A 72089-nucleotide genomic window follows, 5' to 3' on the forward strand; every position below is an offset into this window, starting at 1 on the left:
CTGGGTAATGGATCGAACTACAAGCAGCTGGAAACAGCGCCGCTACTATCGGCTGGACGGACGTCGCCAGCTGGGAGGTCGCTGGCATATGTGAAGATCCTAGCCGGCTGGACTGTTCGAGGTGGCCGCTGGTTTGTCGCTGGTCGAACACCCCTAAGGTAGAAAAAGAATGGACCAGATCTGAAAAAGCTATTCTAGGGCAAGCCGACACGAAACTAACCGGCACAAAAGTCGGTGCTACTCCTTGCAGAATGGACGGACTCGTCGTGGAAGAGCAGGTCGATGCAAAACCAACCGACGCGGAATTTTGCGCAAGTCTAGAGGACTGCGATGGCGTGGGACCCGTCTGTCCTTCGAGGGTTTGCCCGAGTTCAGCGCGGACATACTCGATCGTGATCGAATCTATCTGATCTTCGCGAGTTCGGCTAAATTCTGTATGGAAAAGCCCAATCGACACTTCTGTTGGGTGAGGCGGCTCCTATTGATGCCGGCTTTTCCGTCGACAACTGGATAACAGAAAGTAACTCTGGTAAAGCTACTTGAAAACACTCCTTCATAGCCGCTCGAATAGCAGTTTTGATTCAAAACTCGAAGATCCATCAATAGAAGATGACTGTGGCTGGTTCTCTTCCATAACAGCTAGGGTTTCGTCCCCAAGCTCATGATGAAATATAAGAAAAGAGAGACCAACACACAGTTTACGTGAAAACCCTAGAACAGGGAGAAAAACTACAATACAGATCTTTTTCTTATTATTTTTAATTGATACACTGAATACAAGAGAACAGGATGAATAAATAGACAGTAGAGAGCCTAGGGTAGAAAACAATTACAATAATACCCCTAGGGAAAAAATCCTACTTTCAACAAGTCCTATCATGAAGGACTGGATTGTGGGCAATGGAAATTGCTGACTTGTTATCACAATAGATGCGTATGGGCATTGTCTGAGAGAAATTCAATTCTTCCAATAGTCTTTTTATCCATATGCCCTCACAAATACCATAGGCTAATGCCCTAAATTCTGCTTCAGCACTACTTCTTACAACCACACTTTATTTTTTACTTCACCAAGTAACGAGATTTCCTCCAACAAAAGAGCAATACCCCGAAGTAGATCTTCTATCAATCGTGCTTCCTACCTAATCAACATAGTGTAAACTTCAATGTTTAGGTGGTCATGTTTCGTGAATAATATACCTTTTCCTATAGTACCTTTCAAATATCTCAAAATTCTATAAATTGCTTCAAAGTGAACTGACCCGGGAGCATGCATGAACTGACTTACTACACTAATGGCGAAAGAAATGTCAGGACGTGTGTAGAAAGGTATATGAGTCTTCCTACAAGCCTCTGGTACTTTTCCTTTTCTTTTACTTCTTTTTCAGTTGCAGCAACCAATTTTAAATTTTGCTCAATAGGAGTTTCTGCTATCTTGCAACCAAGTAAACCTGTCTCATTCAGTAGGTCAAGAACATACTTCCTCTGGTTGACAAGAATGTCATTTTTAGATCTGGCAAACTCCATTCCTAGGAAATACTTTAAGGTTCCCAGGTCCTTGATTTGAAAATCATTAGCAAAGTTTTTCTTCAAGATATTCAGTCCCATCTCATCATTATTTGTAAGAATGATATCATCAATATATACTATCAAAACGACCAACTTACTACTCCCAGTATATTTATAGAACATAGTATGATCAGCTTGACTTTGACTGAATCCATAGCTTGTTACTGCCTTTCCAAACCGTTCAAACCATGCTCTGAGAGATTGTTTAAGCCCATATAATGATTTCTTTAACTTGCACACTTTGTTAATCCCGAGATCCACCTCAAAACCAGGTGGCAAGTCTATAAAAACCTCTTCTTCAAGATCCCCATTGAGAAAGGCATTCTTCACATCAAGTTGATAAAGAGGCCAATCAAAATTAACTGCCACAGATAACAAGATTCTAATAGAATTAACTTTAGCTACTGGAGCAAATATTTCTTGATAATCAATGCCATAGGTCTGAGTGAACCCCTTGGCAACCAATCTGGCCTTGTACCTTTCAATACTGCCATCAGCTTTACATTTTACAGTGAACACCCATTTGCATCTCACCGTCTTCTTATCTTTTGGTAGTTCGACTATGTCCCACGTGCAATTTTGTTTCAGTGCATTGAACTCTTCCATCACTGCTAATTTTCAATTCAAATCATTTAGGGCTTCCTATATATTCCTTGGAACAAATAGGTTGGTTATTTTGGATGTGAAGGCTTTATGACAGTCGGACAATCTATGATAAGAAAGATAGTTTTCAATGGGATATTTGGTGCATTTACGAGTACCTTTCCTATGGGCAATTGAAATATCAAGATCAGAGACATCAGGTAAAGGATTAGAAGGAGATGAAGGACAAGGAGAAATAGGAGTAGAGTGTCTAATACCTAGATCTTCCGGATCATTCATCGAAATATTTTATTGGTCCTATGATAAGTCAATTGTCTGATCTCGAACTCTTTGAGTCAAGTTTCTTCTAGTATAAACCTGAAGTTCAGGATTTTGACTTGTAGAGTCATTTTGTAGTGTTTCTCCCCCTGAAGAAGAACTCTCCATACTTGGTATCAAAGGATTAGAGCTCATAATGGCAGGACCACTGATGTTTGGGAGAGATAAAGTATCCCAAAAATTATCTTCAAGGTTAGATATCTCCCCCTGAAGAAAATTTGGGCCAAAAAAGACACATCCATACTCTCAAAATACTTGTGGGTCAAATGATCAAAACATTTGCAAGCTTTCCTATGAGAAACATAGCCTACAAAAATACATTTAGTGGCTCGAGGATCAAGCTTAGTTCGAGAAAGAGGAGATGTATGGACATAAGTAGTACACCCAGATAGTCGGTTATTAGGAAAAAAAACTCATTAAAGTGATTAAGAGGAGTTTTAAAATTCAAAACCTTAGAAGGAATTCGATTGATCAGATATGCAGTTGTAAGAACGGCATCACCCCACAAATATTTTGGAACATTCGTAGAGAACATAAGGGCACAAGCAACTTCAAGTAAGTGTCTATTCTTTCGCTCAGCAATGTCATTCTGCTGAGGTGTGTCACGACACGTAGCTTGATGAAAAATGATCTTTTCTTGCAAAAAATTGGTTAATTGTTCATTGAAATATTCAGTGCCATTATCAGAGTGAAGAATCTGAATTTTAATTTGAAATTGAGTCTCTATCATATTGTAAAACCGAACAAAACCTCTTTTACCTCTAACTTTTTTGTTAACAAATAAAGCCAAGTTAAACAAGTGTGGTCATCTATAAAGGTAACAAACCAACGCTTACCACTATGAGTTAAGACTTTAGACGGACCCCAAACATCAGTATGAATTAAGGAAAAAGGTGATGAAGCCTTGTACGGTTTAGGAAAATAGGTGGATTGATAATGTTTGGCAAAAATGTAACTTTCACATTGAAAACTGAACAATCAAATCTTTTAAATAAATTGGAAAACAGATACTTTGAATAAAAGAAATTTGGATGCCCTAATCTACGATGCCAAAGTATGATAGTTTCTTTAAAAGAAGGAGAACAAACACTACTCAAGCCCTGAACTTTTTTATGACTAGCAGAAAATTCATCAAAGTAATAGAGACCATCAATCATCCTAGCAAGTCCAATCGTCCCCCCGGATTCCTGATCCTAAAAGATACAATGAGTTTCATAAAAGATAACACGACAGTTAGCATCCTTAGAGAGTTTACTAACGGACAACAAGTTACAGGCTAATTTTGAAACATGAAGGATAGAACGTAATATAAGTTTTGTAGTCAAATGAATAGTTTCTTTTCCTACAATAGAGGTGAAGCTACCATCGGCAATGCGAATTTTTTCATTGCAATACACAGGAGAATATGGTTTAAATCAACAAGAGGAACTGGTCATATGATTAGAAGCTCCAGAGTCTATAATCCATAGAGATGAATTAAGACAAGAGAGAGCTTGAGGACAAGTACCTGATTGTGCCAAGGAAACACTAGGATTACCAGATGATGAATTTGTCTATAGTAGCTTCAGAATTTGATCAATTTGCTCTTTGTTAAATGGGTTGGAGTCAACAACATTAGCATGTTGCTTAGAACTTTTCCAATTTGCAGGTTTTCCATGAAGTTTCCAACAAGTTTCATGTGTATGTCGAGGTTTATAGTCACACCAGACACGAGACTTTTCATGTGGCTTATTGGATTGATTATAAGCCTTCATTGCAGTATTTTCAGTTACCAACGCAAAGGCTTAAACAAACCAACAACTAGGAAGATTATAGTTGACAGATAGCGGCAACCGGTTGGCAGTTCTTTCTAGGGTTTCAAAAAGAAAAAAATATTTTTTTTTTTTAATTTTTAGGATTTCAAAATTTTGTTGCTCTGATACCATGCTAAAAACCATTATTCTTTTCTCTTATTAATCTTAGAAGGAAAGTTCTTAAATAGAAAAAATACCCAATTACAAATAAGGAAATAATAAAATATAGCAAATATAATACAATAAGTATAATATAAAATTTCACAATAAATGAAATAATCAACATTCACTATTTTACTTCAAATCAAACACAACCTTTCATGTCTGTCTTTCATCAGCATCTTGGCAAAAATATGCAGATCTCTCATAATGAAGGTCATTTCTTGTAGAAATACCACAATACAAGTTATTCTCTTCTAAGATGCCAAATGCAGATTCATCACTATTTCAAAATGCCAAATGTAGGTCCTCTTCCTTTACCAATTGTCAGGCAGAGATATATCCCCATTGAACTTCACCTAGAACAAGCAAAGCCAATTCAATGAACAAATAGGCAGTTGAGACAAGTCGAATAAAAAGTTAATGGTATCTATTCAGTTGGTCTTGCTATGGCTGCTGTTATATCATCCAATAGAGTACTAACAATGGGTTCTCCCTTCTACTTCCATCCTGTACCTCTATGAGATTCAACAGTACCATGGTATGTCGGTATCCATGCTTAAGATTTTTTGGACTTCTCTGCTAACACCAACCACCAACAAAGTTTCTTAGCTAGAATATTGCCCACTAAAGCAAAAAGTAATAGATAGAGCTATTAAATGTAACTAAAATTTTGTTTTAGGCTTTTAGCAGGACAACAAAGGTTTGATTGCCTCTAGTATGTCCATAATCCCATTAAAATTTTAGAGGTTTGCTCAACTCACTTCTCCAGTTGTTATTTGGAGGCAAAAGTAGGCCTTGATGTTTCTGCATAGGGTATACAGAATGACCATTTATCACATGAAAAAGGTTTGGAAAGTCCACCGGTTGGAAGCGTGTGATCGACACTCACAAATAAATAACTAACCAATGATTTTTTGAGAGGAAACAAAAATGCTTTTAATTGAAAGACTCTTCAAACTTGGTTCACACTTTTGATTGAACTCTCTTTGTGTGTTCTTCTCTACACACTTGGATACATCAACAATGTCAATGTCGATCCTATTTATAGGATTGCCATGGGTAAATTTAAATACATAACTCACACTCTAATTCAACATACATAGAAGAATTAAAATCCTACACTTAATTCATGTGAAACTCTACTAAATTAACTCTTACGTTAAGATATTCAATTTTTTAAATTAGATATGATCATCCAATGGGTGGAATCAAAATTCCTTGCGGTAAAAGAACTTTTCCTCGATATCACTCCGAGTTTGAAAGACTCGTAAACTAGAGGGATTGGTATCTAGAAATTGGTAGTACAGAAAAAGGATTAGAATAGTATGACAGAATTAGACTCTCTACATTTTTTAAATGAGAGAACTTGATTCTTTGAATTGAAACTTTTGTCTAGTGATTGTTATTCTTTACATTATCAGCACTTGAAGATGAAACTACTTGAAGCATGATATTGGCTAAAAAAAACTTGCATAAACTGGTTTATACTACTTGAAATGGCTACTCTGCTGTCCTACATAATGTTTTTGCATTTTCTCTAATTCAAATTATTAATCAAGAGATGAATACTGAATTTATCTTTTCTTCTATTCTTTTATGATTTGATTTAATATTATGATTTCATATATAATGCAAACACTTGCAACAAAATTTTCTTCAATAAACTTTCAAACTTGTGTTTAAAATTCCCTGAAATTTTAAAAATAATCTAATAGGCCTCCGAAATTTTAATTTGGTGTTTAATAGGGGATTAAATAAACACAAATTTCAAATTTTATTGACCTATTAGACACTTTTAAAAGTTCATGAATTAAGTAGGCATAAACATCAATGTTCAAGGACTAAACTTATAATTTAACTAAAAATCAATTAGATTTGAATTATTGAATTTTTAAGAGACTAATCACTATGATTAGCATAGTATTCATGATGTTTAATCAAGAAGCTGGACTGAGATTAGATTATGCACTAGATTCAACTGAGGCTAATGTTATAAATCTACCAATATACACAAACCAATAAGAACCATGTTATTGATGATATGCCAGGAAAAAAACCATGTGATTGTAACAGATTGTCACATTTTTCCGTAGCTTAATTTGAAACTAGTATCCTTTCAACTAACCAACTATAAAGGATATACATTTATATTAGAATCATGGAGGAATATTGTACACAAATTCATTACCATTCAAATTTGATAAATGTAGCTTCTTCTCTTTCATTCATTGTCAAGCTATTAGAGTGTTGATATAATTTTAATTTACCTTCACCTATTAGGTTAAGCGTTTGGATCAATCGGTGATTTAATATGGTAACAAAGTGGGAGGTCCTGTGTTCAAATTTCTGCAACATTATTACCTCCCCAATTGATATTAATTCGGGTCAATTGGTGATTTAATATATGCAATACTCACAATGAACCTCATGTAAGAACAAACAAAACTGGTACTCCTTGCTCTATTTCTCATCCAATGAAAGAAAATAAAGTTTCAGCAGAACCGTAGTATTTGTTCTAAAGATTTTATGAGTACTTTGTTAACACTAACAACCAACAAAGTTTCTTAGTTAGATAGCTAATTAATGCAATTAAACTTTATTTCACCAGAAGAACAAGAAGGGATTGAATGAATGCCCTCAAGTTTCTATGATACTATTAAAATTTTAGAGGTTTATTCGAACTTACATCTTTAGTTGTTATCTAAAAACAAAAGTAGGTCATGATGTTTCAACACAAGGTATACAAAGTGACCATATATCACATGAAATTTGAAATACTCATAAAGGCTTGGAAGACACATACATGTGGTGGGTCATGAACTAATGCCTCTCTAGCATTGAATCTCATCTTCATGCCTTGACTAGACCTTTGAGTAACCTGAGCCTTTCCCCTATATAAAGGTCATGTTATACGGATTCACAAGCAACAAGAGTCTTTCCATATTCCAACTCTCAAAAGAAATTTCAAACTTTGGTATTCCTTCCAGGGTCTCATATTTCAATCTTCGAACATTTTGCAACATGGGTTTTCGTTTGCCTAGAATTGTTACTGCTAAGCAAAGTCTTCAACGGTCTTCATCAACAGGAAATGGAGCATCTCCAAAAGCTGTTGATGTTCCAAAAGGCTATTTTACAGTTTATGTTGGTGAGGAACAAAAGAAGCGTTTTGTCATTCCACTATCTTACTTGAACCAACCTTCTTTTCAAGATTTGTTGAGTCAAGCAGAAGAAGAATTTGGATATAATCATCCAATGGGTGGCATCACAATTCCTTGCCGTGAAGATGAGTTCCTCGATCTCACTCGGAGTTTGAATGATTCATGAAGTAGAGATTAACATCTAGAAATAGATGGAAAATGAATTAGAATGTAGAAACAATATAAAATGAGGGAACTTGATTTGTTGAAATTGTTGTATATTGTTCACGAATCACAATTCTTTTGTTTATTGAAACTAGATGATATTCATGAATGAAAACTCATTCTTCATATCCTCTTACCCTTTACATTTCTTGTATGTAAAAGTGATTTCTTGATTCTTTTTTTACCAGAAAAAAAACAAATACCTTCTTCTGAGAAGGCACTGATGCACCATGATTTTCATTTTCTAATTATAAATGGTGGAGAAAGTTTTCTAAGTATTGCTCTGAAAACTTGATGCATTAAAAATAGATTCTTGGAATCCTACTTTATGTTTTTTTTTTTTTCCTTTTCATTAGAACTGAAAGTCAAAAGGTCAAGAAAGACATTTAAATTTTTCTTCAATTAACTTAAATTATTTGATTAATGTTACAATTTTAAAAGTATGTTTTCATTAAAACACTAGAAAAAAATAATCTTTTAATAAGATTCTAATTGTGTTCAGCCAGAAGCTTCAAATAAAAAAATTTAGTAATTTACTGTATGGTTTGATTTGGAGTGGAAGCTCACTTTGGAATTTCAAACAGAACTACCAATAAATGCTTAGCATAATGCAAGATCTTTCAGAAGTTATGCTCAGAGTTCAGGAACATTGAAAAGGAAGAAAACCTAATTAAGAACTAGTTAGTTTAAGGTCACTATGAATTAGGAAATTGATTAGGTGAGATTTATTGTACTATGGTAAACAAAGTACTCAGTAGACCATAGCAAGGAGCTGGACTAATATTAGATTATGCACTTGATTCGGGTGAGGCTAATACAAATAAATCTACCACAGTTTTTAAGTGGGATCCATGTAGGGTTGTTCACCAAGTATTGGTAGCTAGGATTGGACACTTTCAAATGAGAATCATGTTATTGATGATAAGTCAGAAAACAGAACCATGTGCTATCCATAAATGAATCTAATATACTTCCTACTATTTGTATACCAACACATACAATCACAATCGCTACCAAGTTGCTATTAATCAGTGTCAGAACACACCCCATGTGATGATTCTAGCAATATGTTTCTACTGTTCATACTACAATGGCCCATATTAGCTTAGCCAAATTTTGTAGACTCTTCACAATTGACTGGTCATTTATATATACATATATCATCCATAGAAGGAAATCTTATTTTTTTGAAGTTTAAGTCTTCTTGTACAAGTATTCATGATCAAGAGAGACAAATATAGCCATCAGATTACCTCATGTCATGCAGATTCTTCATTCTCCATCTGAGTGCTCAAAATGCTGCAGAGTCTTCTTCATTATCAAACAATGTTCCAAAAGGGTATATTCCAGTCTATGTTGCTCAACTGGACCAAGCAAGTATTCCCATCAGGCCTCACAATTCACTGCAGAGAAGATGTATTTACCGAACTAGCCTCTCACTTAGCAGAGAGAATTCGACTCCATAGCACATTTTCTTCCTTTTTGATGGGTATTGAGTGATATTGAAAATTTCTCTTCCACCTTTGGATGATACACACAGAAAAGCTTCAAGGCAAATGGCTCCTGAGGCTGCTCCCAAGGCCAAGTGTTATTCTCAGGCTTGAGATAGAACTCAAATGCTATATAATTCGCATAAAAGCTTGCAATTAAATGTCTTATCTCATACTGATCAATGCATGAAAGAAGAACAACATTCATAATTGAAAGGCACAACAGTTGTTGATACCCTTACTTATGAACTGTCCAAAGCATTCATTGAATGAGAGTGAAAGTTGTTAGTTTTTAGTGCTAACAAAATGGTTCTATTCATTCTTCTTTTTCTCTTAATTTGTTTTACACTATTTTTTCTCTTTTGGGGATCCCATAGAAATATCTTGCTGTCGTTTGTTTAAAATGCTGCTTGAGATTATTCAAAAAAGGATTGAGTATCATAAACATATAAGCACATTCTCCATTTTACATGAATATACATACTTGTAGTGCCTCATTGAAGTAATGCAAGCCAAAAGCTTTTGTTCAGACACAATAAACATATATCCCTGTGAAATCCTTCAAGAACAAGAACTTCTAGTTTGGGTAGATGACTAAAGCCTCTTCCTATTACAATAACTCCTCCCATATTGGGCTCTCCTAAGAGAAACTCTTCTCAAAATGGGATATGTTTCTTTTACTTCAAAATGGGGTTGGTAGTTCAATGAGAAATTATTGAACAATTCGCATGAACATTGATTTGTGTAAACAGTTGGACATCGAAAATTTTCTTGTGACATACAACTTTTTATATTTATTTAATTGGTTACACGAAAATGTATGATGGTGATCTGTATCACCCAACACGAAAACTCAAAATCTTAAGCTGACAGCTTATGGTATATTTAATCTTTTAGTACATTCTTAATGATAATGATCCAATGTTAATTTGTAACCTATTGGAGAGTGTTTTATATTTTTGTTCTCTACTAACAGTTAACACTAACAACCAACAAAGTTTCTTAGCTGGAGTCTTCCCCATTGAAGTAAAATGTAACAGACAGAATTATTAAATGCAACTAGAGTTTTGTTTCACCAGAAGGACAACTAGGGCTTGGGCTTGAGTTCCTATGATATGTCCATTATCCTATTAAAATTTTAGAGATTCTTTTAATTTACTTTCCAGTTGTTATTTGGAGACAAAAGTAGGCCATGATGTTTCTGCATAAGGTATATAGAATGACCATATATCACATGTATTTAAAATTCTCATAGTGGCTACGAAGACACATTCATGTGATAGGTCATAAGCTACTGTCTCTTTAGCATTGAATATCATCTACCTTCCTCCTCTCTATCTTTGATTAACCTAAGCCTCTCATCTATATAAAGGTTTTGTCATTTGAGTTCACAACCAACAAGAGTCTTTCCACATTCCAACTCTCAAAATAAATTTTTCAAGTTGTTTCTGGAGAATATTTGTAACATGGGTTTCCATCTACCTAGAATTGTTACTGCTAAACAAAGTCTTCAGCGATCTTCGTCAACAGGAAATGGAGCATCTCCAAAGGCTGTTGATGTTCCGAAGGGATACTTTGCGGTTTATGTTGGTGGGGTACAAAAGAAGCGTTTTGTCATCCCATTAGCTTACTTGAATCAACCATCTTTTCAAGATTTGTTGTGTCAAGCAGAAGAAGAATTTGGATATAATCATCCAATGGGTGGCATCACAATTCCTTGCAATGAAGACTATTTCCTCGATCTCACTCGGAGTTTGAATGACTCATGAAGCAGAGAGATTAGTATCTAGAAATAGATAGTGTATATAAAGAATTAGAAAAATACATAATGTAGACTGTAAACATTTTTTGAAATGGAAGAACTTGATTCTTTGAATTTAAATTGTTCTACAAATTTCATAGTTCTTTTCGTGATAGAAACTAGATGATGAAACGACATGAATGATACCACTGGCTTGATAGTTTTACATAAGCTAGATGATACTACTTGAAGCAACAACTAGTAATCCTACATAGTAATTATCGCTCACTCTTTTTCTTTATTCAAATTATTAATCAAGTGGTGAAGAAAGGCATTTTGAGTTCTCATCTCTTCATTTTCTATGCAACCACTCGTAACATAGTGTTTAACTCCGATTTTTCAGCCAAAAATTTAAAATTCATCTTAATATTTATGTATCTGTTTTATTTTATTAAATGTGGAAACTCATTAGGGAACTTTATATTGAATCATTAAGAACTATCCTATACCACAAGATCTTTAATATAGTATACTCAAGACCTCAAAAGATCTCAGTAAGGTTGAAAAAGATGGAAAGCTAGTTTATGTTCATTGAGTTTCCACTTAAGAGCCTTATTACTGATAATATCTAATAAAAAAGCTGGATTTAGATTATTACTCCTAGATCTACCACAACTTTATTGGGAACCTTGAGGGTTATTAACTAAACAGAAGCAGCTGAAATTATACCCCTACCAGTAAACACTTTCAATGAGAACCATGGTTATGGATGAGAAGTCAGAAAACAGAATCATGTATTCATTAATGGTAGTAATATACTGCCACCATATTTTTCCAGCTTTATCTGAAACTGGGGTTCTTTCTAAGATATCATATTTCAATCTTCGAACATATTGCAATATGGGTTTCCACTTGCCTAAAATTCTTCATGCGAGGCAAAGTCTTCAGTAATCTTTATCAATGGGAAATGGGGCATCTCCGAACGCTGTCGATGTTCCTAAGGGCTATTTTACAGTTTATGTTGATGAGGAACAAAAAAAGCGTTTTGTCATTGCACTATCTTACTAGAACCAGTCTTCTTTTGAAGATTTGTTGAGTCAAGTAGAAGAAGAATTTGGATATAATCATTCAGTGGGTTGTATCACAATTCCTTGCCGTGAAGACGAGTTCCTCGATCTCAGTCGGAGTTTGAATGACTCATGAACTAGAGATTAACATCTAGAAATAGATAGAAAATGAATTAGAATGTAGAAACAATATAAACTTTGTTAAATGAGGGAACTTGATTTGTTGAAATTGTTGTACATTGTTCACAAATCACAATTCTTTTGTTTATTGAAACTAGATGATATTTATGAATGAAAACTCATTCTTCATTTCCTCTTACCCTTTACATTTCTTGTATGTAAAAGTGATTTCTTGATTCTTTTTTTACAAGAAAAAATGCAAATACCTTCTTCTGAGAAGGCACTGATGCACCATGGTTTTCATTTTCTAATTATATAAGGTGGAGAAAGTTTTCTAAGCATTACTCTGAAAATTTGATGCAGTAAAAATAGCTTCTTGGAATCCTACTTGTTTTTTTTTTCTCACTCTTTTTTTTTTCTTTTCATTAGAACTGAAAATCAAAAGGTCATGAAAGACATTTAAGTTTCTTCTATTAACTTAAAATCATTTGATTAATGTTATAAATTTTAAAGTATTACTTGAAACAAAATAATCTTTTAACAATGTTCAGCCAGAAGTTTCATATCAACAAATTTCCTGTATAATTTGATTTGGAAAGGAAACTCACTTTGGAATTTCAAAGAGAACTACCAACAAATGCTTCCCATACTGCAAGATCTTTCAAAAGGTATGCTTAAAATTTCAGCAAGATTGAAAAGGAAGCAAACTTAATTAAGAACTAGTTAGTTTAAGGTCACCATGAAATAGGAAATTGATTAGGTGAGATTTGTTGTACTATGGTAAACAAAGTACTCAGTAGATCATAACAAGAAGCTGGACTAATTTTACATTATGCACTTGATCCAGGTGAGGCTAATACTCATAAATACCATAGTTTTTAAGTGGGATTCATGTAGGGTTGTTCACCAAGTATTGGTAGCTCAGATTGGACACTTTAAAATGAGAATCATGTTATTGATGATAAGTCAGAAAAACAGAACCACGTGCTATCCATAAATGACTCTAATATACTTCCTACTATTTGTATACCAATACATACAGTCGCTATTAATCAGTTTGAGAACACACCCCATGTGATGATTCTAGCAATATATTTCTACTGTTCATACTACAATGACCCATATTAGCTTAGCCAAATTTTGTAGACTCTTCACAATTGACTGGTCATCTATATATACATATATCATCCATAGAAGGAAATCTTATTTTTTTGAAGTTTAAATCTTCTTGTACAAGTATTCATGATCAAGAGAGACAAATATAGCCATCAGATTACCTCATGTCATGCAGATTCTTCATTCTCCATCTGAGTGCTCAAAATGCTGCAGAGTCTTCTTCATTATCAAACAATGTTCCAAAAGGGTATATTCCAGTCTATGTTGGAGAGAAGCAAAGGAAGCGATATGAAGTACCAATATCTATGTTGCTCAACTGGGCCAAGCAAGTATTCCCATCAGGCCTCACAATTCACTTCAGAGAAGATGTATTTACCGAACTAGCCTCTCGCTTAGCAGAGAGAATTCGACTCCGTAGCACATTTTCTTCCTTCTTGATGGGTATTGAGTGATATTGAAAATGTCTCTTCCACCTTTGGATGATACACACAGAAAAGCTTCAAGGCAAATGGCTCCTGAGGCTGCTCCCAAGGCCAAGTGTTATTCTCAGGCTTGAGATAGAACTCAAATGCTATATAATTCGCACAAAAGCTTGCAATTAAATGTCTTATCTCATACTGATCAATGCATGAAAGAAGAACAACATTCATAATTGAAAGGCACAACAGTTGTTGATACCCTTACTTATGAACTGTCCAAAGCATTCATTGAATGAGAGTGAAAGTTGTTAGTTTTTAGTGCTAACAAAATGGTTCTATTCATTCTTCTTTTTCTCTTAATTTGTTTTACACTATTTTTCTCTTTTGGGGATCCCATAGAAATATCTTGCTGCCGTATGTTTAAAATGCTACTTGAGATTATTAAAAAAAGGATTAAGGAGTATCATAAACATATACGCACATTCTCCATCTTACATGAATATACATACTTGTAGTGCCTCATTGAAGTAATGCAAGCCTAAAGCTTTTGTTCAGACACAACAAACATATATCCCTGTGAAATCCTTTAAGAACAAGAACTTCTAGTTTGGGTAGATGACTAAAGCCTCTTCCTATTACAATAACTCCTCCCATATTATGCTCTCCAAAGAGAAACTCTTCTCAAAATGGGATATGTTTCTTTTACCTTCAAAATGGGGTTGGTAGTTCAATGAGAAATTATTGAACAATTTGTATGAACATTGATTTGTGTAAACAGTTGGACGTTGAAATTTTCCTTGTGACATACAGATTTTTATTATTATTTAATTAGTTACACGAAAATGTATGATGGTGATCTGCATCACCCAATTCGAAAACTCGAAATCTTAAGTTGACAACTTATGGTATATTTAATCTTTTAATACATTCTTAATGATAATGATCCAATGTTAATTTGTAACTTAATGGAGAGTGTTTTATATTTTTGTTCTCTGCTAACAGTTAACACTAACAACCAATAAAGTTTCTTAGCTGGAGTCTTCCCCATTGAATTAAAATGTAAGAGACAGAGCTATTAAATGCAACTAGAATTTTGTTTAACCAGAAGGACAACAAGGGCTTGAGTGCATATGATATGGCCATTATCCTATTAAAATTTTAGAGATTTTTTTAAACTTATTTTCCAGTTGTTATTTGGAGACAAAAGTAGGCCATGATGTTTCTACATAAGGTATATAGAATGACCATATATCACATGTATTTGAAATTCTCATAGTGGCTAGGAAGACACACTCATGTGATAGGTCATAAGCTACTGTCTCTTTAGCATTGAATCTAATCTTCCTTCCTTATCTCTATCTTTGATTAACCTAAGCCTCTCACTATATAAAGATTTTGTCATTTGAGTTCACAACCAACAAGTGTCTTTCAACATTCCATTCTCAAAAGAATTTGCAAGTTCTTTTTGAAGCATATTTGTAACATGGGTTTCCGTCTACCTAGAATTATTACTGCTAAGAAAAGTCTTCAACGATCTTCATCAACAGGAAATGGAGCATCTCCAAAGGCTGTTGATGTTCCAAAGGGATACTTTACGGTTTATGTTGGTGGGGTACAAAAGAAGCGTTTTTTCATCCAACTATCTTACTTGAACCAGCCATCTTTTCAAGATTTGTTGAGTCAAGCAGAAGAGGAATTTGGATATAATCATCCAATGGGTGGCATTACAATTCCTTGCAGTGAAGACTATTTCCTCGATCTCACTCGGAGTTTGAATGACTCGTGAACCAGAGAGATTAGTATCTAGAAATAGATGGTATATACAAAGGATTGGAAAAGTACAGAATGTAGATTGTATACATTTTTTAAATGGAAGAACTTGATTCTTTGAATTGAAATTGTTCTATATTGTTCATATTTTTTTCGTGATTGAAACTGGATGATTAAACTAATTGAATGATACCACTGGCTTGAATGTTTTACATAAACTAGATGATACTACTCGAAGCAACAACTAGGAATGCTACATAGTAATTTTCGCTCACTCTTTTTCTTTATTCATATTATTAATCAAGTGGTGAAGAAAGGCATTTCAAATTCTCATCTCTTCGTTTTCTATGCAACCACTTGTAACATAGTTTTTAACTCTGATTTTTCAGCCAAAAATTTAAAATTTCATTTTAATATTTCTGTGTCTTTTTATTTTATTTAAAGTGGAAGTTCACTAGGGAACTTTAAATTGAGTCATCAAGAACTATCCTATAGATCTTTAATATAGTTTACTCAAGATCTCAGAAGATCTCAGCAAGGTTGACAAAGATGGAAACCAAATTAAGAATTTGCAAGTTAAAGTTTATTGAATTTCCGCTTAAGAACCTTATTACTGATAATATCTAATAAAAAAGCTGGACTAAGATTATTACTCATAGATCTATCACAGCTTTATGTGGGATCCTTGGAGGGTTGTTAACTAAACAAAAGCAGCTGAAATTATACACCTACTAGTAAATACAACCAATGAGAATCATTTATGGATGGTAAGTCAGAAAACAGAATCATATGCTATTTATTAATGGTTGTAATAGATTACCACCATATTTTCCCAGCTTTATCTGAAAGTGGAGTCCTTTTTAGGATGTTCATTGTTGAGTGGTAGGGGACAATATGTATGCCAACAAATGTACAGTCAAAATCACTGCCTAATTCTCTATTAATCAATTTAAAAGCTCAGCCATGTGATGATTCTTGCTATATGTTTCCACTGTTCATTCTGCAGTGGTACCCACATTAGCATAGCCACTTTTTGTATACTCTTCATCATATATTGGTATGACATATATATAGACATATTATGCGATTCTATTTCCATATCTAATCATATTCTTTGCAAGGAAGACTTCATTTGTGAAGTTCATATCTTCTTAAACAATATTCAGGAACAGGAGAGGCAAGATATGGCTATCAGACTACCTCGTGTTATGCACGTCAAGCAGATCTTTCGTCGAGTAGCTCCAAATTCTGTTGAATCTTCTTCGGTAGGCAACAACATCCCGAGAGGGTATATTCCAGTTTATGTTGGAGAGGAACAAAAAAAGCGATATGTAGTACCGATATCTTATTTGAATGAGCCATCATTCCAGAGGTTACTGAGTAAGGCAGAGGAAGAATTTGGATATGATCATCCTATGGGAGGCCTCACAATTCCCTGCAGAGACAAAGTGTTTACTGATCTCACTTCCTGTTTAGCAGAGAATTGAAATTGATGCACAGCCCATTGCTTGCTCGAAATTGAGGAATTGCAAGATCTAATTGACTACTGTGGCCAGCAAAATGAAAAATCACTTAAGAAGATGCAGATATGCAGAACAGAACATTGGCCATTTGAATTGAACAGGTTGAAGTAAAGCTTCCAAATTCAAAATTGTCTTTGGGCTTTTGAAACCATCCAAGTCTCTGCAATCTGATGTCATATTTGAGAGAGCACAAAGATAATCACATGGCGCATCTGAACAATCCGAAGCATCAAATCAGATACATTTCAATGTGAACAAATTAGAATTGATCCATAATATCTTGTAAACATTGATCTGAATGAAACTGAAAGTTGAAACTTGTTGTTATTGACAAAAAGATTTTCTTTCTCCTCATTTTTGTTACCCTTTTTCTTTTCTATTGTTAATCAAAATAAATATTCAACAGTGACTTTTTAGATTTAAGCTCAGCAATAAAGAAATATATAGACTGATGAATTCTCCATTTCTTATAGAGATATAGACATAGTGTCATTAAAGCTACTTAGGCTGAAAGCTGATCTACAGAATAGGTATGCTGCCTATGAAATTGTATAGCATCCAATGTTAACAATGAGTTTAATATGATAATTGACCGAAGGAAACTTCTTCATTTTACCGAGTCAGTCTGCATTAAGCAAAAGTTTGAAAAGTAACACTTGAACATTTGGTAATGGAGATCAGTTCATGTTAACTCAAATGAAACAGAACCTTTCTTGCTAAAAACATGGAATTTGTTCTTTAACAATTCAATGATAGGTTGTGCAAAACCTACCTTGGGCTGTGTATAACATATGTATATGACAGATGACAGAAATATTAAGCAACTCACTTGATCTCATCAAGCTTTCACCACAACCAAAGTTATTTTCTTTTCCATAAAAACAAGTTACAACAAACTTTGTTTATATTCAAAGCAACAAAACAGTTTTGCAGCCATTTTACAATTCCAATTCTCATCAGATATCAAAATCCATAAAATGCTTAGTTCTTAAGGTTTTTATTGATATTTTTATTTCTGGAAATCAATGCACTAACAGAACTATAGCTAGGATAAAGGTTATAATTTTAGAAGCCAATAAACTTAAGTTTATGATTATGACTTCAAATCTTTCTACTCTGAATCGTAAGGACAACTCATTCAGTAGTGTCTTAAACTGAATATATATGAATGAGAATCCATAAAACGATAAGAATGAAAAAAAGCTTAGTTTTTCTTTCAAGAAATTTCATAAATCCATTTGACAACATATAGTAAAGGATATTAACAAGAAATAAAGACGTTTATCAGTTAAGCACGTTCAAGAGAGTGTTTGCAATCTCATAATAACCAAAAATTAAAAAAGAAAAGATCTCTCTCCTAAAGAATTGTAAGTGTGACAATGTGTAAATTCTTGATCATTCGTAAATGTAAACAGCAAGTCAGGAATAACTTCTAAGTGGTTTTAATTTGTTAATATAATAGTTTGTCATCCTCCAGTGGTTGATTATATTTTTCTTGGTAGTTTCCCGATAAATTATTGAACACATTAACTAGTCTTGAAAGTTGATGTCTTTTCGCGAGAGAGGGGAAAAGAAAAGAGAAAAAAATATGGACCCTTTTTTCAGCTACGGTAACTGATTCAAGTAATGTAACTATCAATAAGAGACAGGAAATAGAAATCCAAGTAGAAGGAGGCAAGACTTAGGCATCAGAAGTGGGGAAGCATTTCAATGAACAAGCATTACAGGATAATTGTTTATCATATAGTATTGGAGGAATATTTTTTATATGCCAAATTTAGCTTCGCCTCTTCTACCAACCATCATATCTCAGGAAAATATTCACAGTCAACATCATATTTTTTGAGATAAAAAACAAATTTCATTGATGTATGAAATTAACAAAAGAGTAAATAGACTATATAATCTATAAAAAGTAATGCATTTACACCAAGACGAAGTAAAAAAAAAAAAAAAAACAATTTGCTCAAAGTAGCTATTGATTTGAACAAGCAAACCCAATAGTTCTCATTGCTCTGCAGTCACCTGGGATTTTGACATGGGAATGTGCTAGTTTCAATGAAAGAACATGTTCTCAAGTTAGGTAGATCAAAAGTTCCTATTTAATTTCAATGGAAGATGATGGTCTGTTACATCCAATAAAATGCTAAGGATGAGGTCTTTCTTCTACTTTTCGACTCTACTATTCAGCACTATTTGTATGTAAGTTTTATTTGTACCACAGTGTCCATGCTAGAGATTTTTTCGAGCATTCTGCTAACCGTAACAACCAAAGGGTTTCTTAGCTGGAATCTTTCCCATTAGAGCAAAATGTAATAGACATTGTTATTGAAACCAATTAAGATATGTTTCATCAGAAGGACATCAGGGTCTTGAGTGCCTCTAATATGTCCATAATCCTATTAAAATTTTATAGATTTGCTTAACTCACCTCTCCAGTTGTTATCTAAAGACATAAGTAGGCCAGGATGTTTCTACACAAGGTATACAGAATAACCATATATCACATGAATTTTAAATTCTCATAATGCCCTTGGAAGACACATCATGTGATAGATCATGAGCTTATGCCACTCTAGCATTGAAATCTCATCTTCCCCTCTTGTTTTCTATCTTCGAGTAACCTAAGCCATTCATCTATATATAAAGGTCATGTTAAACAGATTCACAAGCAACAAGAGTTTTTTCCATATTCCAACTCTCAAAAAGAAATTTCAAAGTTTGGTATTCCTCTCAAGGTCTCATATTTCAAATCTTGGAACATATTACAACATGGGTTTCCGCTTGCCTAGAATTGTTACTGCTAAGCAAAGTCTTCAGCGATCTTCATCAACAGGAAATGGAGCATCTCCAAAAGCTGTCGATGTTCCAAAAGGCTATTTTACCGTTTATGTTGGTGAGGAACAAAAGAAGCGTTTTGTCATTCCGCTATCTTATTTGAACCAGCCTTCTTTTCAAGACTTGTTGAGTCAAGCAGAAGAAGAATTTGGATATAATCATCCAATGGGTGGCATCACAATTCCTTGTAGTGAAGAAATTTTCCTAAATCTCACTCAGAGTTTAAACGACTCATGAAGTAGCGAGATTAATAGATAGCATAGAAAAGGATTAGATTAGCACAAAATGTAAACATAGTGTAAAAACTTTTACAATGAGAAAACTCGATTCATTGAAACTATTCTATAGTGTTTGTTATTCTTTTCATTACTAAAACTAGATGATGAAACAACTTGAATGATATTAATGATTGGAAAATTCTTTTTTCATTACTCTTCTTAACCTCACTTTTGTTCTTTGTTTACTGATTATTAGTTCAAAACTGGAAAAGAGGTCAACAGAGACATTCAAGCTTCTCCTATTGATCTTAAATGATTTAATTATTCCCAAAGTATCTCTGATAGCAAACATTTTGTGGACAATATTTTATTGACCAAAAATTTTCAGCCTTAACAAATTTACTATATGCTTAGATTTGTAGGGGAAGCTAATGTCTAAATTTTAAACTGAGTTTTCAATGAAATTTTGTCTAATGTAAGATCTTCCAGAATATTTACTCAATCGTTATTTAAGAGATAAGTTACAAAGATTATCAAGGTAATGAGAATGTCTTATCAAGAAGCTGTACTGATTTTAGATTAAGCACTTGATTCAAATGAGGTTAGCACCTATAAATCTACAATAAGTTTAGTGGGATCCATGTATGGTTGTTTAACAATTAATGGTAGCTGAAATTGTTCACCTACTAGTATATGAGAACCATCTAAGTCAGAAAACAGAAGCATGTGCTATCCATAAATGACTAATATAGAATGCAACTATTTCTCCCTAGCTGTATTTGAAAGTGGGGTCCTTTTTAGGATGTTAATTTTGGAATGGCTATGGATAAAATGTTTGCCAACAAAAATATATTCACAATCACTGTTCAATGTTAATCAATTTGAATACACATCCATGTGACGGTCCTTGCCATATGTTTTTGATGCAATAGGATTAGGATAAATTAGGATATCTTAGTTAAATCCTTGATTGATTAGGTTCATGATTAGTTTCCTTGATCAATTAAGATTAGGATTAGTTTTCTTGGTTAATTAGGATTAGAAATAGTTTTCTTAATTAATTAGGATTAGGATTAGTTTGTTTTCCAATTCTCGATTGTCTTCTTGTATTCATAACTTTTGATTTAGAATAAAGACGTTTATCTGATTCTTGGAGTGAGTTTCTCTTTTATCTCTTAGGCTACATTAGTTTCCGCTATTCATCTTAAGTGACACCCACAATAGCAGATTTTGTAGACTCATATTATATGATTCTATACTCCTATAGAATCTTTCTGTGTGAAACTTAAATTTTCTTATACAGACTTAAAAGATCAAGAGATGTAAATATGACTATCGGTCTACCTCGTCAGGCATGTCGAGCATATTTTTCATTGAGTAACTTCAAATGCTGCTGAATCTCTTTCCATGTCCAATCATGTTGCAAGATAGTATATTCCGGTCTATGTCAAAGAGGAGCAAAAGAAGCAGTATGAAGTGCCAGAGTCTTACTCGATCAAGCCATTGTTCCAAGAGTTGTTTGATAAAGCCAAATGAAGAATTTGGATATGATCATCTGAGGGGAGGCCTCACAATTCCCTGCAGAGAAAGTGTCTACTTCTGAAAAACTCGAAAGGGAAGCAGATGCAGCAGAAAAGTAATAGACCAATTCCATGGCCAGACAAGGGAAATCCATCCCTAAAGTTGAGAGAGCACTCTCCAAGAACACAAATTCTATATTAAAATCGATATTCAAAAGCTTCCCAAAAATAAGGCAATTAACTAATTAATTCTAAAAAACTAATTAAACATTAATTAATCTAAATTGTCAACTAAAATATACTAATTATCCTACAAATCTCCTCCTCAGAAGCACATTCATTCTCTTATTGCTCAAAATTGAGAAACAAAATGTGAATATGATGGCTCAAGAAGACAATACAGATGTGATAGAAAGCAAATTGGTTATTTGCCTTGAGCAGGTTGAAGGAAAGCCTCCATATAAAAAATTATCCTTCAGCTTGTATGATCAATACTTCAAATGTCCTGCAATTTGATGTGATACAAATGAAAAACATAGCTACTCGAGTAGAATAGTTGAAAAGTTATGGCATTTATTCAATTCTCTTATTATGAATGCTTGTTTCTTACATTCAAACAAATGCTAACACTTGAATCTCTCTTCTATTTCTATCCTGTACTATTTCACATTCTCTGTACCTCTAAGTTTCACCTGTACCACGATATCCTTGCTTAAGAATTTCATGAATTCTCTATAAACACCAACAACCAACAAAGTTTATTAGCTGGAATCTTTCTAATCAAAGCAAAATGACAGGCATAGCTATTTAATGCAGATAGAACGGTCGCATTAAAAGGACAACGAAGGCTCGAGTGCCTCTAATATGTCCATGATGCTACTAAAATTATAGAGATTTATTCAATTCACTTGTTGATTTTCATCTAGAGACAAAGGTAGGCCATGATGTTTCTCCCCATAGTATACAAACTGGCCATATATCACATGAATATGAAATCATCATAATAGCTTGGAAGACACATCCATGTGATAGGTAATAAGCTAATATCACTTCAGCATTGAATCTTATCTTCCTTCCTTTTCAATGTCACCATCTTCCATCTATATAAAGATCATGAAATTGAGCTCACAATCAACTCATCTTCCACATTCCGATTATCTAAAGAAATCTCAAACTTTTGTCTTCCTTCCAAAGTCTCATACTTCTTTTGGAAAAATACTAACATGGGTTTCCGCTTGCCTAGTATTGTTCATGCTAAGCAAAGTTTTCGGCGATCTTCGTCGACAGGAAATGGAGCATCTCCAAAGGCTATAGATGTTCCAAAGGGCTACTTTACAGTTTATGTTGGTGAAGTACAAAAGAAGCGTTTTGTCATCCCGCTATCTTGCTTGAACCAACCTTCATTTCAAGATTTATTGAGTCAAGCAGAAGAAGAATTTGGATATGATCATCCAATGGGTGGCATCACAATTCCTTGCAGTGAAGAAATTTTTCTCAGTCTCACACAAAGCTAAACAACTCATGAACCAGAAGGATTGATTTAGAAAACTAGGTAGTACAGAAAAAGGATTAGAATAGCACAGAATGTAAACTACAACATTTTTTCCAATGAAATAGCTTGATTCTTTGAATTGAAATTGTTGTACAGTGTTCATAATTCTTTCATCATTGAATTAGATGACAAAACTATTTTAATTATACTATTGGCTGAAATTTCCTTCCTTCTTCTTTCTCCTCTCCCACAATTTCTGCTTAGTGATTATACAGTTTAAGATCAGTAAAGAGATCTCTTGGTTTTTCTTCTCCCAAAATCAAGTAGTACTTGTAATCCGATGCAACGTTTTAAGCTGACTCGTTTCTTTTTACTTGAATTTTTAATCAAAAGTTGATGAAAGACATTCTAAGTTTTCTTCTGTTCATCTTTAAGGATTTAATTAATATTACGATTTCCAAGTTACAGTCTCAAGATCTAGTTGAAGGTCAGTATGAAATTGGAACATTAATTAGATGATGAAACTAACTGCTGTGATTAACAAAGTTTTGAGGATGTCTAATCAAGAAGCTGGATTGATATTAGAATATGCACTTGATTGAAGTAAGGTTAATACTCATAAATCTACAACAGATTTATGTGGAATCCATGTAGAGTTGTCCACCAAGCAGCAATGTGTAGATTGTACACCTACCAATGAGAACCATATTAATGATACTAAGTGAGAAAGGAAAACCATGTGATATCCATAAATGATTCTAGTGCACTGTCCTATCTTTCCCTAGCTTTATTCGAAAATGGGTTTCTTATTCTGGAATGGTTGTGAACATTATTTATTCCAAAAAAAAAAAAGTTAATCACAATAGCTACTAATCTCTATTAATCAGCTTGAAGGTAAAGAGAAAATTGAAATGTATACCCCACTTTTGGAAGTTTCACGAAGAGAGTGTTCCAAATCTATTTGACTACTTAATTCCTAAGTTCAAACCTTAAGATGAACTTAATACCAAAACCATTATTATCTCTCGGGTCCGGGCCTCGGAGCAGACACGGGTGCCTCAGGAATAAAATAAGTTGAGTTCATCCTTAACACTCATTGAATGTGATTGAAAATCAATAGTTTTTAGTGCAAACAAAACGATTCCATTTCCTCTTCTTTTTCTTTGAACGTCTTTTCTTCAAAACAAGAAACAACTTTCTGTTGATAGATGAAAATGAAATGGTTCAACATTAGAAGCTCCCTAAGGAACAAAAGGGAAAACAAGAGAAGACATGGAAGAAACATAAACAAAGAAGAGAGAAGCCATCTCCGCATCATGCTGATCAATCAAAGAGCTTTAGACTCCATAATATAAGCATAGAAAAGTTGATGCAGGAAGGAAGCTTGCTGAGCCAATGTTAAAGCATGATCCTCAACCAGTTGAAAAATTAGGTTCACTCCTTAGTTAAAAAACAAACCAAATCTCTCATTTATGATAAGGAAACTAATACCTTGTGTGAAGGTTGTGGTGACTTTCCTCTGGCTACTTGAAATAAATAACTAAATGGTTTCTTTTAAAGAAAGAAAAAAAGACAATTTCATTGATGAAACAAAATTACAAAAAGAGGGGGGGGAGGAACGCCAAGGACCCCAAGCCAAGGAAGTTACAAAAAGGTCTTCCAATGGGCACAAAGATAAAATAGAATAAGTATTGTAAGGAGTATAATATTTACACCATGAGAGAGCAACCAAAAATATATGATCCACGAAGCTTCCTTTGTGCATAGTTCAATTATCAAAAAAAATTTCCAACTTTTATCAACCTTTTAGAATCTCATAGTTCTTGAGAAATACCATATCGCGATGGGTGTCCATTTGCCTAGTATTGTTCATGCTAAGCAAAGTCTTCAACGATCTACATTAACAGGAAATGGGGCATCTCCAAAACCGGTAGCTGTTCCAAAAGGCTGCTTCACAGATTATACTGGCAAGGACAAAAGATGCGTTTTGTCATCTCACTATCTTACTTAAATCAGTCTTCATTTCAAGATTTGTAGAGTCAAACAAAAAAAGAGTTCGGATATGATCATTCAATGGGTGGCATCATAATTTCCTGCAGTGAAGAAACTTTTCTCAGTCTCATTCAAGGTTTAAATAACTCATGAACCAGAGAGATTGATATCTATAAATAAAAAACATACTATAGAAATAGGATTATAAAAGTACGGAATGTAGATGGTAAACATTTTTTAAATGGGAGAATCTAATTCTTTAAATTTAATATGTTCCCATACTACATAAATCTTTTCATTGTCAAGACTGGATCATGAAACTAGTTGAATGATTATAATACTATTAGTTGGAATACCTTTCTTTCTTCCTCTTCTCCCCAACATTTTCTCTATATATTAATTATGTAGTTCATGAAAGGCAAAGAGGACTCTTGGTTTTTCTTTGCCAGGAAAAAGCAAACAACTTGTGTAAGAAGCATCAATGGACCAAATATTGCTTTGGAGCTTGATGCAGTATTGCTCTTTTCTTTTCCTTTTTATTAGAACTTATCAAAATTTTGATTAAGTGGTCCCTAAAAGTCTTCAGTTTTCCTCCATCCATCTTTAAGGATTTGATGAAGACCATGATGTCTGCAACTTCTAAAACAAGCACTTATATGTAACAAAATAGTATTAGACCCTGATTTTTTTTTTTTTTTTCAGCCAGAGTTTCAAGTTTATTTCAATGATTATGAATCTGCTTGCTTTTATTCCAAATGGAAGCCTACTTACCAATTTCAAAATCAATCATTCAGAAGCTATCCAACAATGCATTTCAAACAGTTTAGTCAAGATCATAACAAGGTTAAAGAAGACAAAATCCTAATCGACACTTCGTTGGTTTAAGGTCACCTTGACTAGGAAAATTAATTAGATTAGATTTGTTAAATTTCAATTTAAGAGACTAATGAGTATAATTATCAATGTCCAGAAAGAAAGTAATTAGTTAGAATCATAGAACTTCTATTTAAGAGACTAATTATTGTGATTATGAAAGTAGTTGAGATTGTACAGCTAAGAAGCACGGATAAGGATGCGACACGGCATGGATACAATGACATGGCATATTTTTAAAATATAGGACATAGACACAACAAAGACATGTTGATTAAAATATACATTTTTTAAAATATATATCATCTGTATGTAAGAAGAAAATTCGATGTCAATGAACTCATACATTTATATGTTTAAGAAATTAGTTTGGGGTATTTTTGAAGCATGTCTAGCAAATACTGAACCTACTTTAACTTTATACAACTAGTGTCTGACCCATCTATTGCACTAATAAGTGTTTGATACATGTCCAACAAGTATCGAATCCCTTTGAACTTTTATAGAAATAAAATGAAAGAATACAAGGGCAAACGAAAAAAAAAACCCCAAAAAAACAGGAGTCCAACACTAATTACGAAAAGGACTCTAATTCAAAAGAACAAGACCAATGTCATGATTATAAAACAGTCTTGTGACCGACGCCTAAACAGAAGCATTGAACTTTACAATCTCTGGAACCTCCTACTTAGATTTTCTCAGTATCCCTAGAGATCCTGCTGTTCCTCTCAAGTCAATGCCTCACAAAATATAAAAGAAGTTCACATGCCCCAACACTTTGCCCTTTTTCCTAAGGGGAGGATGCGGAAGCACCTCCTCCAACAAGGACTGCCCATCTCTATTATGAGCCCTACTAACGCCAAAAGATCTCCCCACCAACAATCCCAAAGGTAGTTCTGAACTGGTACTCGCACAACAAATGATTTAGACCCTCCTGATGCCTCCTACAAATAGTGCACCATTGCAGGAGCAAAACAAAGGAATATTGGACACGGTCCAAAGCATCGACTCTCCCCCGGAAAACCTGTCACGCAAACACCTTAACACTAACTTTTTTTCAGAATTTTAACATTCCATAAAGAAGATGAGATTGAAGCCTCAGAAGCAGCCGGCAGATCGGAGGGGAAGATCCAGAGGTGCAGATATGCTACAAGGAAATTGGCTACTCATATTGAATACATTATTCAAAAGCTCCTATACAAAGTACTTTTCTCTGGCCTGCAATAGAATTCAAGTTCTATACAATTCCCACAAAAGTTTGCAGTTTGATGTGTCCTATCTTCCACCCAATCCATAAAAATAGAACACTGATAACTGAAAGTGAAAGGCAATCAATTGTTCTACTAGAGATATATGAACCGTCTAAAGCATTGAACCTACCAACTTCAGTTCAGTGTTAAAAGACAAAATATATGAGTTCACCCTTACTTGTAAAACTTTCTTTTTTTTTTTCCTTTTTTTTTGGATTAAACATTCAAGTTCAGTGTTAAACATTCATTTATTTGTAAAATATTCATTGATGAGATCGAAAGTCAAGAACAACTGTCAGTGCTAACAAAAGGACACTTTCTTCCTTTTCTCTTAATTTTTTATTATTTTGTTCTCTTCGTGATACAATGTAAAGATGATGTTGCCATATGGTTAAATGCTGTTTTAAGAGCTTTTAAAAAAAGGTTTAAGGAGTATCATAGAGAGATCAGCACATTCTCCATTTTACATGCAGGCAAAGCTTCTATGGCGTACCTTTTTTTTCCCATCCTTCTATGACCTAATTGGAGCAGACCAAAAGCTTTTGTTCATACATAATAGGCATATATATATATATATATATGACTCTGCAATCCTATATTAACAAGTTCATCTAATTTGAATATGTGACTGTAAAATCCAATTAGTAAAAGCCCATTCTTAAGTCCCATTTCCTTTTGCCTACATTTCTTTCCTTTTGAAAATTGTATAGTGGTATTACTTTTTTTCTTTTTGCTTTTTTCCTTGCACATCCCCACCCCCTCTATCTTTCATTTATTATTGTATACTTTCATTTATTATTGTATACAGCTGGCTATTTGTATAATTGTATGGTACAATATTGTTGAATGAAAGTAAGAAATGTAAGTGATTTTTTTCATTCAATCCTACATTAACAAAAACTTCTAATTTGAATATATGACCAAAGCCTTTTCCTTCTAAAATGTAATTATACACAAGCATCAAAAACTAGTTCAATTGTTCCTAATTCAAGCTTAATAGAGCCTTTCGTTCATGACCAGGAAACTAATAGCTTGAAGATATTCATTAACAACATAATCAGAAGGTTGTGGGGAACTTTTCTCTGGCTATACAACTAAATTGTTTTACATTAGCAGCACAAATACTAAATGGAAGGAGAAACAAATGCCCTCATTCATATGAACAGGAACACTGATTACATATGCATCCATTAAAGTCTAAAAGAAAAGCAAAGTTACCTCTTTCCCTTTTTTCAGGTAAATCTTTCCACAATTCTCATGAGGTTCTGACATCAGCAAAGCCATCTTTTTGAGTGTCTTAACATGGAAGTTAGAAAAATCCTTGCAATCTAGACACAGTCAAGTTGAACCATCAGAAAGTAGTGGCTTATATTTCATTGTCTTGTAATGAGATCATTCGATTCAGTCCATCAAAAACAATGCGATGCGAAATGAGGGAACTTATCCCAATTTCATCCTGTTTTTTTCTCCATTTCCCCTCTTCTTGTTTCCATGGATTATCCTCCCCTATTAATTGCTGAATGAGCCAAATCCACTCCCTTCTCCTGCTCTCTTGTCAAATTAGACACCACATTTTGCCTGAGTTTTATCTTTGCCTCTGTTTCCTTCTATCCTTGAGGTCTACATCCATACCAAACTCTCCACAGACCGCCCCCGTCTTTGAATATACCGAATACCGGTGTCCCAACCATGTCCTTAATCCAAAGGCCAGGTATCAAACTGTCCATTTCCAATCTTTAGGCAGCTCTCTACTCGCTATTTTTTGATGTATGTAGGACACCAATGTTTGTCACCTAATGGACACTGATGTTTGCAGTCTCAAATCTTAGCTGCAAGTTGGAAGACAATTCCATGTGCTCTTCATAATCCATTTCCCAACTCCATTTGCCTCTTCACCACTCAAAAGACTTCAAGAAAAAAAGATCATTGCAATTCTCACCTATATATACACACACACTAATTCTCTCCTCTGAATCACAAAAACAAACCAACCCAGGTCTTCATTCAAAGCTCAAAATCACCCTCCAAAGCCAAAAATCAAAACAACCCACAAAATCAAAATTCTCAAGATACATATCATGGGATTCCGTTTGATAAACAGCCCAAGGAAATCACCATCGACTGTTCCAAAGGGGTTTTTCGCTGTCTACGTTGGAGAGACCCAAAAGAGACGACATGTGATTCCGATTTCTTACTTGAAGCATCCATCGTTTCAAGATTTGTTGAGTAAAGCTGAAGAAGAGTTCGGATTCGATCATCCAATGGGGGGCTTGACGATCCCTTGCAATGAAGAAGTGTTCTTCGAAGTCACTTCTCGCTTGGCTAATTGTTGAAGATGATAAACTGACGAACACCCAATAATAGAAGATAGAACATGAATGACAATTTTGTACAGTAGAAATCTCGATTTATTTCCTTCCTCATCGTCTTCAAGGAACGATTTGCGAAAGGGAAATTGTAGATTTGTTTGAGATGGGCAATAATTAAAATAACTCAATGATTCGTCATTTCGATCATACACTTTTTCCTTATTCTCTCTGATGTAGTGATTTGGAATTTGATTTTTCTAGAACATGGGAAAGAAGCTTAATTGTTGGATACTGAAGACAAAATAGTTCTTGGGTTGTTCTTGCTAACTGTTAAGAATTTATTTGTGGGATCTTTTTGCAGATTTTTAGTTTGATCGAGTTGTAATTGAATATTTCTTAGGAAATTTATACGGATGATCCAATTTTTTGGTCCAAAATATCGAATGACCCATTTTTAAAAAATAATGTCAATTGACCCTCTCCTTACGTCATCATGATATGCGAGTACAAAAATGCCCTCTAGTCTATACTAGTGCGCTCAAACTCAACGGTCGTCCCACTCTGCTCAAAATTATCATGCAAGTGTCATTCAACCTCTCTCTGCAAAACCTTCGTCCATCTATTGTCGTAACCGAAGTTCTCTACTGGGTTAGTGAATTTAATTTTTGTCTTCCATGTTGTGTTGCATCTGTTTAGGTTAGTTTCGTTTGATCAGTCGTCACGTTCATAACTAGTTTCGGGGTTTAATCGGTCGTCTGTTTTTTATTTTGGGTTTTGATGTGTTCTGCATTGGTTGAGGGCGAAGAAGATATAGTTAGAGTCAGACAAGGTAGTGGACAAGTTTTGCGAGAGCAAGATGGGCTAGAGCAAGACGGGCGAAAGCGAGATGGGCTAGAGCGAGATGGGATAGAGCGATTCGAGCGAAAGCGAGATGAGCTTGAGCGAGACGAGCGAAAACGAGATGGGCAAGAGCGAGATTAGTGAGATTAGCGAAAGCGAGACTTGGGCAAGAGCGAGATTAGCGAAAGCGAGACTTTAACAGTATGTTTTGTTAGTGATTTTTTAGTACGAACCTGTTAACTGATAAATTGAATGTTCATACAATGCAGGAGTAATTTAAGATGTCAAAATCTTTGAAAATTCATGAAGTTGATAGGTTTCCCGGACAAGTAACTTGCCTGGCCCACATTGCCAATGCCAATAAGATTGTAAAGCAGAAGTTTACCAGAAGGCAGTTAGAGATGTTCAAGAAAACAGTTTTTGGTCGCTTTGTAGACATTGAACTTGTATTCAACAGCCCAATAATCCACCATATGTTATTGAGGAAAGTGAAGAAATCAGGAGTGGACTCAATTAGTTTCTTTGTCAAAGGAAAGGTTGTCACATTTTCAAAGGACAACTTTTTATTAATTACTGGTTTGTAGCGGTCTCCTATGCGAGTGTGTACGGAGTGAGGAATCCTCACAAGAACTTTTTACGAGGTACTTTGGTAATCGATCAACCTCAGACACATTCCACTTGAATTTACTTGAAGAATAATACAAAAAATGGTATTTGAAAATGATGATGATGCTGTGAAAATTACCCTAGTATATTACACAGAGGTTGCAATGATGGGTAAAAACAAGCAAAAGAATGTTGTCGATCGTACTCTATTTGACGATGTTGAAGACGTAGATTACTACAACAATCTTGATTATGGTACAATTATTTGTTAGAGGACACTCGATGCCTTAAAGACCGCATTGAACGACAAGGTTGGTTTATACAAGGAGAGGGTGAGGGGAAATAAAAATTATGTTGTGAAGTACTCGCTCCGTGGATTTCTCCAAACATTCCAGGTAGATGTTCCTTAACTTAACTTTATCTTTGGTTTAACATTAACATAGTTATAAATTTGAGTTGTTTGGATTTAGGAGTGGACGTACGAGATCCTATCGTCAATAGCAGGGAACGTTGCCACTCAAAAGAGCAAGGTAGCTGTGCCTCGTATATTACAGTGGTCATGCTCCCACTCGATGTCATTCAAAGCACTCGAGAGAGAAATTTTTTAGTCTCAAAATATAAGTGTAATCTATGTAGCCACAGTATGTTTATTCGGTATTTAAATGTACACTAACCATCTTACTGGGTTCCTTAATGCAAACAAAAGTAAAAGAAGGTCTTGTCATGTTCGATGCTGAGAAGGAGTTTCGGGACACCCCAATTGATAGACGGGCCATAAGACAAGCACACTCTGACACTGAGAGTTCAGGGAGCTTTAGTAGTTTAAATAGTGGCAGTAGTTCAAATAACAGTTCAGAAGGTGGGGAAGGTGAACAGTAGGGTAATTCAGAAGGTGGAGTGAGAGACGACAAATATGATGGGGACCAAAACATCCACTAGCCTACTTACACCCCTAGTAAGGATATGTTTCATGATGTGTTGGTGGGTGATGTACATCCTGAGTCTGAGAAGGAGTGTTCTGCCCCGAAGGTTTCGGGCCACAAGGAGGGAGGCAATGTTGATCCTAGTGTATATTCGTAATTGCGGAGCATTGACAACTCAATATCAAGCTTGGATGTCCATGTATCGAACCTGAAGACGGACACAAAAGACATGAAAGCACAATTGTCAACTATTTTTGTCTCTATTACAGTCTATGAAAGGTTCCACGGTGTTTGAGGCAACAAGGTCTCCCACTCCACAGACAGGCCACGATGCCACCATATCCCCCATTCCGACTCTATCTCGGTCACCCACCCAACCTGTACATAGGTCACTTACCCCATCTCCACCTAAGTCACCTACCCCATCTCCACCTAAGTCACCTACCCCACCTCCACCTAAGTCATTTACCCCACCTCTACCTAAGTCACCGATCCCACCTCCACCTCTTAATTCATCTGTATAGCTTGATATCACGACCTCCTTTAACACTCTACATCTCGATTCACAGGTATGATCATTATGTGATTCAAAAATTTCTTTCTTCATATTTGTTATTCAACATGTTCACCATTTTGTTATATTTCTGTAGGTTATAGTCGAGAGTAGAAAAACAACACGTAAGAGAAAGGTCATTGATAAATACACACCTCCCATTGAATAAAAAAAAATAACAAAAGAGAAGGAAATTAAGGTTCAACTTCCTTTGGATCGTCCAAATATTAATTACCCTCTCCCTAGGGTACCTACGATACAGTTTAAAGCGACGATCCAATACTCCTTAGAGCATGAGGTTCCAGCTGCTATATTCAAGAAAATGGTGAACTGGATTGCCGATAAAAATACGGACAACGAGGTTCGAGAAAATGCAGTTCGGCCATTATCCAAATCCTTTTTCTAGGAGTTGACTAAACCAAGTTCATGGGTTGAGTGTGACGTAAGTTTACGATCCTTGTCCTTTTTACCAAGTACATACAGTTATAAACCCTCTCCTAACGTATATCTTGTTCTGGATGCAGACCCTAAATATCCTATTTGAGTTCATGAAAGATAAATTCTATAGGCGACCAGACATGTATATGGCTCACTTCACCATTCTGCCAATTGAAATAACGGTAACCATTTACTGCACTTTTGAATAGGAATACGTTGATTGACTATTATGTGTTTTAATGTTCTTTTCGCCATGTAGAGTCACCTAAATTCTCGAGATGATGTCTACAAACATATTAAGAACAAGTCAACTTTGGATGCTTCCGTAGCATGGGGGATGGGACGTTACCGAATTATGTTATGGGTAAATTCGATGTCAAGTGGTCAGATGTGAACTTCATATATACAACAACAAACATCGATCAACATTGGATGTTGATAGCATTCAATCTAAATAGAGGTCGGTTGTTCATATTTGATTCACTACCATCCATGACATCGAAGAAGAAGCTGAAGTCTTTCCTTGAACCGTTGACTTACACCCTACCATCGCTTCTTCACTACTGTGACTTGAAATGTTGGAAGTCGGACATCAAAACGTCTCGTTAGAAGATATCCCAACCTACATCTACGAATACACAATATGGGTCGTTAGATTGTGGAATATTTGTTGTAAAATTCTTAGAACATTTAATGACTGGTAGTGCCCCATCTGTAATAACTCAGGATAAAATAACTGACTATAGGATGCAATTGGCATGTCAATTATGGATGAACACTCCATATTATTGACGTACATGTATATTATGTATATTATGTATATTATTGATGTAATTTTACTAACATGTTATTTAAATTGTTGGTGTAGAACTAACATAAATATAGAAGATTCATTGGAGAGCGAGATAAGTGAGACATCTGAAGAGATTCATGAATAGACAAAATTTAGTAATCAAACTTATAAGCGATACATTTTAAAAGGGATTACAAGCGATAGCGAGATTAGCGAGAGCAAGATTCATGAGAGCGAGACATTTTCCAGAATGGTTCACGAATAGCCAACAATTTAATTACACTTATAAAAGAGAGAGTGAGATAAGCGAGACATCTGAAGGGATTCATGAATAGACAAACTTTAGTAATCAAACTTATAAGTGAGACATTTTAAAAGGGATTACAAGTGATAGCGAGATTAGCGAGAGCGAGATTCACGAGAGCGTGACATTTCTAGAATGGTTCATGAATAGCCAACAATTTAATTACACTTATAAAAGGGAGAGCGAGATAAGCGAGATATTTGAAAGGATTCATGAATAGATAAACTTTAGTAATCAAACTTATAAGCGAGACATTTTAAAAGGGATTACAACTCTATACGATCGTTTACAGTCTCATCGCTTGATAACACTAGCCGATCACCCATAAACACTCCGCGATCGCTTCCAAGATACTACACGATCGCTTACCAGATTCTATACGATCACCTACCAAATGCTACACGATCGCTTAGTAGAAGTAGACGATGAGCGGCATACTACGATGCTTCTCCACGACAAAGACTTCCGAACTCCCATTCTCGAGAGCTCTCCTTTCTCACTTCTGATATTCAAACTTCACTGCCCTTCCTTTCGGTTTCTTCCCTCTTTTTAAACCTCAGCTTCTCCCAACAGCATTGACAATATTTTTTTTATATTGCAACATAATTGGAGACCCATCAATAGCAAACAATTTAATTGTTAGGAAACTGATTCTTAATAAGACTTTGTTACGTAATCGGTCAGCACAACAGCTAAACAAAGACTAAGTTCTTTATTAAACGATAAGCGTCAAACAGGACTAAACAATCACTTACAGTTGTTACCCGATTGTTTACAAGTTCTACATGATCGCTAAGAAATACTAGACGATCGCTTACAAAATACTCCGCGATCACTTACAAACTCCTACACGATCATTTACAATTTATTACATGATCGCTTACAGATTACAACACAATTGCTTACCAACTACTACACGATCGCAGGACTCCGCTACATGATCGCTTAGAAGAAGTAAACAATAAGTGGCACACGACGACAGAGACTATACAATGGAATTGAAAGTTATTTTAGTTGCGGTTCTTAACCTCCATAACATACTCAATCGTCGACGCTCCTTCCAACTTTTTACTCTTCCTTCTTTGAGTAAGATGCCTATCATTAATTACACTTATAAAAGGGAGAGCAAGATTCACGAGAGCAAGACGTTCCAGAATGGTTCACGAATAGCCAACAATTTAATTACACTTATAAAAGGGAGAACGAGATAAGCAATACATCTGAAGAGATTCATGAATAGACAAACTTTAGTAATCAAACTTATAAGCGAGACATTTTAAAAAGGATTACAAGTGTAGCGAGACATTTGTAGAATGGTTCACGAATAGCCAACAATTTAATTAACCTTATAAAAGGGAGAGCGAGATAAGCGATACATTTGAAGAGATTTGTGAATAGACAAGTGGCGCATAGAAAATTACAGTTTTGAGGATTAAAGTGGCACATAGAATGTTACAGTTTTGAGGATTCGTGAATAGACAAGTGGCACATAGACAATTACATAGACAAGTGACACATAAACAATTACAAAGATAAGTGGCACATAGATAATTACAATCGACCGAAATTTGAATCATTTGGATTAGAATCAATAGGTCGCCTCGGATGTGAGTGTTTCACTGCAGTTTTGCCGATTATGCTTGTAGTTCCCACACCTGCCACATTTTATTTGTCTACGTTATTCTCCTCTTGATAGTATTCTTTGTAGTCTTCGTTGCCCGACCTATACCACTCTTCTAGAAGGTGCAATATGCTTTTCCACATATCCCGGAGGTCTCTTCCATTTAGATATGTGATCAAGTGGATTTACAGGCTCTGCATAAACAGCCATGAAGGAGTCAATGCTATAGAATGGACTGCACAAATCATTGATGGGGATGTTTCGTTCTCGTGCAGCCATAATTGTATGCAAGCATGGGATATCGAGTGAGTCAAATTCCTTGCATGTGTATTCCTTCGTATGAAGGTTCATAATACCATCCAATCGATTGTCCTGTACATGGATCCTATATCAATCAATCGGCTCAACTTGATATCGTCTGCCCTTGTCACACTCAGTTGCTAATCGAATTTCACAGTAATCCGAGTGTGACATCGTTCGAGATGCCCAATAATTTCTTCATTCATAAAACCATGACTGGATGAGGCCTCAAACATGTTCCAACAAGCACATTATGGGCAGTTGTCAGTATTCTTTGCTCAATGAATTGAAACACTCTGCACTATTGGACGTCATGTTATCGTATCTTCTTTCTGTTTGGTAAACATGTACCTACCTTTCAAAACCAATATCCTCCAAATATTTCGATACTGCATAATTTCGAAAAGTACATAGTTGGTCCCAGTGTGCTTGGAACTCTGACATGCGAAATGTCTTGGCTGCATCATTGAACATCCCAACAATCGTGCTGTTCTTAAAGTTGGAAAGAATATTATTTTCTAGGTGGTAGGTGCACAATCCATGAAATGATGTGGGAAAAACTACACAAATGGCATTGCCAATAGATACCGCTCGATCGGACACGAACACCAAGTTAGGGGGTTCTCCAATGGCACACTTCAAGTTCGACATAAACCACTTCCAAGTTTGATCAGTTTCATTGTCCACTATGGCATATGCTAGTGGGTAAACTTGGTTATTGCCATCCATGGAGACGCCAACCAACATGGTCCCTTTGTATTTTCCTTTTAGATGCGATCCATCAACAATTATCACAGGTCGACAACTTGAAAAACCTCTAATACAAGGTCCTAATGCTATAAACATGTACTTGAAATGGACATTATTTTCAAGTTCGATTTCAAACCTTGTACCTGGATTCTCCATCTTTAACGCTTCACCATATGCATGTAAAAAAGCGTACGACTCTTCTGGAGTACCCCTGGCGAGAGTATAAGCGGTTTCCCTTACACGCCACGCCTTATCGTAACTTATATTTATGTCGTACTCTTTTCTCATATCCTCAACGATGTGATGAGGTTTATAAACACGTCCTATGCTTGTAAACTTGTCTTTGATTAGTTCCCCAACTACCGCAGTCGTTGCTTGTCTATGATCATGATTTAAAATTCCAATAGAACATATGTGCGATTGCATATACTTCATGATCTTAAATATGTCACACCCTGGAATTTTAACTGCATAAAGACTTCACTTACAATTATCCTCTATACATTCAACAGTAAACAAAGACTTAGTTGACTTCCTTACCTTATATTCAAAATTATTGTTTATGCACAGAATAGAAATCTCATTTTTAAATCATTCTTACTAAAAAAAATGACCAACTTCAACATCTATCTCGGATGAAGAGGTGTCAGGCATAATCAATTCTCCTCTACAACATGAAGACATGAAATTCAATCCTGCTGATCTCTCAGTAACAGCCACTGCAGGTTTATGCACCTCTACAGAACCACAGTCCATAGAATTCAATCCTACTGATCTTTCATTATCGACCACGAAAGGATCACGCTCTTCTGAAGGACCACAATCCATAAAATTCAAGCCTGCTGATCTCTCATTACCAAGCACAAGTCTGTTACATCGAGTTTCTCTTTCCAAGTCCACTGCACGAATGCTGTCATTATCTATTGATAATGTTGATGATTGAATGTTCATAGACAATGGAATATCACTCTCTTCTCGATTAAGCTCATATGATGTCTCGTATTGTCTATCTACAGCTATACCATCATAACTTATATTCACATTTTCATCGTGGTATGATTTTAGTGTTACATATAGCTGAACTCTAGAAAGATCGTCCTGGCAAAGAAGGAAGTAAACATCATCGTCATTCCTATGTACTGTGGAGGGGCTTCAAAGTCAAGCTTATATTTAACTCTCATAACAACATCAAACTCTGAGCAACTTACATTTGCAACCCATTAAATGTGAGCTTTAAGTTCTTCATACTTCAAGGTAATAGGCACAATGATTCCTGTTAGCTCACCTTCAACATACAAATTTTGGTTCTCATACCAATGACCTCCGTATCGAATTAGTACACACTTTTCTATCATTCTACAAAGCAAGAGAACATTTTTTATTAAGTAGATAATAATACACATGGATCTCTCTCGCTGTCGCTCCCATGTTTTCTCGCTCCCAATTTCTCTCGCTCTTGCTGTATCTCACTCTCGCGCCTCTCGCTCGCTCAATCTCACTCTCTCTCGCCTCTCGCTGTCGCTCAATCTCACTCTCTCGCTGTCGCTCTCTCCACCTTTCTCGTTGTCCCTCAATGTCGCTCTCTCCACCTTTCTCTTTGTCTCTCTTTCTCACACCTCTTTCGTTATGCTATTTTACAACGTCTATTTACATACCTTTTTTGAGACCACGTTTCTACAAACATCAATGAAACCTAGTTCAAGAAAAGAAAAACCCATTCTGAAAACTCCACTCTGGAAAACCTCGTTCAATAAATCTCCGTTCAACAAAATGACAGTTCGTTTAGATTTTAAAGAATTCACCATTACATATTTTGTTGTGTGTTAACGATTTTAAGTTGTAGACAGATTTCATGAAAATTGTCAAAATCAATCGTACAGTGACAAACAATCACATCACGATGGAAGATGAACAGACAGCAAGAGCGAGATTAGCGAAGCGAGAGCGTGACAGTTATCAGGGGCAATTCATGTAATCTCATACTGTGATGATGTAAGCAGAGGGTCAACTGACATTATTTTTTAAAAATTGGTCATTTGACATTTTGGACCAAAAAATTGGGTCACCCGTACAAATTTCCCATATTTCTTTTGGTTGTTGATATCGAGTATTCAAAGTCATTATCATTTATCTTAGAAGTTCAATTGCTTGAAGTTCTCTTCATATTTTGCCAAATAATCAAATACAATGGACCCCATTCATAACAGTTCAATCATCTCTTTATTAGATGAACCAAAAAGTATATTTTACCATAGTTTTCCATGTTGGTAGAGCTAAAAATGTCTAAAATTGTCACGTATTGGATGAGTTTTTCTATTCTAGTTCAATTATGGTGAAATGAAGATCGAACCATCGATGTTTGAAATGATAATTAATTTCACACTAAATTATGTTTGAATTGATGATTATTTTTAAAAAAAGAAAAAAAAAACACGTGAAGTATAAAACTCACCGAGTCCAGTTTTAATTTACTTTCTTCCATATTAGGTAGTCTTTTATCGCATTGTCACATAACAAAAAGTAGAACTTGGTAAGGTTTTAACCTTCTACATGTCTCCCATGTAAGATGAAAGGTTGTTTAAGATTTTATAGTTTGTGCCAACATGAAATTAAAGATGAGCACATGAGACAAAAATGAAGGAGTGTGAGAGAGATTTTGAGATATTGTTATTTTCATTTGTTTTTTTTTTTTTTCATTGATGGCCTAATTAAGGGTGAATTTTTTTAGAGAAATTATTTCAAATGGTAAAATTGTTGAAAATATTTACAAAATATAGCAAAATGTTAGAACTATCAATAATAGATGCTGATAGACACTAGATAGAAGTCTCACTTCTATCCAGTGTCTATCAATATCACTAATAGACATTAATAGAAGTCTATCAATGTCTATCGTTAATAGTTCTAAAATTTTGTTATACCTTATAAATATTTTGGTTTATTTTTTTATATTAAAAACAGTCCATTTTTTTATTTGGATGAAAAGATATTTTAGTCTAATCTATTTATTTTAGATACACTCATAATTTGGGCGAAAAGATATTTTAGTCTGATCTTTATTTTAGATTCAATCATAATTTATTGTTTGGCCATTTATTTATCAAAGAGCACATTTAAATTTGATTGGAAGTGAATTGAAATAAACAGTCAATTGAAAAGTCATAGGATTTGTACTATCGTGAGTTAAGGTATGATAAAGGCCCAAGGTGTTTAATATTTTGATATTTTTCCTTAGTTCTCCTGATATTTTGCCAAATAATCAAATACAATTCACTTGTCAATCCCTTCACGCACACGGTATAATCATCTTTCCATTAAATTAAAGTCATGGACTATTGAAATCATTTTACAAACGTGAGAGACTAAAATGTAATCAATAAACATCGAGCAATCTCAATAACCAAAGTGCATTTTATTTTTATACTAAAATCTATTTCTCAATGTTCATAGTAACAATTTATGGAGAGTCAAAAATGCTTCGAATTGTCGCCAGTGGATAATTGTTTTGTACCATTTTTCTATTTTAGTTGATCAATAATATTGAGATAGAGATCGAACTATCAACTTTAAGATAATAATTAGTATTTCACCTAATTATGTTCGAATATGACTATTTAAAAAAAAGAAGAAGAAGAAGAAGTATATATTAAAGTACATTTCCCTTCTTCCCATTTATCTATTGGGATTGAATCATTAAGAAGTGGATTGTAATTTGTAAAGTAATTGGAGGGAGGAGGGAACAGCAAGAGGAATAGGAGGGAAGAAGGGAATAATCAACAAAATAAGAGCATTTTCACTTATATTACATTTTTGTTTTTGTTTTTTTTTTTGTTTATTCTATATGGATTTTGATAGTCCAATTTTTACAATTGTTTTATTTTCTTTTTCTCTTTTTTTTTTTTTTTTCAATTCAATAATACGTCAAGCAACATATTTAAATTTTTATGTTTGAACAATATTTAAGTGAAGATTTGAAATTCTAACCTTTATTACACATATGTACAAAGTGTGTTTTTGTAAGATATAAAACAAATCTAAAGAAGCTATAAGAGTTGTTAGAGAATTTTCTATTTAAAAGATTTTTAGAATTTTGTAGATGTGAATTTACTAGTCTTTCCCTATACTTACAAACTTTATTATAACTTTCATCTATAAGCTCTCAATATATATATTACATTCTTGTTGTTTATTTTATTTAAATTTGAATTTCTTCTATATTATTATTGTAGGGTCTTATCTATGCATGAGATTTTGAAACAAAAAGTAGAACTTGGCAAAGATTTAAACCTTCTACATTTTATATTTTGCTATGTCTCCAATGTAAGATTAAATGGTTGTTTATGATTTTATAGTTTGTGTCAACATGAAATTAAAGATGAGCACATGAGAGAAAGATGGAGTGTGGGAGAGATTTTGAGATATTGTTTTTTTATTTGTTTTTATTGACTGCCTAAGGTTGGATTATTTGATTTGGAAGAGAAAAAAATTGTCCAATAATCTTTTATTTGAGATAAAATGTTAGTTTACTGTTTGGCCCTTTACATATATATATATATATATATATATATATATAATCATTTCGTCATTTATCAAAATATACATATGTCTGAGTGAGTATAGCTCAACTAGAATATAAATGTATTAGCGACATTGAAATATGTGGTTTGAATCCTCATTCTCTTCTTGTGCTGAAAAAAGGCACATTTAAATTTGATGATCATTGAAGTGGATTGAAATAGGAATAATCAGGTATATAGTAGTAATTACACTATCATTTGGAAAAATAGCAAAAGACGAGAACCTTTTGAATTATAACAAAACGCATGAATGTCACGTAAGTCCAATTTTCTGAAATCGATTTAGATGGTTTGGTTTATTGATTTTCAATTGTGGTCTATTTGTTAGTATGTATTTTTTAGGCGTAGTTTGGAGACTAATTAGAATATATTTGTAGGTCACGTAAATATATCATCACTAAAAACTTTCAAATGACCTTTTATGATAACAAAACCTTCATCTGAATTACAGTGTAACTAATTTTTTTTTTCACGTTTCTTTTATCATACATCTTTATTTTCTCCTAAAATATCTCATCTATTTTAAATCATCAAATCATATTGTTATTTTTTTCAAATATAAAAAATAAACCAACTTTTTCAAATTTAATTTAATGTATTTGTTTTGATTTTTTAATCTTTTTTTAACTTATTTTATTTTTTTGCATTTTTTTACATTTTAATTTTGAAAAATAATATCAGACTTTTTAATTAGTTTGAAAAAATTAGAACGAAGAGTGAAGACAGATCAATCACATTTAAAGTAGTAGGGTGGAGGAAAATATGGCTGCGATGATAGATTCAAAGACTGTGATTCTATTCCCGACAGCAACATTGTTAGGAGTTGAGGTCGGTGGCAAAGCCTGTGTTGAAGGAGCTGAGGTAGAAGAAGATGGAATTGGAGTGATCACTAGTGGCTCCGAAGGAGCAATAAATGAAGCCAATGGAGAAGGAGCCGAAATCGAACCTGATGGTGAAGTATTGGTGGAACGAGAGGGAGCCATGCTCGATGGATCAAGGGATGAAAACAGAACTCAAAAGGTGTCCAATAATGTTAATGGAGGAGCCGATTTCAGAGAGGAAAATGGTGACAACTTGGTTGGAGAAGAGTGATGCAACGCTCAAAGTATTGTCAACCATAGTCTTTAGACGTTTGTTTTAATTACAGTGTAATTACAAATATTTCTTAATAAGTTATTTGCAATATGACGGAAGGTAATTTAGAATTTTAGAATTTTTTTTAAAATTTATTTTACCATTTTTATAAATAAAAGGTTGATATATTATTTTTACAAATGAAAAGTTAAATCAACCATTCTTGTTTTTAGCTCATCCAAATAAACACTGAATTGAAAGGCTATAGGGTTTGTAACATTGTGGGTTATGCTGTGATACAAGGCCCAAGGTGCTTGATATTACTGGCCCAATTTCATTATCTATCTATCATTTTGAGATTTGAGAGAGAGAAAACAGAAAAAGAAGAAAAAAAAAACATGCTTAAATAAAATGCTTTGCTACACTAAAAAATATAAAAGAAAATAATGCAAGGCTACAATTTGTGGCCATAAGACCTGTGTTCAATGATGTACCATTGCTTTTAAGAAAGTAGGTTAGATTTAATTTTCATGTCCACTATATTTATATGCCAGTGGCAAAACAAAGACCCACCTCAATTTTATGAAAATATCAATAAAAATATGATTAAAATATCGAGTTAAGGAATATTTATAAAAGTAAAAAAAATTACAAGAAATATTTATATTAAATCGACAAATATACATTTCACTTTGGACTATTTTTAAATATAAAAGCTTGCTGAAAAATATTTTGAAATATAACAAAATTTCATCATCTATCAATGAAAGACACTAATAGACATTTATTGGTGTCTATCACTGTCATTGATAGACGTTTATTAGTATTTATCGTTATTTATCACTGATAGACAATGATATGTTTCTATATTTGAAATATTTCTAGTCGTTTTGTCATTTAAAAAAAAATCATTTCAATTTTTCTTAAAAAATTTTAATTTGTTGTTATTAATATTAGGGTAAAAGAATGTTTGTCCCTAAATTTCCATTAAAGTGATAATTTAATCCATGAACTTTGATTTGTAACAAATTCATTCATGATATCTCAAATTGTAATAGTTTTAGTCTTTGAGTTTTATTAATACCTTAATTCAAGTACTTTACAATTTACAACAATTTAATCCATATGGTAAAAACTTCTATCAAAATTAAATTTAAGTTTTAATTATGTAACAGCTTAGTTATTGTTGTTTATAACACAATTTATTCTCAAGTTAATTTATTTGATCTACATTCGTAAAAAGTCCTACTAAATCTTTAAAAATATATTTCATGGTCGAGATTAAATGATTACAAATATTAATATACATGAACTAAATTATTACATACTAAAATTGAGTAGAAAGTACAAGAACTAAATCCTTACGAACTAAATTTTTTAGACTAAATTCATTACTTCCATGAAAGTTCAAAGGATTATTAACCTTAATATTATATTCACATTAATAACATTTTGATTCATATAATTTTATATACTATCAAGTTTTCTATGATAGGACATGTCTATTTGTCAATGTAAGTTTAGCTCAATGGTAATTGACATGATCTTTCTCCTTTGAAATAAGAGATTCGATCTATATCCTTAAAAATAGATAATTGTAAATATAGAAATCAGAAAAAAAAAATATATATTAACAAATATAGCACAATATCATAGCTAGACACAAATTAAAACATTGTAGTTTACTTGATCGGCTTTTATGGAGCCGTACTACAAGCGGAGTTGGGCCTGAAAATGGGATGTCAAGGTCAATCCTTCCATCACTTAAGGCCTCAAATATTGGTTACTTGAATTATGGAGGTGGGTCCAATTTTATAGAGCCCTAATTAAAAGCACTTCCATTTCAAAGTCAATTTAGGGTTTTCAAAGTGTATTAATTAGCTTGATTTTCTCCACCTTTTGTGATGATAGAGATGGAATTACATTCAATTTGCACAATCACTGTCCTATCATTTTCCTTTTAGGGTGTGCTAATAGTTCTTATGCCTCCAAGGTAACATGATAGAACATGGGAAGCCATGTTTTTATTTGTTTTGACTCCTATATTTTGTTTGAAATTTATTTACGTACTTTTCTTTTTTGTCAGTCATTTCCAGAAAGAGTTTGTCTTTTCTTGAACATTTAAACAAATGGACCGATAATTACTCATATTAGATTAGACTAGGTCGAACAACTTTTAGCAAACTAAATAATATATAATGATGCTCACTTATAATAATGTTGGTCATAAATTGACTTGCAACAAACGAATTGTTCCTTATACATTAACCACAACATATTTTTATTGTATCCCCAAAAACTTTTCCAACAATATAATAAACTCTTGCCATGCTTTATTACAAACTGCAGCAACGAAAAATTAAGGATGTTCATGGGTTGGGTTGGGTTGAAAGGTTTTTCAGACCCAACGTAATTATTCGGTAGTAAATTTTTTCAACCAAAATAACCTTTATTAAAAAATGAATTCAACCCAATCCAACCTGATTCGGGTTAATCGAGTCATTTATTTAAAATTTTGTTGCAATAAAAATCTAATTTAATTATTTTCATACATTGAATTAAGATTAACAACTCAATTTCAATTTATCTAGTGAAAATTTTCTTTCTAAAGTGCAAAAGAAAAAAAAACTAATTTTGAGAGTTGTTAAAGAATAAATTATTAAAAAAAATATTGAAATTAAATAAAATTAAAATTAATATATGTATAAATAATTGTGTTATGAGTAATAAAAAAACATATTTTAAAGTTAATAATAAATTTAGGTTGGTTTGGGTTATATTAGGTGAGTCATGAACCAACCTAACCCATAAAATTTTTATTTATTTAAACTCAACCCAACCCAGATGAGTTTGTAATCCAACCTAAACTGTACGGATTGGGTTGGATTGATCTATTTTTTTGGGTATCAGGTTTTTTGAATACCCAAAACAAAATCATTGTAATAGAACTTTTTTTTTTTTTTTAAATAGTGTCGTTTTATGTTTCAATGATAGTAAAAAAAGATGTTGGACAGTCATCTAACCAATATTAAAAGGCAAATTTGTCATAGTATGTCAATTGCACATCGAATTTGTTTGACATTATTTGGTAATATGAATTTGAATTTATTTGTCATAGTATGGAGGGGATTCAAAATTAAACCTTGTTTGACCTTTTATACAATGATATAAAACACTAATGTCTTAATTAACATATAGCTATCCTCAAATTAACAATTTTGTTTATCATATTAATTTTACGTGAATTAAAATATAAAGCACACTAAATAAACCCTAAAATCCTAAAATTTATTTCTCTATACAAAATCCAAATAAAACCTTACAAATTGAAGGTACATAATAATAAGACTCTAAGCCAAATATATCCTCTTTTTAAGTACAAGTAATGCTGTCTACATAGGTTCAAGCTATATAAACATTGCTAATTAAACTTTATGTGTGGTTGATTTAATTTTCTAAGGGTTTAATTTTGAGGGAAAAAAAGTCATTTTGAAAAAAATTGAAATGTTTGGCAACCACTCAATATAGTTTTTTTAAAAAATTGTATGAAATAAGTTGATTTAGGATAAACACTTAGAAATCAGTTCTTAGAAAAATGATTTTTGAATATTTGATGATTAATCTCTCCATAATTTGTATAATTCTTAAAATTACCAAAACACTTTCTCAAAAGTTATATATCTCACTTCTGCTATGTTGTCATGACTACCACCTACTGGCCAACTCCGACTACTGCCACCACTGACCACCATCTTCGGTCAACTTTGGAGACTGACTTCGACCACCACTAGCAGTAGCCACCTTTGGCCACTACCATCAACAACCAACAATCTCTAGCAACCACCACCACCAACTTCGATGACCATTGTTTTAAATTATTAGTTCATAGTATTTTATAGTCATTCTTTAAAGTAATTTGACATTGATAAAAACATTTTACATAAAACAAACTAAACAAACTTGTATATAAAAATAATTTTGAGAGAGAGTTGCCAAATACATGAGTGTTTTGATTTAATTGTTTTTATCAAAATTGTTTAAATAAAAATAAAATTTTTTAAACATTTTTTTAAGTCAATCCAAACCGGCCTTTATCTCTTTAAGTTCATCTTTAAGTTCATGATAACTCATACAAATCACAAACACAAGGCTAATAAACCTAGACTTCTAAAATGTTAATTACTCACATAATCTAAACATATATAGTAAAGAATGTTCTTCGACAACTATGAAATTATGCGAAAAAATATGCATTGAATTAGCTTAATTTTTCAAAAATTAAAATGGTGAAAAAGCATTATAATGTATTTTCCTTATAGTTAAATTATAATTTTAGTCTTCAAACTTTAAAATTTGTGTATCTAATTGTTGAATTATTAGAAAGTTGATAATTCGTCTTTGAACTTTCAATATTGCCTTCAATAGAATCATAACTTTAAAAAATTTCATGTCATGTTTGATAATTTTTTTTTTCCTTTTAATTTTGAACTTATGAAATTTAAACTTAAAAACACTAATTCCACTTGCACTATTTTTTTTTCTACCTTTTAGGAGTTTTTTTCAAAATCCAAGAAAATTTTCAAAAACTAAAAAAAAAAAAAAGTTTTAAATAACTTTTTCTTTAAAAAGAAAATTTGATTAAGAATTCAAATATTTATTTAATAAAAGTGTTGGAAACGACAAGACTCTCATAACGACGAACAGCAAATGGTCAAGGCACGACAATCAAGCAAAAAACAAAAACCTGCAAAACAGAAACTCGTTATAGGTTGAGTCGCGGAGCTCACTCTTTTTAAGACGTTTCACAGCTCTGCCCAAATGTGCAAGCAGGTCTGAAAATTGCCACATCGTCCCCAGGATAAAACAACCAAAGAAACCCAATCGAAAGTGCACCATTACCGACCGGAATACATACTCTCTAGGAGAGGAAAAGAGAACATTCGAATGGGAGTGAATGAGAATTCATATGAATGAATTGCTAAAGGCCACAACTTTTATAGGCCTTCTGTGTGGAACGGTAGAGAGCGAAAGAGGTGGAGAGCCTCAAAACATGCAATGCTCGCGCGGACAACTTGGGTGAACGGGAGGACTTTTTCCTTTTTTTTTCCTGGTTTTTAAAAATAATAATATTTTTATTAAAATTAATAATCACACACGCCACACCCACATTGGTCTATCTCCTCACTCCCTCCAAAACATGGGTACCCCTCCAGGAGAGAAAAAAAGAACATTTGAATGGGAGTGAATGAGAATTCATATGAATGAACTGCTGAAGGCCATGGCTTTTATAGGCCTTCAATGTGGAGGTAGAGAGCGAAAGAGGTGGAGAGCCTCAGAACGTGCAATGCTCGCGTGGACACTCGGGCGAACAGGAGGACTTTTTCCTTTTTTTTTTTTTTTTTCTAGTTTTAAGAAATAAAATAAAAAATAAAAATAATATTTTTATTAAAATTAATAACCATACACATTGGTCTATCTCCTCACTCCTTCCGAAATATGGGTACCCCTTGGGGCCCAAACCCAAAGTTGATTCCAAATCAAAATTTTCTAATATGGAATTCTCCAACCAAAGGTTGGTTTTCTCTTATTTTTGAAAATTAAATTTTCACCCAACAAAAAGTGAAAAGAAAACTACAATAAGAAATTGTAAGAACACAAACACATTAAAAATAAAACTAAAACAAAAACTAAGCCCCCATTTGGTAACCATTTGATTTTTTATTTTTATTTTTTTCTCTTAAAAATTAAGTCAATAAACACTTTTTCCACCTCTAAATTTCTTCTATTATTATCTACTTTTTACCAATGGTTTAAAAATCAAGCCAAAGTTTAAAAACTAAAAAGAATAGTTTTCAAAAGCTTGTTTTTGTTTTTGGAATTTGGTTGAGAATTTAACTTACTTAAGAAATATGCAAATCGTCGTAAGAAATGGAGAGGAAATAGATTCTTTTTTTCAAAATTAAAATACAAAATGGCTACCGAACGGGACATAAAATAGTTATCAAACAAAGTAAACTTTTATTTTTGCGTCTAAAAGGTTATAGAACTTCCAATTTGTATCTAATAGATAGGTCCTTGACCTATTCAATATTTTTAAAATTCATCTTAGACGAAAAAAATAAAATTTTAGATTACTGCCACACATAAACTTCAATTGTGTATCGAATAAATCAATTAATTAAAAATTTTTAATATCTCACAAACTTGATTTGATATACAATTAAAAATTTAAGGAGCTATTAGATTTTTTAAAGTTTAAGAATTAATCATATGCACGATCGAAATTTCAAAGATCTACGAGATATATACTTATTAAAGTTTAGAAATCTTTTAAATGGCTTTATAATTGAGAAGTTATTTTAAATGACAACTATTAAAAAAATTTATAAATAATAGCACACAGTCTATTTGCGATAGACCACGATAGATTATTATCTATATCTACCAGTATACATAAATAGTAGTTTATCGCAGATAGAAAATAAAATTTTACTATATTTATAAATATTTTAATTTATTTTTATATATTTGAAAATAATTCATTTAATCATTTTTTGTCCAAGGTAAACAAAAAATTATTATGCAATGACTTTGATGATGTTGGTGACGAAATCTAATGTCTAATCAAGCATACCAAATAATTCTCGTAAAAAGAGAATCTCGATTCCCATGCCCTTTTCCATCGCAAAATGATGGAAATGTTGAAATGTTCAATTTTCATCATTGTGGTTAATAATGGATTTTTTTATTCCATTTTTACTTTTCAAACTCAACATCCAAAAATTGAAATAGCACATTCAACCTTTTTTATCTTTCAAAATTAGTGTGTTTTTTGAAAATTTGTTAAAGTAATTTTTCTTGGTAGATCTCGAGTGCGATTGACCTAATTAAAAAAATGAAAATTCATTTTTTCTATTATTGATTGCTTTGGCCCATTTATACATACATCTAGGAGAGATTACACCAACATTCTAGTCATTTTTATATTATCTATCCACATCTTATATATTTTTAAATTTTCTCAGGCCGATTTATGTTTCCACGATTATATGAATTTTTAGATTTTCAAATAAATTTACCAATTAGATTTTTTATGATTGCATTTTGATTTTTATATTTTGGAAAAAATTAAATTTTGAAAAAAATAATTAGGTAAGAGATGGAAAATATATAAAATCTCGATATTACTTTGCTTGAGAATTCATCGATCTCGATATTAATTTGTCCGAGATTTCGAGATTTCATATATTTTCCATATTTTATCTTTTCTTTGAAAAATTCAAAAATAAAAATCAATCACCTGATATCCATATAAAAAAGTTCATTCACATAATTGGTAAATTGATTTGAAAATTAGAAAATGGGCTAAAGGTTATTTGGAGAAAGTTTAAAAATATATAATATTTAGGAAGATCACATAGTATTTTGAAAAAATTACTAGAATCTCAGTGTAATCTCATTTATAAGTTTTCAAAAAGGTGCTAGTTTTGTAAGGCGAAAACTTGAAAGTACTATTTCTGACAATTTCCCCTCAACATCCTTAGTATCAATATTCACTTTAAAATTTTAATTTCATTAAATTGCACAATAAATTTTTTATTTGTAAACGTTCTTTCATGTATTTTGCGAGTATCTTTTTATCCGTTTACAGATAATTTAATATTTTTTTATAAATCTTTAAAAAATACCGTGGATATTGACATTTTCATAAATATTTACGTAAAATTGAAATCACAATATTTACGTAGATATTGATATTTTAAGCCAAGAAGAAAGTATAGAAAAATAGAAATAGAGAGAGAAATTAAAGAGAAAAAATAAAAAGAAAAGATGGAACATAAATCTGAATACGTATACAGTAGTTGTCTTTAGAAATAAATAGAGTAAGAGAGGCTAACGTGGGCTTCATGTGCCAAACAAAAGTGTTGTCAACATCTAACTAAATAAGAAAAAAAAAATAAAAAAAAATTAAACTCCATTGCCGCACCTATCTCCACCACCGATTTTCTTTTCTTTTTTTCCCTCAAATTAAATAGTGGGCCGACTCGATCAAAATGTCAGATGTTCGAATTATCGACTTCATGTCTTTTTTTGTATTGGAATTGAATACTATCGGTTTAGAATCTATGTATTTTGATATCATACTTGATAACATGAGGTTTTATTTTAAAATCAATCGACAATGGGAAATGTAGCTTATTTATCTTATAAAGAGTGTAAAGTCTCTTGATTTTATTCACGTGGACGTTCCTTAATAATTTTGACCACTATTTTTTACGTCAAAGGATCGGCCTTCTTACTCTTTTTTTTAACCATAAAAAAATTTGCTTATTATTAACTTATATGGTTGAGACGTTTCTATTTCTCCAAAAGCACAGTTCAAATCTCTATCACGAAAATATAATAATAATAACAACAACAATAATAAAGATCGTTAGAGGTACAAACACATTGATTTAATTGAAGGTCTTGAATGTACGAAGAAGAAGAGCAATATATGGATGTATCCTGGACTGCATCCATTTGATTATTTGTAGCCCAACTCTACGTGGAGAAAAACTCATAAATATATTAAAAAAATAATAAAAAGAAGAGTTTGTCATGTGAAAAATTGCAGTTGGACCACCGAACTCATCTGCAAAACAAGTTGATATTTTAAAAGTAGAATAAAAATGTTATACGAGTATGCAAATTTTATAGGGTTTCTTTGAATCAACATTTAAGAAAGGGTAAAAAAAAGTAAATCTATATCGACTTAAATCAATGAAAGTGGACAAAATTGTACCAACAAAAATATAAGAAATGGATAATGTTTTATATTATTGGAGTGAGATTTTCAACCCATCAAAGGGAATTAGAAAAATAGAATTTGTTTATTGGTCATATCTAGAATGCAAGAAGAAGGGCATGTGAGTGTGTAGGGAGTGAATTTTGGCTCTCTCTCTTTGCACGAAAAATTATTGCATTTTTATAGAAGAGAACAACCACAACATAAGAAGAACAAGGGGAAAAAAAACACATAAATTTGAAGGACATTTGCCGTATCACATACAAACAAACACAAAATTACAAACCCTCTTTTCCCCCCCTTTATCCCTCTTCTTGTAGATAGAATGTGAGCCTTAGAACATGGGGGGGGGGGGGGGGGGGGGGGGAAGAGAGAGAGAAAAGTATAACTTTCAATGTTTTGCTGTACATGGAGCCACCCGAGCGGGGCGTGGGCAGGGACGAGGACGATGTGCATCATTTGCATGCGTACTACTTCGAAAACGAGCTCGTGTTTGGTTATAATTGTTCAATTTTATGGCTCAAAATTCAGCAGGGACCATGTGGGTATCCCTACCTTTTTTTTTTTCACAAATTTTTTGAGAGGGAGTTTGATTATTATGAGATTTTCTCATTGGTTTTAATGTGTTTAGAACCCACCTAAGATCTTTCAGAGGCCATTTTCTTTTGCTCATTTCAATTTGTCCTTATATAATACTTCATATTGCATATTATTGTATTTCTTTGTCCTATGTATTAGGATCTATCAATAACTTGCTTTGATTATAAATATGATTTGATGACTTGATTCAATCATTTAAAGTTAGTTCAACACTTTTTTACTCAAAATCAACACTTCACCATGTTGGATTAACAATTAATTCAAAACCAACTGATGAATAATTCTCTTACTTGTGTATGCATTTGAAAACTTATTAAAGACCCAACAAGTAGGATTCAATATTAATGGAGAGAAATTACTTTACATGTGGGTTCAAACTCAGTACATTCTACTCTAGTATACGCATTTAAATCACTAATCAATTTAAAACTTTAAGCTAATGGGTTATGATAAATTTAACATCATATCAACATTGTACCAATATCGAGGTCATGATACTTGTCGTTCAATCATTACTAGCAAGAACACTCTCGAATAAAGTGTAAGAAAGAAGATCTTACTTAATTTTGATGCCCCTTTTACGATATGATTTTTTTTTTTTAATAATATGTGAGGTGGAGAAATCGAACATCTAATATTAAATATATTTTATATCGGTTGAGTTATGATGATTAAAAATTTCACATAATGTACTATATAGGACACCCCCTTCATTTATTGAAATAATTGTGCCAGCTATCCCTATAATTTGCTTTTCTTAGAAACTCCAATAGAGGGGGAGGTGGACAAATTTATGTGGATATAGTGATGCTAAGGACTAACAAGAGTGACAAACTCATTTATTAACATATCTCAAACAATTTATATGAATCCTACCAAATTAAAACAACTTTTCATAATTAGGTGATCTCAAACTAATTATTTCAACCAAGATGAACTAGATTAGATGTTGTTGAGAGATTTAAATATACAATTTTTAAAGGGTAGGTGTGGGATTATTTTTGTATGTTATTAAAAGTATTTTTATTATGATCAAAAGTACCTTTCACTTGAAACTATTGTTCAATGTAATTTATATGTATTTTTAGGGATTTTTTTTTTTAAAAAATGTTTTATTAAAGTACTAAATAAAGTTGAAGGTTTGTACTTTGCCTTTTTTAAATGCTTCTAAGTTGTAATGAAACATAAGCTTCTATTTGATAAATATTTTTTTTTTCTATTTTTAAAAGTTATACTTGTTTTTTCATTATTATTTTACAATATAGTCTTGGTTTATTCTAAGGATATATATATGAGTTCTTAGACAAATTTCAATAACAAAGAATAATAATATATTTTAAAATTTTTAAAATTTGACTTAGCTTTTATTTTAAAAGGACTACTAAAAAGTAGACTATAAAACAAATTAAATATAAAGTAGTGTTTATAATTGATTTTTTTTAAAAATCAAATAATTATCAAATGCAAATAAATAATGATTTTTTTTTTTACTTTAAATATAAACATACATTTTTTTAGTATCACCAATTTGATTGGTAAACATATAATAAACTTTTATTTGAGAATATCACAATTTAAATCGAAGTCTATATTTCAAACATATTAATTCATTAGGGATCTTTTTTATATACAATATGTGGGTTAGGGGATTAAACTTCTATCTCGATATTGATAATACGTATTTGACGCTAATTGAGCTATGCTCAGTTAGGTTAAATAGGACATTTGTGATTTAGGTTAATTTTGTTCATGGGTGTCACTTATCATTTTTTTTTTTTTTTTTTTTTTGATAACATCTGATGACACAAGTTGATGACAATAAGGTTATACTCATATTGGTATAAAATATTGCTCATTAATTTTATTTTTATAAAAACATTATTCATTAATTAATTCAATCTTCTAGTCACGTTTGAAACAAAAAAAACATTAATACAAAATACTATTGCTGACAGTTTTTGGTGTGAAGTTGTTTTCTATAGACTGACAAATGGAAAAAGTATACATTAATTTGTTGTATATTTCTCTTCCTATTTATTGTCACGCTTACATTAAATTTACAATTTAAATAATTTTAAACATTAATGTCATTCTAAAAATATATGTAGGGTCATAAAATTTCAAAATAACAAGTTCTCTATATTTGATTTCGAATTGAATCATCTCTCTACTAAATTATTTGATATAGATTCAACTAAAATATTGGGTTGAAATATATTCAAAATAAGGTTTTATAGCTCTTTTCATATTATTTTTACTATTTTCTTTTCTTCCCTTCTCTCTCAAGTCATGTTCTATTTCTCTCTCTCTAAATCTCCTTCTTTTTATCTTCTTTCTTGAGATCTTTTCTCTCTATTTCGTCTTTGACAATGATAACACTCCTTTCCCTGTATTTTATTTCAGATGATGACGAAAAATAAAATTGTATTTTTCGACCTTCGACAATGCATTGGCGTTAGGGGCAACAAATAAAGTTTTTATAAAGGTCATACGAATCAAGTGTGTAGGGGCAAGAGTGAAAAAGTGAATAACAACGAGAGCAAGAACGAGAAATGAACTAGAAAATAAGTAACAATGAGAACAAGAGCGAAAAAATAAGCTAAAACTAGGACAAGCTCCATATAAAGTTCCCTCCATACTTGTGTTTTACTTGAAAAAAAAAAAAAAAAAAAAAAAAAAGAGGAATTGAATCACCATCCATACTTAGGTGTTTTTCTTCCCTTTCACATGTAAAATACATCATTTCTTCTTTCTTTTAAGAAGTAAAATAAATAAAGTTATAAAAATTAAAATTAAATCCTAAATTAAATAACGTTATTTTTAAATAAAGAAAATGCTATTATCTATCTTTGATAGATCGCAATAGAGTTTTATCGCTGATCGATAGAAGTTTATCGTGGTCTATCGCGGTCTATCACTTATAAATAACGACATTTTGTTATACTTTAAAATATTTTAAATAGTTTTACCATATTTAATGTGGAATTTTTTTTTTTTAATTCCGCTACTTATTAAATTGTTTTTCCTGATTAATTCTTCATGAGATAAAAGAAGGATAAATGAAGTCCATACAATACGATTACCCCACTTGCAACAATGTTATGTTTGAATATCTTCTAAATTTAGCATTTTTTTTTTCAAAAAAGCCACTTTTAACATTTTTTAACAAAAGAAAAAAAAACTTTGTTAACTTCAATATAGGAAAATGGATTTGAGTTATTATTATTATTATTATTATTTACATGTAGTGAGAAAAAGGTTTACAAAAGTTAATTTTCAAACAAGTTACACTAATCATTTTTACACAAACTTATAAAATCAAATCCAAGTTACACACCAAAACTCCAAAAAATTAAAAAAAAAAATACACAAACCTAAGTTTTTGAAATATTTGTTTTGTTCACAAGTCGAAGACAAATTGCATTGCATTAATCCAATCTCTAAAAGCACACAAGAAATATTAGTTTTATTATTATTATTATTATATTGATTAATGAAAGATTTTTTTTAATAAGAAATGTATCATTTTGAGTCGAATAAAGGTAAGATAAAACACCAAATTTTTAATATTAAAAAAATCAAGAGTTTTCTCTCCAGTAGCCTAAATAAATAGGCTAATTACACAATGGTCGTAACTATTCTATTTTTTTTTTATATATATATATAGGAATACTTTATTGAACTATTATTTAACACAAATGTCTGGCTCAGTTTGCTCTTTCAGTCACCCTTTATCTTTTACTTTTTTTAATATAATAATATTATTATTTTTATAATTAATAATAATATTAATATTAATACCAAAAGACGGATATAATGAAGATTTCTCGTGGTTATGAACTTTCCAAAATAATATATTTTTTTTTTTCAAAAACCTACACAAGTAAGGAGAATTTCTCAAAAAATTAGAAGATTGTTCCACTCATAAACATAAGCAAGAATCGACAAAAAACTTTAAATGAGAAAATAATATATATTTGATATATACAACACAATATATATTTGAATTTTTCGAAAAATAAATTTTGGTATATCTGATAAGGGCATAAACAATACAATCTGTACCATATATTATCTTATATATTGAATAACATACGTGAGGTCTATTTTAAATCAACATATATGATGTATATTTATATTTTTTTTGGTAGATATTTTATTTACTAAAGATAGACAGAAAAATAATATCAAAGAAGAAAAGAATAATTGAAATGGAACAATTGGGTAACATGGGTGAAGATGTTGAATTGATGAGAATATGAAAAGGAAAAGAGAGAAATGAGGGAAGGTATGCTTTTGTCTTTAGGACAAAAATAATAGTAATAATAAATAAATAAATATAATAAATACAATCAATTTAGCCTGAAATTTCGCCCTAAAAAGTTTGAAGTTTTGTTGGACCTACTTTGATAAGTCACTGTCTCTCATAAATAAATCGCCCAAAATCCTTTTTTCCTTTTTTTTTTTTTTTCTTTCCATCAAAACTTTTTTCTACAATTATATTATGACTCATTTTGGTGTGGTAGGTTGGGCTTTCTTATGCCATGTGAGTACTAATTATCATTACATGTTGACATAATTTTCTTTTCTAAGATTAACACTCCTCATTAATGATAATATAATTGTGGGATGATTTGATAATTAACACTCTCCAACACATTTAGAGTGGGCTTTCGCTCATTTCTACATCTTCTAGTTGTTCTCATTAGACTTTGTACATTAGATTAGGCATGACCACCTTCATTTACCTGTTTAAACTTTAGTTGAGCCTTTTAAAGAAGATTTTACCCTAAGGTCCAAAATCACCCATAACAAGATAAAAAGAATATTTTGTTTTGTTTTTGAACTTTAACATAAGTAACAATTTATTTAGTTACTTTGTTCCCAAATTTGAAACAATTTTATCTATATCGTGATAACTTTATCAAAATTAAGTGTCGATGTGCCTTACGTATTCATAGATGATTTTTTAAGTGTTTAAAAAAGGATAAGGAAAATTATAAACACAGACCCTACGGAGAATGCCAATTGAGAACCTTTTCAATCACAACAACCTCAACCATGCTAGTCGAACTCACATGCTCCACAGGCTTAATAGTCTAGTGAAAACCCCACTCTTCAAAATTCGTTCTATATAAATCCTTAATCAACATCAATCTTTCAGAAGATTTCATTTCTACGTACTAAATTGTTACAAATTAAGAAATATATATATAGATTAAGTCTTTACAAACTAAAATTTTGAAACTAAAGGACTTTTTGAACCTTCAACTTCAAGTAGATGGACTAAGCTAGCTAGAAGCTCTAAGTATGATAGTACTAACTATTATAGATTAAAACTGGAACATTACTATTCTAAATTTCTCTTGTTTACTATTAATAGGTCATGTTTACATCAGGGAAATGAATATAAATCAATCTCAATTTGATTTGTGAGCTCCACCGGATTACTTTAGTTTTTGTTTATATGCATCAATAATCGTAACTAAAAGTGGGGTCCACCATACCATCCGTAATGAAATCTTGTAATCTGTTTGAGCTTGGAAAAGTCTCAATCCAATTGGGTTTGAATATGCAGTGAGACCCACATATTTGGTATGAATATTTGTGTCTTAATTTCCATCATTTTTCCTTTCAAATAAAGAGATACCGGCTTACAAATGGAATTATCAATATCGATTTCGGCCACCTTTAACATTTTATAACACCCTTTCTTCATCTTACCGATCTACTGGTTACTATGGTGAAGTTGATAGAGATTAAGATATTGATGCTTTTATCGATTTTATTTTGTTAGATTGGTTTAAATGTTGATTTTTTAATTTTATTATAACCACATCCATGCTATGGTTATTGATCTATCGCTAAAATGTTTCTTCGATAGGAAAAGTTTATTGTATAACGTGGTTGTCCGATTAAGTCTCATGTATATAGAATTACTAATTCATTCATACTCTTACAATCCCACAAACCAGATATTGATAAATAAAAGAAGAAAAAAAATAGTAGACAATGAAAACAGAAATATTCATTCATTTCTAGAAAAAAAGTTTATACAATGGAGAAGATGATCATAGTTAGAGAGTTAACGGGGTAGGGGTTTGCCATTCACCAAACCAAACAAAAAAATCAAAAAAAGAACATGCAAACCCCAACCCCCCAGCCCCACCACAAGAAGAAGAACCCTACTCAGAATCATTGGATATGACCACTAGTGATCGTTTGGAGTTCTTCTTCTGGAATTTCGTGTTGCTTGGTCCTTCTCCTACATAATGCTTCCTCCCCACCTCCTCCATCTTCTCTTCTCTTTTTGGTCTCTAGGGCATTTGATCGATATCAGTGATATTTCGTGAGGGGGTGGCTGATTCACACTTGGTTGTGAATCAACGGAATCAATTCCCATTGTCGGAGTAAGAGTTGTTTCTGAGGCAGTCCTTCGGTGGTGCTCGCATTTTCTTCTACCCCATTCACCAATTCATCGTGTTCACCAGTCGTTTGGGGCTCAACATGGTGAGATGGGTGTCAGTGTTGGAGTCGTCCGAACTCCAAGTCCATTGATCGGACAGGTAGTCCGAGAAGCTGGCTTCTGAGGAGTCTTCATCCTCCCCCAAACGACTCCTCTATTGTTGGTGGTGTGACAGGGCTTGGTAGATCAAATTTCAACTTCAAATACTCCTTTTCCAAATAAAAAACGGTAAATGTCTTTCGACCAAGGAAGTACTTATCCTTTAAATGATTTCCCTCAATTGTTGGTCGAGGTACTACAAGTACGGAAGGCCATAACCTTGCCATCAAATGGAACTCTGCCTTCTTAAAAGTCAGAATGGTTCCTCTTATGTTGAATGCAATGTAGTCTTCTCGGTCGGTAACGACATCTCGCAGTAAGGCCTCATGAACTACTTCACTACTAAAAATGATATTCAAATCAACATTATTTTGCTGAAAGCTTCAAGCTATGCGTGAGTCAGCTTCCACTTAATAACAATATTTGCAAGCTGGTATACTGTGCTAGAAACCATTCTTCCCGAGGAATCTTGTAACGAGGTTGTGCCATTGTTTATCTAAAAATTTTAATTTCCATAAAAATTCAATTAGCAAACAACACATTTCACTAACTTTTCTGCATTTACTGATATCGACTATATTGAAGTTTTACTGATACCGATTAACCGTTATCGATTTATTGGTACATCCTTCTTCATACTGATTTACTGCTATATGACCTAATCGACATGACTCATATCGATAGACAACAAGGAAGTCGATTTCTACATCGTTAAATATAAATAGAAGATATTAAAAATCAAATAGAGTCGATATAACTACCGATGGACGAATATTATACTAAATAAAATAGTGTGACTAGATTAATGGCGACTATGTACTACTTAAAAAGTAACAACACCAAACACGCAAGTTCTAGTTTCGAACAACATTGAAAATTTGGATGTATATATTCCTTGAAGCCCTAGTTGTATATGTTATGAACAGTTAATCGAAGATGATTACCGATTATACGAAGTAAAAAATCAAAGTAAAAGGCAGAATATGTTACACTTGAAGATGAGCGAACAAATGATTGATGAAAATTGGAAAATGGAAATCGGAAGATGAATTGTGAGGAAGTAAAGTTAGTGGGTTAAAAATGTCGACAAATTGTTTGAAATAGGATGAATAGTCGTGTTTGATAAAAACAATCAGGAATGGCGTGATAAGGGTAGTTTTGTTATTTTTATTCCACCTTTAAATTAATGATTTAAAATAAACAAACTTAATCACAATCAAATTGCTTTTTGAAAATTAGATGAGTAAACACCAACAATTATCATCATACTAGTTCACAATTGAGCACATTTCGATTGATGGTCCAATTAGAATCAACCCATGTTACACTATTTCTTATTTCCAATGTACACTTTACCTTAATTCAATGTCGCAAATGCTCCATAAATCTTTACCTTCATGTTTATATGGAACTACCAAAAATAGAGATTAAAAAAAAAAAAGAAAAAATATCAAGAGAAGTAATTAAAGAAGAAGCAGAGCCACAGAAAAAACAGAGGGTCCCCATTTGTCATTTGGAGGTCCAACAATGGCGACTGCTCCCCATTGCCATGGCTCCCACCTTCTTCTTCTTCTTCTTCTTCTTCTTCTTCTTCTTCTCTCTTAGTACAATTTCCGTGCTCTCTCCATAAATACCTAACCCTATAATCCCAATCCCAATCCCTTTCCAAATCCCACCCCCAAAAATTCCCCCAAAAATGGCCATTCCCAAACCCGCCACTCTCAAGCAAATCGTCAAACGCTGCTCCAGTCTAGGCCGAAAACAAGACGCCACCGCCGCCGCCGCACCGGCCTACGACGGCGTTCCCAAGGGACATTTCGCCGTCTATGTCGGCGAAAATCGGAGCCGATATGTCGTCCCGATTTCGCTCTTGACTCACCCCGATTTTCAGTGCCTCCTCCGTCTCGCCGAGGAGGAATTTGGTTTCCACCACCATATGGGCCTCACTATTCCTTGTGAAGAGGTGGTTTTCCGGTCACTCACCGCCGCCCTCAAATGAACCCACCGGCCACCGCCGCTAAATTGCACAAATTCCTCCTCATTTTTGTTTTTCTATTTTATTTGTGTTATTATTTTTTTCCCTTTTTTTTCTTGGGTTGAATTCTTTTCTTCTTCTTCTTCTTCTTCTTCTTTTTTTTTTTTTTTACCCTTTTTCGAGGGTTTTTTTTTGGTGTCATGAATATGATGACCACTTTTGACTTGATGAAACCAAGCTCCAAAAAAAGAAAACTAAAAAAAGTGTAGAAATGGGGTTTGTGTAGTATTGTATAAATATTTATTTAGTAGCATGGGAGATTTTCCTCATAGTGGTGGAATATTGGTTTCTTCATACACCCTATGAGAGATGTATTCTAAATTACCAATCCAAATGTGTTAATTAATTTAATTCTCTCTTTTAATTTGCTTTTCTTCTATTACATATCCATGCACGTTATATTGATAAATTTGAAATCTTCCTTTTTTTTTTTTCTAGGTTTTATGTGATTTAATGGTCACAAGATAGAGCGATAGTGAGCTTAGTTCATTCGTAATTGACATCACATTCCTTTTAGAGATTGAATGTTTGATCTTTCGTTCATGTTGTATTAGAAAAATAGTGGAAGATAAAGATTTGAAGCTATCTTATCTTTTGGTTGAAGATATGATGTCATAGCCGATTGAGTTATGCTCAAGTTAAAGTGACATCTTTTATTTCTTTTTATAATATTACATTAAAAATATAGGATAAAAAAGTAAGATTTGAAATATTAATTAACTTGGGTCCACTAAAATAATGTTTTTTTTTTTAAAAAAAAAATTTTGTCAACCAAACTATTATGATAAAGAAATTAGGTTTAAATTTTTGGAGGCTAGACTTTCAAAATGTTTATTTTGATACGGACTTTATGAAAAATAACTATTTTGATTTTTACTTTTATTGTTAATTTAATAAATAAAAGGAGGAAATTCTGGTATGTAAGGAGATCAAGTTAGAATAATAATATAGCGAAGACTAAAATTATTGCTTCTTAAAAGTTCAGGCTAAAACAAAATACACATTTTGAAAGTTCTGGAACCTAATGGAACAAATTTCAAAGTTTAATAACTAAAACAATATTATGAAAGATTAAAGACCACAAAGAACAAAATTTAAAAGTTAAGAGACTAGAATGAGATTTAAACCCTAAAACATATTGTTTAGATAGCTTAAATTGATCGAAATTGAAATTTATCGATAGTATTCAACAACAAAATTTTATTAAATCAATTAAAAATTGTGAACCAAAATTAGTAGTCATTACATGCATTCAATTCTTCATCTTAGTATGGTTAGAACTATGAAAAAGATGAACCCAAAAGTTGCTATTTTGAGAAAAAAATGGTTTGAATTACTATTTTTTTAATAGTAGGTACAATTATGTAAAGAGACAAAAGAAATGAAACTTTTTTTTAACCTTTCATTTCGAAGAGTCGGTGGAAGAGATTGATGTTGTTCAATTCCCACCAATTAAGACCATGAGTGTTACTATTTTCCAATATTATATATATATAAAAGTTTAAATCTTATTTTTTTCCTATTCTTTTTTAAGCATTAAAAAAAGAGAGAAAGAAAAGTTATAGATGGTAGCCCATTCGAATATGAATAAATACATCTACTATCGAATATTGTAAAAAAGTTAATGGTTCGTTCCCCTACCTCATAACTATTAGAAAAATAAAGTTAATAATGGTGATATCATAATTTAGAATAGAGGTTGCTTATGGTGAGATTTTCGAGCCATATTTATATTTTTTATCGGTATGTGACGTCTTGCGCATGGGAAGCTAACTCTTGTGTCATTGAGTAATTACACTTGTATAGTTGATAAGGGAAAATAGAGTAGGTTTACCAAAGTGAATTCAACTCAACGATAGTTGATATGATCTTCTTTCCTAGAAGTTGAAGGTTCAAACCCTCATCTCACAGTTGTTGTACTAAAACAAGAGTTAGTTTTATGTTCTTCCCTTTTAAACACAACACATTTATAATTCATTCTTTTGTATTCAAATTGCTGAAATACCTTGAGTCTATTATTTGGTGTTCTAGGCGACCATGTAGGAGAGTCTCGTTGTATTCATATTTATATTATATATTTGTGCTATTTATGATTTCCGTTCCAGGATTTAGAGGAGTGATGTATAAGCTTTTTGACTCTATTGGCACCTTGACTTTGTAATCTAAAATTCTCTCTCTAACCAATTTTTTTCCCTCTATCCGTGAATGTAGCAAACACGCTATTTAGTGAATCCACAAATCTATGTGTCAATTCTCTATTGTTTTACGTTTTCAATTCACTTTTGATTGTTGATTTAATAGCACAAACAGATTTCAATAAATATCAACATCAAAATTAATAATAATATATAAATCTCTTCGTAAATCGATAATCTTATAAATAAAAAAAAGCTAGTCAATTCAAGCATAGTTCAAACAAAGTTTGTGGTTCAATCTTTCCATGTTTGATATAGTGTTAGAACTAAAAAATAATATAATTTTATTTTAAAGAAAATGGCTCATTACTAATGAAAGTTGAAGAATGGACTTTTTTCTTTTCTTTTTGAGGAGTCATTAAATGAAAATTGATGAACATGTGGTGGTGGAACCAATTAGTTTTATATGGGGGGACTGAGTTTGATAGAACAAATCTCTGCCATTTTCTTTAGAGAATCAAAGGACCAATTGGGACAAAAAGCCTTGGCCTTAGGGTTTTGCTTTTCTTGTTGGTCCTGTATTATTTACTCCTCAACCACATCTCTCTTCTTACCCCTATGCCTATATTTTTCTTTGAGTAAATTTCCCCCAAATTTCCATCCACAAAATTTCTTAATGGTCCATCATATATTCTATTTGATAACAATTTCATTTTCGATTCTTTAGGAGTTTGTTTGGTCGAGTTGAGAAGTAGGAGTAGGAAAGTAGGAGTTTGAGAATTCTATTTTTTGTTTGGTCCAAAGAGTTGGTAGGTCCCACTATTAAAAAACACCAATTTTATATCTTATCAACTCCTTACATTGTGGATCCTGGGAGTTCAAACTCTTAGACTGCATATAACTCCTTACTGTACCCTAAACACCCTTTAAAAGATTCACGTTCAAGTTTCCGTGGAGAGAGTAAACACGTAAAAATGTCAAATTACGCATATATTTTTCATACCCAAGGTTTAATTTAAAAGTTTTGTCTCGACTTGTCGATATTTTTATCAATATTTTTTTTATATTCACGAGTTCCATATTGATGTATATGAGCAGTGAGTTGACATGTTCATTATATCATAAAAACGATCTTGTGAAATATAAGAAAAATATCAATAAAATATAGTCTAAGATGTACTTAATCATTGTCATTTTTTAAAAATAATTAATGCTGTTTTTCATTCAATATATTAGAAAATACATGATAATACAATTATGGTTTTTTTTAATGTTATTTTGATTTTTTTTTTCGCTGGTTTTATTGATTTATCACCGTTTTTTTATTTAAATATATTTTATATTCCTTTAATAATGTCGTCCACTTCAATCCTCTTTTGGGAATCAATTACTATTCTTTTTGATGTCGACTACGGAGTTTATATATATATATATATATTACATAAAAAAAACATTTTAGATAATAGAGTTATATTATTTGGGCTAAAAAATAATCACCATAAATCTTAAACTTTTATGGAAATAATAATTTAGTCCTTATATTTAGTAGTTGGCGATTTAATCTATATATATATTTTTAAATTTGTAACAATTTAATTTTTATCGTAAATTTTTTTTCTAAATTAAGTGTCAATTTTTATTACTTAATAAATTTAATTTTTACAGCCCATAAATAAAATGGATGTCCATTTAATTATCATGGGTAAGAAATTTCATAATTCTCTATAAGGTTTAAGAAGTATATTGTTATTCAATAATTAAATCAATATATCATAGCTCATAAAAAATATTTATTACCATTTTAAAAGTCCACTATTCAAGTAATGGTAAAAATAAATAACTTTTAAATATTTCTACTTGATTAAACATTTTAGAAAATGTTTAAAAACTAACTAAAAAGCAACCCCACATAACTAAACCAGAAAAATCAATATTTGCAAAAAAATAGTTTTGTCAAACTATGAAAACACTCCTTGCTAGCTACAAATTTTTATTTTTAATATAGGACCAATGATATAGTTTAATTAAACCTCATAAACCAAACTTTCTTTTATATAGAAAAAAAAAATCATCCTTAATTTCTTTTATCCTTACCTTAAAAACCCACATCTTTAGTTTCTTCCTATTTTTATCAACCCAAAAAACTTCAATGCAATTAGATAATAAAAGTTAACCAAAAAGTCATCTATTTTTGTTTGGCCCACTTTCTTAATAATTAATTTGCAAATTTTTTGCTAATTAAATTTGATTTTTATTAATCTTCACATCCATGATTTTTAAAGCTTTGTTTTTGCTACCTTTTTTTTTATGTCATTTGATTCTTCCCTAATTTAATTAGTTGGAGAAACTTAGCAGGTAATACAAATATGGATTAAAGGAGTAAATTTTAAATTTCAAATTGGTTTCCAAAATTTATTAACTTTTTGTAGATGAGCTAATTTGGCATGCTTTTCAAATTTAATAAACTAGCCACTAAAAAAAAAACTACTAAGCATAATTAGAAGTATTTTTGTCTTTTAAAAAATTATTTTACTTAATTTCAACATCGAATGCCACTACAAAAAAAATTGGTAGTAGTTCTTTTTTTTAAGTATTCATTTTTTAAGATTTCAATCGTGCAGACATATGGTGATGCTAATTATAAAGATTAAATTATAATTTTATAGTAATTCAAAAATAGAAAAATTCACTCACACTCTAGTTTGTTTGTTTGTTTGTTTTTTTTTTTTTTGGGAAACAAGGTTATATGTGGTTATGAAGAAGAAAATTAGGAAAGGGAGGAATTAAATAAGATGGGGACAAGATGTTTATAAAGCTATATTTATGATTTAATGCAAAATAGGGTGTGTCATCACAAGTCTTTCAAATCAGCCTTTCAGATCTAAAGTGCTGGAAATTTTATTATTATGCCCTTCTTATTTTCCAGTTGTCTTCATGTTCTTTCTGCATTTTGTCTATCCTCCTCATTGTCCCACCCATTTTAAATCCAATTTTCACTTTTCACTTTTTTCTAAAAAAAAAAAATACAAAAATTATCCCAAAAATATATTATTAGTTATAATTATACCCTCAAATTTTTAATTGTAAAACTTGAGCTCTCAAACTTGTATAAATGTTAAAACAGACTCTTAAACTTGTAATAGTGGTTGAAATTATACCTCCAAATGATAAAAACCGAATCCTTAAACTTATTCAATTGTTACAATTTATACAATTACATTTAATTGTCCAATTTTTACAATAGAGTTTGAGGGTATAATGGCAACTATCACTATTAAGGGTAGTTTTTGGAATTTTTTATTATTTATTATTAAGGTTCATACACGAGTTTTCAATCCTTTGTATTTGTATGAATTTTGCCCAAAGGTTAAAATATTTATTGATACATCGACATAACTGTAAACCAAAAGTATTTAGCACCGATATTAAGGATGAATCAATATCTCCAATATTCTTAAATAAATTCTCATAAGACATAAAAATGAAATATCAACTTTAATATCTCAATATGAAGATATACACTTATAACAAGATATATATACATTAGTTTGGAAGTTAAAACATCTTAGTAATTAATTTAAAAACTTTTATAAATTTGATTTATATAAATGTGTGTCGATATTGATATTCTATCAATATTTTATTGGTATATCTATTAACACATCCGTAAAATTGAAATCTCCATATTAATATCTCCATCAATACTTTAAATATTCCATTATTTCCTAAACCTCTCTAGCTAGCTAGTTTTAATAACCCTTTTTTAAATCATCACTTACAACAATGAAAAGAAAGAAAAAGAGAACACTTGAAACTTGGATAAATCTAGCACATGTTAACTAGATCAGATTTCTATATAATCTATTGATCATTTTTATATAATTCAAATTCATATTACATTTTGTCAAATGGTAGAGAAAACATATATCATCATTTTTTTTTAATGTTATACTGCTATAATTTTGGATTTAATTGATACGTGACTTTTTTAATTAGTTGACGTTTGTATCAAAAAGTTGTCAATATAACTTGCATTTTCACCTTAAAATAACTTTTTTTTTTTTTTTTTTTTTTTTTGTGATTGATCTTTTTTTTTTTCAATTTTTTTTGTGCGTATAGATCACATCGAACTTGTAGTTTTGATTTTAAAGAATTGAAAAATGTAGCCAAATTTGAATTTAGAAGAGTATATGAATTCAATTTCTCTAACTTAATATACTATGCATGTGACAAAATATTATAAGAAAAAGGAAAAGAAATCAAACTTTTGAAATTGACTAGATGAATTTGAATTCCAAGTCAAGCATGGCACCTAAAAATATAAAAATTGATGAGGTTGGTTAGAGTTTTGGATAAGGTACTTAATATCATGATATATATTGCATGTGCTTCTATGTACCTTTATTTGACTCTTTCCTTGTGCTAATCAAGTAATTTGATTCATTTGAGAGAGAGATTTTCGGTTTTAGGGTTTGGGTGTTGGCAAAATTGGCCCTACATAACTTTTAACAATATGACCCACACAATTCCATTTTTTTTTTAGAGTTTCCATTTCCAAATAAAGAGGAATTTTTGTCTAACCATTCCATAGGATACAAGTTAGAGGTAAAAAAAAAAAAAAAAACATTTATTCCATATGATACTTGACAAGATGAACAAAGCCAAAATGATCAGTATAACTCAATTGGTATAATGCTTGTATTATTAACCTCAAGGTCAAATGTTCAATCACCCATCCCACATATTTAATCTAATACCTTTGCAAAAAAAAAAAAAAAAAAAAAAAAGAAAAGCAAATTGTGTTCTTGTTGAGGATAATTTTTCGTAAATTAGGTGTTTTTTAGAACAATTAGGGTTTGGAAGGATTCACTACAAGACTTTGGACATTTTCCAATGATGGAAACTATCGGCAAAAGTTAGAAAAACCGTCGGCAAAACTTATCCCGACAGTAATCCAATCGTCGATAAAATCATTGGGAAAGCACCGTCGGGGAAACCTTTCCCGACCCAAAAAAGATGTGTCGTAGGGGAAAAAAGATATCTCGACAGATCAAGGATGGAGGTCTTTTTGCTAACCCTAAATGAAACTGTCGGGATAAATCCTCTCCCTTGATAGTAAAAATAAATTACAATCGTCGGGAGATGTCAACTTATGCTGACGGATCCTTTTGGCATCGGGATAAGTCATTTCTCCTGACGGTAAGAATAAATTATAACCGTCGGGAGAAGTCAGCTTATGCTGATGGTTTGTTTTGGTTGTCAGGATATTGTTACTTATCCCAACGCTTTCTCTAAGATACTACCGTCAGTAAAAGTTAACGTCTATTTTAGGGTGAAATTACACTTTTTCTAATACTTAGACCGTCGAGATATGGGTACTTGTGCTGATGATAATCTATTTTAGCGTCGGAAAAAGTTAAAACATGCATGAAATTACACTTTTTCCGACCCTTAGACCGTGGGGATATAAGTCAATAACTTTTTTTTTTTTTTTTAATTTATTACTATATTTTATATCTTTTTTTTTTAATTACAAATGTCATACCTGTTTGAATCTTAAAATATCAAATAAACTATAATAATTTTGCAAATAAACATGTTTGAATCTTAAGAATTTGTCAAGTAAACAACTACTAATACTATTTGTCTTAAATATAACATAACATCCACAAATCCTTAACTTCGAAATAACATTACATAATAACAAACTACCTATAAAATACAATTCTACAACCTAACTAAGCTTGTCGGGAGATGCATCTTCAACATAAATCTTGAGATACCTACAAAATAGAAATTTAAATCAATTTAATGCTCAATATACCATATATCAATCTCAAAATGAATATAAAACTTAAAACTCAACTAAGAACATTAATGAATTGAAACAAACCAACTTGAATTTACATATTTCAATCCCAAACTCAATATAGAACTTAAAATCCAACTTTAAATTAATCATAATTATACATTTACCCCTATACCAACTTTAAACCCAATATAAAAATATTAACAAATAAAACCCACCTTAGCTTGAAACCAACCCGTATTTATACATTTTAAACTCAAACTCCATATACAAATAACAATCTCAACATCAATATATAACTTAAAACTCAACTTAAGCATAAACATACCCCCACCCCACCTGACTTATTTTAACCATAAATTCAATATAACATATAACCATCTCAAAATTATTCTCAATCTCAATATAGAACTTAAAACTCAATTGGGAACATTAAGAATTGAAACAAATCAACTCATATCTAAAGGAACTCTTATTCAATAGTGCCTACGAGTGGAAGCGCATTTTTCCAATTCATTGTGACAAAATTTCCACATATACATTCAAACATACTAATATGCATTCATAATGCAAAATTATTGATATGCTCAAAGGAACAATAAATAAGAGATCAAGAGATCATACCAGTTGAAGACTTATTCTTCACAGCAATTCTCGCTTTCATTGAGATGATAAGCTATCGCTCAGCAAAACCCAATCATCTACCTTGAATAGTCTCCACATGAACAGAAGGAAATAGGGACGACACCACCACTCAGAGCCCTAAGTATTCTTGGAGTGAGAATCCAAAGGGTGGGCTTTGTTCGGATTTGGTAGAGGGAAAGAGGAAGGGAGATCGTATACAACGATCAAGCAAGTGGGAGATAGGTTCGTCTATCGTATAGACAAAATGTTTGATCGTTTAGGTGAAGTATACGATCGTGTAGGAAAAGGTAAGTGATCGTCTATATGATCGTTTAGTAAATATTGGGCGCTAAACGATCGCTTAGGAAAAGGTAAACAATCGTTTAGTAAATAGCGTGCGCGGGTGTAAGCGTTAAGCGATCACTTAGCACTATCGTATAGGATCGTTCAAGCACAATCGTATAGGTGCAGGTTTTGCTAAGCGATGACACTCTTCAACACAATGTCCGCGCATACAATGCTTAACACAACATGAGCTATTTAAGCATCTCAAAGTGATTTCTCAACTTACTCATCCGTTATGAAAACAGAAGAGACGTCGTCCTATTACCCCTTTAACCGACCAATTAATAAACAATGAATATAATCACATCATATTCATAACCTATGGATTAATATCATATATTAATCATAGTATTTTTCCTCCAATAGATATAAATCATATTTATATCCAAATTCCTCCAAATTAATGTATCTCATATATAAAGTTAATTATATCATATATAATTAACTAGTTCAATTATATCATATATATTTAACCAGTTCAATTATATCATATATAATCCAACTCCCTCTTGTCAATTTGAACATTTCAAACTGACCCAAAAACTACTCAACTTGTATCCAAGCTACCAGGGGGACCTTATGGACCTATGGTTTGAAGCTTCAACGGTACATGAATAGCTAACTAAACTCTTTAGCCACGATATCCATCATCCGTTAACTGCCAGGCATTCCACTAAAGACCGACAGTTGAACTCTTCTTACCATAGATATATTTCTATGTCCATTAGATATAACCAATCATCAGTACGGTGACCTTTTACAGATGCTCATAAGTACAACTGGCCAATTTACCATTTTGCCTATGTAGTTACATCTTACTCCTTAAGACCATTGATCCCTCTAATGAAAATATAACATAGTCCTACTATGTGTGAACACCTCTCGGGCCATGAGAAGATGTGTGGTGCCACATTATTCAAGCCCCGGGACCAGCCCTTAAGAGAGCAATCTATCTACTTACCCCTGCTTCGGGGAAGGAGTGAACTCCATCTTGTGAAGCTGAGTTCCCAACTCCCAAATCAGACGAATCACCAAAGTGGTAGGTTTGAGTCGGCGCTCTGGCCACCCGCACCCATGCAAATCAAAGGACCGCCCTCAATGGCAGGAGTTCCCAATTCACTCTGGATTGAGGTCATGTTACCTATGGTCATCCTAGTGAAGTGAATTCTCTGTCATGAATGAAGTTATATGACGAGACGTTAACACTTCGAGGTCAAGTCTTATATAAATTCTTTGTATAGGACACCCTCACTCACATGTCCCCAACATGAATGATTAGAATCAGACCATCTGTGACAAGTCATAACACTTGTAACTATTCCACAAAGCGCACCGCGTCCATAGTATTACCAAGATAAGATTTTCCTCCTATATCCATATACTACGACCATTTTGTTGTCACTTAAGACATGATCCACTTTTATGTCACTACATACATGCTTAAGTTACATAAAGACAACTAGAGATATTGAGTTTATTGGTTTGTGGTACAATAAAAAACATCTAAATGTGAAAAGTCAAGAAGTGAAGTAAATATCATATATATTATGCATCATAAGCGTTCTTACAAAGTTGTTTACAAACTACAGGACACAAGACTTTAGGGTAAAAACCCCAACAATATCAACATATTTGAATCTCAAAGTCAGTATAAAACTTAAAACCCAACTTAAACTCAATACTGTAGGATAACAACATACATAGTCTTCTAATTAGTTTACTACGAAAGTTGAAGAGCTCATACCTAGCTCGATTTATCTGTCATGAGATGTAAGACCTACCATTGTTCTTGTGCAAATAAAAATATATATGTTATACAACAATACGTAAGTTGTGAAATGAAAAAGAAGATACATATTTACATGATTATTCTGTATCATTAAGATGATCTTCTTATCTTACTTAATTATTATCTTTCACCGTACAAGACGAAATAAAACAAATCAAGACATATACAATACTACAAACTTATAACTTAGGAGAAAAGAAAGTACCAGATATATTGTTGGGCAATCGCAATGAATATATATCTACCACTTTCTATACACACATCAATTACTAATGCAGCAACAAAAAGAAGTCAATCACACTAAAAAGTGAAAGAAATAAACAAGTAGAAATTAAATTCACACTCATCACGAAAAAATCTTCAAATGAAGAAGATCGTCCAAGAACATCAACAACAATCAACAAGTTTCACAAAGAAATTCTAGTATCAATTTCTACGCAAGTAAGAAGATAAATCAACAAATCAACAAAACAAAACAAAAACATGAATTATTAAGCACAAAATACTCAATCAACAACAAGCGTAAAAATATATAAACGAAAATAAAATAAAGTGATAAGTACAAAAAATGTGTGCATTTGAACAAAACAACGACCAAAACAAAGTGATAAGCAAAAATTACTATAGATATCACCAAAACCATAAAAACTCACGAAAAATCGCCAGAAAATGTAACGGCGAGGCGAAGAAGAATCAACAAACAATAATAACTACGGAGATAGATTAAAAAGGAAAAAAAAAGGAGTAGGAAATGTAAATGATCATGAAAATGAAGAAGAAGAGATTGAAGATGGGGAAAGGTCATTGATGACGAACGACAAATGGCGGGCAAGAGAGGACGACAAATGACGTACGACGGAGAAGAGAAGACGACAAATTGGCGGTGAACGGCGGCAATTGGAGACGAATGACAATCTATGTGACGGTCGATCTATGCGGGGAAAAGAGAAATGGACATTTGGGATTAGGGAGAAAATGGGAAAGGTCACAGGCAACAAAAAAAATGAGGGGAAGAAGGAGGGTTATAATTGACCCTCTCCCGACAGTGGAAAAACTGTCGGGATAATAGTTACTC

At 32.3% G+C, this 72089-nt stretch overlaps 7 protein-coding genes and 3 pseudogenes across 8 annotated transcripts; all 10 read left to right on the forward strand.

Moving 5' to 3' along the window:
• The first annotated feature begins 7332 nt into the window (after positions 1 to 7332).
• LOC120077877 (auxin-induced protein X10A-like) lies at positions 7333 to 7935 on the forward strand. The gene has a single exon (XM_039031972.2). The coding sequence runs from the start codon at positions 7350 to 7352 to the stop codon at positions 7767 to 7769; it is 420 nt and encodes a 139-aa protein (XP_038887900.1). The 5' UTR covers positions 7333 to 7349; the 3' UTR covers positions 7770 to 7935.
• A 2655-nt stretch (positions 7936 to 10590) lies between these two features.
• LOC120077448 (auxin-induced protein X10A-like) lies at positions 10591 to 11173 on the forward strand. Its single transcript, XM_039031327.2, has one exon. The coding sequence runs from the start codon at positions 10764 to 10766 to the stop codon at positions 11064 to 11066; it is 303 nt and encodes a 100-aa protein (XP_038887255.1). The 5' UTR covers positions 10591 to 10763; the 3' UTR covers positions 11067 to 11173.
• A 765-nt stretch (positions 11174 to 11938) lies between these two features.
• Positions 11939 to 12252, forward strand: LOC150036323 (auxin-induced protein X10A-like; annotated as a pseudogene).
• A 2924-nt stretch (positions 12253 to 15176) lies between these two features.
• Positions 15177 to 15652, forward strand: LOC120077449 (auxin-induced protein X10A-like). The gene has a single exon (XM_039031328.2). It carries the CDS (start codon positions 15244 to 15246, stop codon positions 15544 to 15546), a length of 303 nt encoding a protein of 100 aa, XP_038887256.1. The 5' UTR covers positions 15177 to 15243; the 3' UTR covers positions 15547 to 15652.
• Positions 15653 to 16477: 825 nt separating this feature from the next.
• Positions 16478 to 17372, forward strand: LOC120077445 (indole-3-acetic acid-induced protein ARG7-like). The gene has a single exon (XM_039031324.2). It carries the CDS (start codon positions 16499 to 16501, stop codon positions 17015 to 17017), a length of 519 nt encoding a protein of 172 aa, XP_038887252.1. The 5' UTR covers positions 16478 to 16498; the 3' UTR covers positions 17018 to 17372.
• A 2367-nt stretch (positions 17373 to 19739) lies between these two features.
• Positions 19740 to 20232, forward strand: LOC120077447 (auxin-induced protein 15A-like). The gene has a single exon (XM_039031326.2). It carries the CDS (start codon positions 19826 to 19828, stop codon positions 20126 to 20128), a length of 303 nt encoding a protein of 100 aa, XP_038887254.1. The 5' UTR covers positions 19740 to 19825; the 3' UTR covers positions 20129 to 20232.
• Positions 20233 to 22750: 2518 nt separating this feature from the next.
• LOC120077450 (auxin-induced protein 15A-like) lies at positions 22751 to 23350 on the forward strand. The gene has a single exon (XM_039031329.2). The coding sequence runs from the start codon at positions 22853 to 22855 to the stop codon at positions 23141 to 23143; it is 291 nt and encodes a 96-aa protein (XP_038887257.1). The 5' UTR covers positions 22751 to 22852; the 3' UTR covers positions 23144 to 23350.
• Positions 23351 to 24964: 1614 nt separating this feature from the next.
• LOC150036324 (auxin-induced protein X10A-like) lies at positions 24965 to 25486 on the forward strand (annotated as a pseudogene).
• Positions 25487 to 28654: 3168 nt separating this feature from the next.
• On the forward strand, positions 28655 to 29752 carry LOC150036325 (auxin-responsive protein SAUR21-like). The gene has a single exon (XM_090313749.1). It carries the CDS (start codon positions 29315 to 29317, stop codon positions 29567 to 29569), a length of 255 nt encoding a protein of 84 aa, XP_090169875.1. The 5' UTR covers positions 28655 to 29314; the 3' UTR covers positions 29570 to 29752.
• A 29850-nt stretch (positions 29753 to 59602) lies between these two features.
• LOC120077446 (protein SMALL AUXIN UP-REGULATED RNA 51 pseudogene) lies at positions 59603 to 60676 on the forward strand (annotated as a pseudogene). The gene has a single exon (XR_016529510.1). The product of XR_016529510.1 is annotated as a protein SMALL AUXIN UP-REGULATED RNA 51 pseudogene (transcript).
• The last annotated feature ends 11413 nt before the right edge of the window (positions 60677 to 72089 follow it).

Source organism: Benincasa hispida, chromosome 5 (genome assembly GCF_027475165.1).
Source record: "Benincasa hispida cultivar pf3 chromosome 5, pf3_genome.v1.1, whole genome shotgun sequence".
Lineage (NCBI taxonomy): Eukaryota > Viridiplantae > Streptophyta > Magnoliopsida > Cucurbitales > Cucurbitaceae > Benincasa > Benincasa hispida.

Coding starts and splice junctions, on each gene's coding strand:
- LOC120077877 (XM_039031972.2), top strand. CDS start 7,350: ATGTTATACGGATTCACAAGCAACAAGAGTCTTTCCATATTCCAACTC.
- LOC120077448 (XM_039031327.2), top strand. CDS start 10,764: ATGGGTTTCCATCTACCTAGAATTGTTACTGCTAAACAAAGTCTTCAG.
- LOC120077449 (XM_039031328.2), top strand. CDS start 15,244: ATGGGTTTCCGTCTACCTAGAATTATTACTGCTAAGAAAAGTCTTCAA.
- LOC120077445 (XM_039031324.2), top strand. CDS start 16,499: ATGATTCTTGCTATATGTTTCCACTGTTCATTCTGCAGTGGTACCCAC.
- LOC120077447 (XM_039031326.2), top strand. CDS start 19,826: ATGGGTTTCCGCTTGCCTAGAATTGTTACTGCTAAGCAAAGTCTTCAG.
- LOC120077450 (XM_039031329.2), top strand. CDS start 22,853: ATGGGTTTCCGCTTGCCTAGTATTGTTCATGCTAAGCAAAGTTTTCGG.
- LOC150036325 (XM_090313749.1), top strand. CDS start 29,315: ATGGGATTCCGTTTGATAAACAGCCCAAGGAAATCACCATCGACTGTT.